Source organism: Salmo trutta, chromosome 21 (genome assembly GCF_901001165.1).
Source record: "Salmo trutta chromosome 21, fSalTru1.1, whole genome shotgun sequence".
Classification (NCBI taxonomy): Eukaryota; Metazoa; Chordata; class Actinopteri; order Salmoniformes; family Salmonidae; genus Salmo; species Salmo trutta.
The window spans coordinates 26781861-26853949 of record NC_042977.1 but is presented as its reverse complement, the minus strand read 5'-3'; the positions used below and the strand labels follow the sequence as shown (position 1 = coordinate 26853949).

Sequence of the window (72089 nt, the reverse complement as noted above, 5' to 3'; positions counted from 1 at the left end):
GGAATACTGCAAGAGAAACCTGACTGTACTATACTGTTCGTGGAAATTCATATGTTGCATGTCTTTTAACGTAACAGACCGACAGACAGCTACAGACAGACCTACACACCATGGCATGCTCGTGCACATACCTGGCGGCTGGCGGCGATGGTTTTATTTGCCCCCCCCACCCCAGTTTTTTTAACAATGTGGAATTTTTTTTGTCGGACATTTTAAGACTGTAAAAACACCAAGAAATCAGCTCCAAGTGATTTTAATTTTAAGACATCTGTTCCCAAGTATTCGCACGCATAATAGAGACGTGACCATATTTAAATGTAAGCAAGATTTGAAATGACTATGTTTTAATCAAACATATCTGTTTGGGCTTCTTGCGGACAAATTGCAGTCCACAAATGATTTGTAATTATGTTCCGGCCCCCCGACCATCCCCTCCAGAAAAATAAAAAATTGGCCCTTGGCTGAATCTAGTTGACGATCCCTGACTTACGGCAATGCCTGAATATAAATTATATACACAGATACCCAGAAATATAGGCTACTCACAAGCAGTCGCACATAAACACGTACTCAGAAACACACAGAAAATCAGAGTGAATATCTATAATTAAACAGCATCAGCCAATCGGTGGTTGTGGTTTCCATGGTAGCCTAATGCACAGCAGGCTGATGCTCAAGTCATAATTGGATAGAAGGCTAGTTCTTTGTGTTTTGAATGTGCATAAGGGAGCTAGCTGTTCATTAATCTTTCTCTGTTCAATTCTGTTGTTGCATGCGATGTGCATTCATTGGATTATCCACACCAGTTTTGCTTAAATTACATGCCATGCCCTACCTCTCGTGCCTGGAGACTTTAGCTTTAAATATTGAGTTAATTGCTTTTTGCAGTATTTCCGTGACTATGTTCCCCCTATATCATTTTAATGATTTTGACAGAGAGTGAAATAAGTTTCCTCTCCATACACACAAACGAGATAAGTTACCTCTCCACACAGACACAAGTTACCTCTCCACAGACACATGAGGAGAGAGGTTAAAATGGTGCAGGCCAACATTTTTACAATGGGAATACCTCCTCCTCTCTCTCCTTAGTGTTCAACTCTTCACATTGTAAATTCAAACAAGATATTCCTACAATGGAATGAACGGTATAACTATGACAACAAGGTCCATAAAGATATTCAGCAGCCTAAACTGGTTGCAGCAGCACAGAGCTAATGTACTACAACTCCTGCATATTGCACTCAGCTATGATTGGACTGGTGCCCAGTTATCACTGATGTGACAGCAGTCACAGAGATGGAAGATCAGAGCCTCACCTGTATTGAAAAAGCATGCTGATCTAGGATCAGGCTCCCCCTGTCCACATAATCTTATTCACTATTATCTAAAAGGCAAAACTGATAATGTATCAGCACTCCTACTTTGAAACTCAGTAAACATGGGCCAAGACAGAATACCTTTTGTATGTGTTGAGGACCCAGGTGAGGAGGGACACAATTTCATTGGCCTCCAGGTCTTCTGCAGCCAGCTCCTGCACCCGCATGGACACGGCGTTGTGGTAGAGCTTAAAGAACCTGTCCAAGGTGTTGTAGTGTGGCGGGAAGCACTGCACCATCAGGTTCTTCACCACAATCAGGTCGTCCAGCACGTACTTCCTGGTGATCTCCAGCAGCCTCACCATCCACATCTTGTCTGCCTCGCGCGTCACCGACTGGCTGCCCTCGATGCGCGTGGTGACTGTGCCTTCCAGCACTTCAAACATCTTCTCTTTCCAGCTCTTGGGCCGGCCCGGGGGGATAAAGCCTGTCTGCTTCTTGCGGTCCAGCATGCGCCGGTCAATCTTCTCCTCACGCTCAATGATGCGCACCACTGAGACCAGCATGGTGGGGTCGCGGCGCACCGTGCCCATGGCGCGCTGCAGCACCATCCACAGCTGCTTGGCCAGGTCGTCAGACAGGCCCTGCACCGCGCCAAAGTAGTTGCGGATCAGGTTCATGTCGTGAGTGTTTTTGCTGTCCATTCGGTACTGCTCGTACATGAGGTCGTCCCGCGAACACTCAAGATCCATGAGTTTACGGTGGGCCTCCAGCAGCTCGGCCTGCTCAATCAGCACCTGGGTGTCTGCCACTATCTCAGGCACTGCACAGGAAGGGGATGATATACATTAATTAGATATTGTAACAATACAGTCAGTAATTACACAAATGCACAGCGAGACAACAATAACAGTTTCTAATTAAGTGGTATCTCTGAGGTGTGTAGTTGTGTAGCGTACCTGAGAAGATATTCTTTAAGTTCTCGACGGCTGAGGCAAGCTGACTGTGTTGGACCACGGCGTCTTTTACATCTTTGAGGTTTTCAATAGTGTTGATACTCTGCCTCCAGTCCTTACTGACGTCTGCCAGGGAGTTCTGGATGTCCTTTACATCCCCAAGGGCATTGTGGAGCTGACTGAGACCTGTGCGGACCCCGTCCAACTGGGACTGGATGGCAGCCTGGGGAGAGGGATACAGACCATGTAAGGTGCTTCAGGCCAGAGCCATGTATTTACAATAAATATACATCTCTCATTCAGACAATAGTTAGGGCTTTATGAATAATAGAGCAGTACAGAATATATTATGTCTTCTTAGAGTCATCATTTTCTACCTTCAGTCGGGCTTCTACTGAAGCTTTCTTGCGGGCCTCTCGCCGGCGGTACTGCTCCACTTTGTCCAACTGGTCTGAGCGCTGCAGCATCCCTGCCACTCTCTGCACGGCCGTAGCAACCGCCTCCCTGTTCGTCTCCTCCATGACAACGACGGCAAGTTGTGTCTATCAAAGATCAAGATGTTCACGAAACTGAATTTTACACGTTGTGATTACGACCAAAATGTTGAAACGTCCTGTTGATAGGTCGATGACGTTATTAATCCGTTGGTACTGGCAGTGTGTGGGGCGGGTGCTCATTGCATAGCAGGGTAACGTTAGCTAGACCAACAGTTAGCTAGCCTGCTTGTTAACGCTAGCAGCCTTGGCTAATGCTACTTAATATTGCTGGTATAAAATGTCAGCAAAACGTTAGCTAGCTACTACAAGCTGGAAGCAAAGACAACTGTCTCTCATAAAATGTATTTTACTGGAGTACAGTAACTATTGACTACCTAGCAAGCAGCGGCCCATTTGCAATCATGGTAGGCTTGCCATCTAGCAGCCAAACTAGCTAACGTTAGCAAGACAACTAGCTTTCTAACTAACGTTACCGAGGTCGACGAGAGGAAGGACACACACGGCCCAATCAGTAAACACAACGCTATCCCGTGTACAAAACACATTTGAGATGTAAAATGAACAAATCCAAAATCTTACCAACTCCAAAAATCCGTTTGAATGAGTAAGAAGTCGTTCGATTAATATGATATTAATTCCAACACCATCAACTGCTCTTCCTGGTTGACAGTTCCCGAGCGCCGCCCAGCTGACAGCAGCGCGCTCGAGAGGATCATCTGTGTGCAATTTTTGGCAGACTATGCAATTTCTCAATACTTCATTTTATGATCCCTTTGATTTTTATACAAGTCAGTAGTTACTATGTGTAGGCGCATAAAATGTTTTATTTCCCCAACTGTACTAAGCACTAAATGCAAAGAGTTTATTTGCAGACACATTCTCATAATAAATAGCATCGCTTTCTAGACCGGCATCCAGCATCGATTAAATTCAATAGGCGTCTAACATACAACTTACATTTTTTTGACACAATGAAATTATAAAACAGATGATACTATTTCGTTTATTTTAACACTGAAAAAATATTGTTTTCAGTGTTCAAATAAGAGTATTATCCGTTTTATGATAGAATATTACGCTATTTGGCACACTATGTTAGATGCCTATTGAATTTAATTGATATCTGAAACATGTATGACTGTAATCCTTCCTGAAAAATGTAGCCTACAGTGCAACAAGCAGGCTGTTGTATTTATTCATTGTTACACTGTATCACTACAAATATTTTATTGTTTCACTCATGTCGGGTTGGACTGGCCATCTGGGCAAATGCCAGAAGGGCTGGTCAATTTTCAGACCAGTAATAAAAAATACACAAAAAGTGTTACCAAAAGTTGTTTAGAAACAAGTCTGCAATTAAATTATTACAATTTGTAGAATAGTTTTGAAAGAAAGAAATTAATTTACAGATTTTTTATTTATTTTAAAAACGGCATAATGGAATGCTGTATAAATTTTGCAGCTGTGCAGCTAGGGAATATGTAAGGGAACATATCATAATTTAACATACTGTATTTTTTTCAATCTTTTCAAAATATAATAAAACATTGGCTTCATAAAACAGAACTACAGTTCCTAACATTTCTTTTGAATGTACTACAATTTTACAAAAACATAACAATGGACCACGAACATAAATTAACAGTATTGCTGTGCAATACATTTGGACATTATTATGTTCAGATATCATCTTAGACATTAATGTGTGTAAATAGCTGTTAAGTGACGCTTTGTTAAATCTCGATTTATAACACTGTCTTTAAAACAAAAATGACAAACTCACTGTTAAAATAATGCATGAATTCAACCTATCAAAGAATAATTAATTAAATTCACTTTTAACAAGCAACACCTGTTAATTGAAATGCAATCCAGGTGACTACCTCATGAAGCTGGTTGAGAGAATGCCAAGAGTGTGCAAAGCTGTCATCAAGGCAAAGGGTGGCTACTTTGAAGAATCTAAAATCTATTTTGATTTGTTTAACACTTTTTTGGTTACTACATGATTCTTTCATAGTTTTGATGTCCTCACTATTATTCTACAATGTAAAAAAGAAAGAAAAACCCTGGAATTAGTAGGTGTCCAAACTTTTGACTGGTACTGTAAATCTGAAAAAAGTTATATTTATCTTGTGTGTCTTATGTACAAAGTCCTTATAAAAACACCTCTCCTTGCTTCCATATATTTTTGCTTTGTAACACTGTTGATTACCTGAGTTGAGTATAAATAACTACCCACCCTGCCATATTATGCATCAATACAATAAAGAAGCAAGGTGGCTCCCAGATGGTTTATGAGATTTTCCATTGACCTCATTGCATGTAGATATATGGGTTTGGTTTGTGTACAATATCAGTCAATGCACAGTTGTGAATCATATTTCTCTGCAGGGGTATTTGGCTAATATCATGTCCATTGTCAGACCAAGGAGGTGAGTCCATGGGTTCCCTCTTTATAGAGTGGACCAGATGATTCCTGAACTTGTAGTTCAGTTTGTTGTCTTGCTGCATGTAGCCTTTATGCTCCACAGTACCATTCCCATATACATTGCTGTCCATACAGTTTGCTCCCTGACTGCTACACAGAGGGTCTGAGTGAGGTATCCTGTGATCCTTCTGAGCCCTGCTCCCCACTGGATATAAGTATTTGTGGTATCCGTTGAGCGTTGGGCTCATGCTGGACTTGTTCCTTTGGCAGGTGGTGTATTGGTCGTAGTAGTCAGCCTCTGACTTCACCTGTGGTTCTTCTGAGTAGCCCATGCTGTAGCGCTTCTCGTTCCCCACCCAGGCTCCATTGTGGGGCATGCTGTAGATGTTGCAACCGTTCTCAGAGTCAGAGTCCTGCTCTGTCTTTATGGCTGTCTCAGGCAACACCATGCCATTGTAACAGTCAAGATAGCCGCCAATGTAGTTGTTGTCTGCCTTCATGCCGTCCTCACAGAAGCTCTCCACTTCTGGGCTGTGGAGGCCTCCATACAGTTTGTTCTGAGAGGCATCCTGTCTTTTAGCATGATATCCTGGAGACATCCTGTAAGCTCCAGACTTCCCCAGGTTGTTGTACTGGCTTTGTCTGCCTGGTATGTAGCTGCTGCTGGGATCCTTTCTTATGGTGGACCCGGTGCGGATGTTCCATGGATGATTCACGCTCTGAGCTTTGGGCCCACCACCCATGGAAGACAGGCAGAAGTTGATGGGCTCCTCCTGGGTGTAGTAACCATTGTTCCTATACCTGATGCCGTCTTTGGAGAGGGGTGTCCATGGGGTGTAGTGGCAGGGATCGCTGGTTGAGCTGCTGGACCAATTCAGAAGCAGTAAGTCACTGCTGTCACATGAACCTCTGGTGGAGCGATGCCTTTTGTCACTGTGGGAACACAAACAAAGAGATTACAGAGAGCATTCCCTTATTTAGGAAACTGGCTAAGGAAAATATATCCATGGTCATTTATGCATCATAAAATCTTCTAGTTGTGTACATTTACAGTATGAAGTAGTAATTTGCCTGAATTCAGCATTACCAGTGATTGGATTCTGAAACTGATGCTGTAATAAACATGTGTCTTAAATTGTAAATTGATTGTAAACTAAAGGGTGTACATGGCTGGCTCCTTCAAAAAGTGTTTAGTAAAACCATGACATAGACAGACACACAGTATTTAAAAAAGAATGCTCACTGCTCAGCTCTCCCCATGCTCACCACTCCCACAGTACTGCTTACCTGTGCTTATCTGGTGTGGGGATGACGGGGCCCTTATTCTTGTTCCTGATCGTCATGCTCTTCATCTTCAGCTCTGTGATGGAGGGCTTCATGAGGGGCACGGCCACACAGAACAGGGCCAGCTGGGGGGGCAGCAGCTCCCCGGAGTCTGTCTTCTTCTTCTGGCCCTGCAGGAACTTCAGGCTGCCCTGGAACTGCATGCTCTGCCAAACATTAATCAATCAACTAATCAATCAATCAATCAATCATTCAAAGTGAACTATAAAGCCCTTTTTATGTCAACAGATATCTTCACAGTATTTGTGCTTCACAGTAACAGTAACCTAACCTCGACCCCTAAGGAGAAAGTGCACATACATTACTGAATAGAACGCCCACAAATCAGAACTGACTTCATACTGTGTGGAGCATAACGGTTAATGCCGTTTGTAAAATGATATTGTCAGGTACTTGTGTGAGCCGAGGTACTCACTCACCAGGAAGCCTGAGGTGCTGTCCAGCAAGCAACGGACACGGGAAATGAAACAGCGAGTGAGGAAGGAGGTGCGCTCTAGAGGAACACCATCAGGCTCCTGGGCGTGGAAGAGACTGCTCATCACAAAGTCATCACCTACAGGACAGCCACAGCATTTCTGTTAGTACAACCTATGTAATAAATGCCCTACTTTAAATTTGTTTTGGTCTTCTAACCACCAATATTACAGTGAGGGGTTTTAAGATAGTATTGCAAATTACAAATAAAATACAGTATCCTTTCTTTCTTTCAGTGTCTTGTATACAGCAACTAATGTACTAATCCCTTTGTCCCTCTACAAAATGGTCATGAATGGAAACTAATGTAAATGACAAGTTGCATGTGATGATGAGGGGCTTTCCTGCATCCTTTAGCAGTTCCACAGAGTGACAAAGGTTCTGTTGATAGTAATGATCTACACACCAGTTCCTGTGGCTGAGTGCTGGTCCAGGGAGGCCCCCTGGGTCCCGGGGTTCATGGCCCAGTGGAGTTGCCTTCTGAACTCCTGTCGCTCCTCCACATGGATATAATCAAAAACATTCTGGTGCATCACATCCGTCTACGGAGGAGAAGAGGCAGAGGGGAGGAGACGGGGAGGAGAGGGGAGGAGCAGTGGAGGAACGGAGGAGAAACGAGTCATCAAACATTCAGCCCTCCAACCAATTAAACCCCACAGTTACCCGTCCATTGTGTTTGGTCAACGCATTGACCTCCCCACTTAACCTGTGTCACGGTCGGGTGAAACACATCTATGGTCAGACGCCATGGAGGTTTCTAGACAGACACCGCAAGTGTCAGCCTGCAGTGAGCCCACTGAGAACTTAACGCTTTGGTTTTTCAGTTTCCCACCGCTGACCAGGAGGGTGTGGGAGGGAGGGAGGACCTTCTGTGACTGACTTGGTTCAATCAGCAACCCTCCCTCTATGTGGGAGATCTTGATTCTAAACATGGCATAAACTTTTTTTCCAAATAATTGTTTTTGTAGAAGAAAAGCTTAGATGTGAAATGGAAAGTCAGAATGTATAAAGATTTTGTAACTGTGCTATCATCATTACTGAGTGCGTTCAGTCATTTCAAACTGCTTTGTTTAACTGTTTGCCAGTCAAAGATCTATAAATTATGACTTAAATCAATAAAACTGAGGAGTAAATAGTGAAAGCATTAAGTAATGACTTGTATACAATGTGTATAACAGCAGGGTAATTGGTGACAACAGTTGAATCGGTGAGTAATGAGTTATGACTCCCTGCAGTTTGCATGTATAATATAGATACCGGCCTCCCCTCTCCTCAGTCGGTGGGATGATGGGCGGCCCTCCTCACTGCCTTGTTTGTGCTTTGCGTGACACCAGAGCTGCTTGCATGAGGACAGACGCAACACTATCCTGATGAAAAACCCTGCAACCCCACACTCGTAATTCCTCTCTTTTTTCAATCTCAGCTATACCCTCTGTTCATAAAACGACAGACTAACACTAAAATATTCAACCTTCCCATAATATCAGCTTCTTTTGCATGCAACGCTTTGAACACTTGCCCAGTGAAGCACCCCGTTTGTTGAACACACAGCAACACCATCTCAATTCCCATCAGATGAACGATCAACTGTCTCTTTAGTCTCCTTCCCATGTTAAAACCCCAGCTTTAATTAGGCCTAATAGAAAGCTATTCAGTTACAAACTTGCAAAGTAAATTAAATGGAAAATTTCCAACTCTGTTTGCTTCTAGAACAAAAAAAGAGTTGTTAAACTCCAGTGAACTACGCAATTGGCTATTTTCAACTTTTGACATGGTTGGTCATATGAATCTTTTATACAACCACAGTTTGATTTCTGTTTTGTTTCATTTAATTACTAAAAGGGCATGGCCTTGTATTAAAAAACAATTCTATGTACATTTTGTTTTGTTTTCTTTTGTTGGTGGTTTACTATTAAACAGTTTACAAGGCTGTATAACGTTTCCACAGAATGTCATTTTCTATGAAAGGCTTGTACAATGGTACTGTATTTCAACTACCTTTATTACAGCTTGATTGATCATTGACCCTCAATAACAAAGTGAATTCTGATTTATCATGACTTTGAGAATACAAGGTGTGATTTTAGCATACCTGATGAAAGCCCAAGTAGTCAACAATGGAGGTGGAGGTGTAGAAGATCAACCCGTCTGTGCTCACCACCAAGGCAAACCCAGTCAGGGACTAGAAGAGACAAGAGGCAGGCCCATATGTTAATTAATACACAACACAACGGCATTAACAGTAATGTTAAATACCTGAGCATGAATTCAGGATATCACCTCTTAATTGAATCAGAAAATGTTCTGTATATTTGTCTTCTGTATTTCTTATACTTTTCCAAAACTTTCAGTATTACCAAAGTCAACGTTTTGTTTGCCTTAAAACTTAAATAATAAATGTCATTCATACTGTATGTATGTACTAAGAACACACAGGGGACGAACTTCAGTTGCACTTGATTGATGAGTAGTTTGTTGATAAATGTTTTTGATAAAACATCACTATTTCCGATAATGAATGGATATCGGAATGAAACATACAACATTTTCTCTTCATGCCTCCTGATTGGAAGAGAAAAACGGGGAGAACGGGAGGAAACAACACACAGAGTTCCTCATTGACTTCCCTGTGTTGGCTGGTGCTGGAGCTGTTGTGTTTGACATTGTCGTGACTCTGGCCTGCTCCTTGGCAGGCCCTGTCACCTCCGGTCTAATTCAAGTCAGCCCAGGTCAGCTGGGCCCTCTTTTCCCACTCTCTGGTGTGATACTGACCTAACCGTGTCACCATCTTCATTCAGCAGCATCATGGTCGGCTGCTTTGGTGTCACGCTATTGTGGGAGGGGAGGGCAGGAGTTCGGGGAGGGAGGAGGTTTGTGGAGGAGGGGTATTCAGAGACAGGGAGGGCTGAGGGTTGGTCTTACTCATCATCCAAGCAGCTCCACTTTTGTGCCACGATATCATCAAGACATGTTCTGAACCTCAAATAATCAATGTGGCTAAATTCAACTTTGTGTCCTTTTTCATTCAACAATTTTATTTAATGTGTCTTTTAAGAAAAAACACAGTCAGGGCAGACTGCTTTTAATTCTGTTAAATGAGCATGTTGTATTTATGGTTTGTTAGTCTTTAGTTAGTCTTTCACCAACTGGGTACAAGATTACGATGTCCCATTCCTTTCTGTTTGCCAGCCATATCAGTACTCTCATCGGTGATCTCCTGGGGGACAAACCACAACCTGACCCTTCTGCTCCACTCTGTCTCACCTCCAGTAAGAGGTCACTCTCCACCATGCTGCTGCTGGTCCCCGGGGTCCCCATGGACAGGCTCTCTTTCCTGGTATCTTGGTGGTTCACAGGTGGCTCCATGATGTGCTTTCTGCATGGCTTCTCCTGGATGGCTGGATGAGAGAAAAAAAGACAAAACTTTCAAGGGACTAACAGGTTTATTACTGTAGATGTGGAGTGTATGATAAGTAATCAGTCGATTATGGTACATTTAAAAGGTAACATTCTCCATTCCAAAAGAACAATTCTCACAATTCAGATTTCAATTCATACTGATATGAACTCATTACTGCAAGATGCACACACAGAGAGTGAGAGAGAGGCAGTACAGTACACACACACACTGTGGTGACATGTTCCTAAAGGGTTCATATTTTCAGTTTATGAAGTATTTAACTTTTTTACAGCATCATTTCCCATCTCCCTTTTTCTTCAAGCTATGATTAAATGGTGTGTGGCTCCTACATTCTGTGTCCAGAGAGAGGCAGTGTTTACACCTGTCTCCCTGGGAACCACAGAGGAGAGAGAGGCAGAACAGTACCAGGCTGCCCCTGCTCCTGGTCGACTCTGCTGCTTCCCTGTGCTGTGGCATCTTCCGGTCGGCCAGGGAGGGAGAGCACAGAGCAGAAGTGACGGTGGCCAGAGTGCGTGTGAGAGTCCCTGCTGTCTGACAGCCTTTGTGTGTTCACAGCACAAAGATACAGTATATTCACCAGCGGCACGAGGGGGTCGGGGAGGAAAATGGGCGGGAAATTGGCCCCGAGCCACCTTATTAGCGTATTCCCACCCTCCTGGCTCCCTGGCTGCCCCCTCCATGACTAAACCAGGAAATCCAAGTCAGGATCACCAGAGGGAGGAAGGGAGAAATGGATAGAGAGAGAGAGGGAGAGAGAAAAAGCGAGGGAGTAGGAGCTGGCTGGCTGAGGTGACACTGTCACGCAACTAAAACGTCTGTCAATCTCCTCCATATCCCTAACGGTGGTCTGGCGCCTGTTCAAGCCATTGCATGTAAGATGGCAAGCTACATTAGCCTACAAAGAATTTCATAATACCTAAAGCGGTTAAATATTGATGACAGCTAACTTACACAGAATTCTCTGCTTAAACATTAGGCCCACAATGCAACTGAAACAACACACCTAGTAGATGGGATAAATAATGCATGCAGTTACATTTATATGTATAGTATCACATACAAACATACGCTGCCAAGGTAATAACTAAGACTGCGGGAAATCCATGGCATTATTCCATATGGAATTGTACAAACATCATGTCCTTAAGTTGATATACCTTTTAGCATCAACAGTCTATACTGCATGCCATGACAACTGCATTGGTGAAAGCATGGATAACATGGAAATGCACTCTATCAATTGTATTATTTCCACTTTTAGGAGTGAGCTAATGGAGACACCCACAAACACATGCACGAACATGAGCTAACACACACACGCTTGGTGGCAGACACACACACCTCCGGGGATGATATGAAAAAACCCAGAATAGTATTAATAGCAATCGTGCCAACAACTCCTCTTCCAGCCATTCCCTATTGGTCGGAAACAGCCAGCATATGCTTTGCTGGGAATTACTACTGACAACTTGGTATGTTTCATAGAAAGCACATTCAATATCATTCCCACTCACAATGGATGTTAATGCTCACTTACAACAAAGAGGTCACAACTTACATAAGGGCAATGATGAAGAGCACACACATCTTTGTCCTTCCTAAGATAATGATACCACATACAGTACAAAGCATCTGAGCCTCATCTGGAAGAACCAGTGAAAACAAGAGAAAATCGTTTGCACAATATGTCTAGTTAGATTACCACTGGTTTGACATTTCCACATTCAGACAAACTGCTTGAACTGACCACAGGAACTCAATGGGAGAAGTGCCATTGTTACAGTCAATGATCATTACGCCTCAATCACAGCTGATCCAGTGAAATGTAAACACAAGCTTCCTTTAATACACTTGCCCTCAAACACACAATGAGTCATTCATATTTGCTTCTGTTGTCCTCACAGTCACAGCAAGGGCAAGGCATAAATCATTCAGATGACATTTCGTTCTTTAATCACGTTTACTGTACTCTTCCTTCAGAGGCTTGTGATGAGTATCTACTGGATCTGTTCTAGATGTTTTATTCAGTAGCTTGTATGAGATGAACACTAAGCACTGCTTGTGACTGTATACAATAAGTATGATCAAATGGATCATATGGAGGGAGTGATCTTTGTCAAAGGTACACACACGCATTGTTACATGAGATGGAGGAGCCATACTAGTTAACTAGGTATGCCCAAAATGGACCTATTACCATCAACGGAAGAGTACATGGTGTGCTCGCTAGTTCTTAATACACTGATGTATTTACAATGGAATCCACTAAAGTGGCTCTGGTTCATAACCACATCACAGCACCAATCACTCTTCATCAGGAGACTGAAGCTTTTGAAAGTACACCCAAATTGACTGTGACATTGAATCGCCTGGATGCTATTCCCTCTACTCCACGTAGTTTATTCTCTCTATAGCTCGTCTCATGGCGTGATTCAAGCAGATAGAGTTGACTTCATCGGTCTGCCTGTGACACGGTATTTCTAATGAATGTTCCCTCCACAGTCCATGGAAATCTGACTCATCGCAAGGATTCCTCATGGGATCGGTTGCAGGGCGAATCGGCACGCTAATCCAGGGCATGTTTTCATTATCACGTGCTCTAGTTGGAGGTTTGGCTCACCATCATCAATACAAACGGCAGCTTTCATCACGCAAGCCTGAAGGGGGAATCTGGGAGTGGTGCGTGGGGGTTGGGGTAGGAGGGGTGGGGTTGCTGCTGGATGGATCCCAGCATCCACCACCACTACAGATCACCTTAAAGGCCACAGAACATCCCACCCACCCAGCAATCAGGCAGAGGCAAAGGCATACACCTGCTAGAGGAGGAGGGAGAGAGAGAGGGAAGAAGGGATGTGTAGCTGTATAGGGGAAGGAACGACCGACTGGAGATGGAGTCAAGCAGTGGCGAGTGGCAAGCCAACAATTACCTACCACCACTCACATCACCAGCCATTCCATCTGTTCTGTCCAACACTCCCAGGCTGTGGGGAGTGGGCACGGGCAGGCAACCACTGCTTAGGACTTCAGAATAGCGTGACATATACAGTTCCAATCAAAAGTTTGGAAACACCTACTTAAACAAATCTAAATATATTTTATATTTGAGATTCTTCAAAGTAGCCACCCTTTGCCTTGATGACAGCTTTGCACACTCTTGGCATTCTCTCAATCAGCTTCACCTGGAATGCTTTTCCAAAAGTATTGAAGGAGTTCCCACATATACTGTGCACATGTTGGCTGCTTTTCCTTCACTCTGCGGTCCAACTCATCCCAAACCATCTCAATTGGGTTGAGGTCGGGTGATTGTGGAGGCCAGGTCATCTGATGCAGCACTCCATCACTCTCCTTCTTGGTTAAATAGCCCTTACACAGCATGGAGATGTGTTGGGTCATTGTCCTGTTGAAAAACAAATGATAGCTCCATTAAGTGCAAACCAGATGGGATAGCGTATCATTGCAGAATGATGTAGTAGCCATGCTGGTGAAGTGTGCCTTGAATTCTAAATAAATCAGTGTCAACAGCAAAGCACCCCCACACCATCACACCACCTCGTCCATGCTTCATGGTGGGAACCACATATGCAGAGATCATCCGTTCACCTACTCTGCGTCTCACAAAGACACAGCGGTTGGAACCAAAAATCTCAAATTTGGACTCATCAGACCAAAAGGACAGATTTCTACTGGTCTAATGTCCATTGCTCATGTTTATTGGCGCAAGCAAGTCTCTTCTTATTATTGGTGTCCTTTAGCAGTGGTTTCTTTGCAGCAATTTGACCATGAAGGCCTGATTCATGCAGTCTCCTCTGAACAGCTGATGTTGAGATGTGTCTGTTACTTGAACTCTGTGAAGCATTTATTTGGGCTGCAATTTCTGAGGCTGGTAACGCTAATGAACTTACCCTCTGCAGCAGAGATAACTCTGGGTCTTCCTTTCCTGTGGTGGTCCTCATGAGAGCCAGTTTCATCATAACGCTTGATGGTTTTTGCGACTGCACTTTTAGAAATGGTCAAAGTTCTTGAAATGTTCCGGATTGACTGACCTTCATGTCTTAAAGTAATGATGGACTGTCATTTCTCTTTGCTTTTTTGATCAGTTCTTACAATAATATGGACTTTGTATTTTACCAAATATGGCTATCTTCTGTATTCCACCCCTACCTTGTCACAACACAACTGATTGCCTCAAACGCATTAAGAAGGAAACAAATTCCACAAATTAACTTTTAACAAGGCACACCTGTTAATTGAAATACATTCCAGACTACCTCATGAAGCTGGTTAAGAGCATGCCAAGAGTGTGCAAAGTTGTCATCAAGGCAAAGGGTGGCTACTTTGATGAATCTCAAATATAAAATATATTTTGATTTGTTTAACCCTTTTTTGGTTACTACATGATTACATATGTGTTATTTCATAGTTTTGATGTCGTCACTATTATTCTACGATGTAGAAAATAATACAAAATAAAGAAAAACCCTTGAATGAGTAGGAGTGTCCAAACCTTTGCGGGGTACTGTAAGTCAAACGACTGTAGCTAGCAATAGCATCCATGTTAATGTTGATGTGATGCTGCCTTGGAGGAAATAGCAGGAAAACGAATGATGCACTTGTGTTAGGAAGCTCCAATATTAACACAGTCTTAAGAGGTACAATATCTATGGCTGGATGTTGTACTCTTAGTTGCCAAAATGTCCCTCTGGTGACTATTGACATGGGGTGGTCACTGCTGCTACACTGGCAGACTCTCACCAGAAACAAAAGAGGACAAAGTAAATTGTCCACAGACCATAAAAATGAAGGAATTGTTATTAGTGGACCGGACTTAATTCAGCTGAATGTTAACATGGTGAAACTGTTGAGGTCAAACTAGAAAATATGAGAATACAAACAACCCATTTAAAGATGTTAAAAGCAAGCTTGGATCCCACAGTTTCTGTGCCAGGACTTGGTGACACGTTGACTGTGTCTGAAAAACAATACCATCCTTTATATATGAACATTGAAGCGGTTGTAAGATTGTCTGAGCAGTTTGCTGAGTAGCAGAGGAATCCTATTGTCTACCATCACACAACGGACCCCTCCCCACTAGCTTCAACTATGTCATTGCTGACCTGAGCCAACACCCCAGAATAACTCAAAGCTACCTGGTGATATAAGAATAGAGGATTTGGAAACTCAAAAGTGTTTTGTTCTATGGGAATAAGTCAAAGAGGAAAGAAATAGAGAGTGAAGAAAAAAAAAGAGATAGCAAGCCACATCATTGCATGACTATTGCCTCTGCTGTACCAGTGTGAGAGAAACAGAAGAATGTGTGGGTGTGATTTCACCTGTTTTGTGTCAGCTGAGTAAATACTTCCTATCAAGAATGGGGAGGGGAACAGAAAATAACAGAGCAGGGAATTAGGAGGTAAAAGGAGGGGAAGAGAGTGTGAAGCTGTGGGATTCCCAAAGCGTGCTGTGTAAATCCTTCACCTGCACGGAATCCCAGGCGTTGCGTGAGGGAGGTTCTGGCGGCTCCCGCTCCTGCTCTCCTCCCGCCTGGCTCTGAGCGTGCTCTCTTTCAGTAACATCCCAACACGTTTCTGTGGTGTGCAGCATCACTCCACAACAGGCCCTGACAGGGTCAATGAGGCCTGAAGACTTCAGGTTAAAAGCCTGCGGTGTGACAGACCCAACAGTGTTCAGACGTTTTAATCTGTCACCCTCATGGCACTCAACGCCTGTGCTGTGTTTCCGTGCACCAAAGGGGGAGAATTTCACAGCATAAAAATGGCTCAAAAGCACATACATATACATACTGTAATTTACACGCAATCCACTGACTGGAGCCAGTGCAGCTTTCAGTGCTTGACTGGAAAAACACGGTGGAGAGAATCTTTAAATCTGTCGTCTAAAAGGAAAGCACATGTCTGCTCCTTCACGCATTGCCACGGAACAAATGAAAACAAAAGTTCCATAAACCAAGCTTCGTTACTATAGGGGCATGCTGCACATCCAAATGCTGCATATTTTTAAATAAAGAGTAAAATATAACAAGAATGTTTTCAGTTATAGAGCCGTAGTTGTAATAGTGAGGGCAGTTCAGCAACTGTCAAATAAAATTCCTACAGGTTATTGTAAAAATACTCAAAGAGGACCACTAAGTAATGTCGCTGAACTGAAGAGTTGCATAGTTCATTGTTAATTTCAACAATATCTGAATTTGTGGTTGAAAATAATATTTTTCCCCACAGAAAAAGGTTGGTTCCAAATACACATTGTCACGTCCTGACCCAAGTAAGATGTCATTTTCTATAGTAGAGTAGGGCAGGGCGTGACAGGGGGTGTTTAGGGTTGTTCTATGTTTTCTATTTCTATGTTTAAGTTCTAGTTTTCTATTTCTATGTTGGGATTGTTTGGGGTTGATCTCTAATTGGAGGCAGCTGATCCTCATTGCCTCTGATTAGAGAACATATTTAAGTAGGGGTTTTTCTCATTGTTGTTTGTGGGTTATTATCTTTTGAGTAGTGTGTTGTCCTCTCTGCGTCATGGTTTGTTGTTTTTGCATTTTCAAGTATTTAAGTGTATTGCATTCAGTTTCACGTTTAATAAATGATGTGGAATTACGAACACGCTGCATTTTGGTCCGCTCCTTCGAACATCCATGACAGAATAACCCACCAACAAAGGACCAAGCAGCGTGGAATGGAGCAGTGGGAGTCGTGGACATGGGAGGACATACTGGAGGGAAAAGGATCCTAGACGTGGGAGGAAATCCAGGCCGGAATGGATCGCCTCCCACGGGAACAGGTGGAAGCAGCAAGGGAAGTACAGCGACGAGATCAACAGGCAAGGCAACGAAGGAAGCACGAGAGGCATTCACAAAAACTTTTTTGGGGGGGGCACATGGGAAGTTTGGCAGAGTCAGGGTGGAGACCTGAGCCAACTCCCCGTGCTTACTGTGGAGAGCAAGTGACGGGGCAGGCACCGTGTTGTGCGGTGATGCGCACTGTGTTGTCAGGGCGCATTCACAGGCCGGTGCAATCTGTGCCAGCACACTGCAGTTGTCGAGCTGAGTTGAGCATCCAGCCAGGGTGGGTTGTGCAAGCCATACGCTCCAGACCTCCAGTGCGCATCCGCGGCCCAGTACGTCCTGTACCTGCTCCTCGCACTCTCCCTCCAGTGCACCTCCATAGTCCAGTATGTCCTGTGCCTGCTCCTCGCACACTCCTTTCAGTGCGCATCCATAACCCAGTACAGCCAGTGCCTGCTGTGAGCACTCGGCCCTTAGTGCGTCTCCCCAGTCCGGTGAGACCGATTCCTGCTCCTCGCACTCTCCCTCCAGTGCGCCTCCATTGCCCAGTACGTCCTGTGCCTGCTCCCCGCACTCGACCTGAGGTGCGTGTTACCAGTCTGGCGCCACCTATGCCAGTCCCACGCATCGGACCTCCAGCGACGCTCCTCAGCCCGGATCCCCCAGCGACGCTCCTCAGCCCGGAGCCCCCAGCGACGCTCCCCAGCCCGGAGCCCCCAGCGACGCTCCCCAGCCCGGAGCCCCCAGCGACGCTCCTCAGCCCGGAGCCCCCAGCGACGCTCCTCAGCCCGGAGCCCCCAGCGACGCTCCTCAGCCCGGAGCCCCCAGCGACGCTCCTCAGCCCGGAGCCCCCAGCGACGCTCCTCAGCCCGGAGCCCTCAGCCCGGAGCCCCCAGCGACGCTCCTCAGCCCGGAGCCCCCAGCGACGCTCCTCAGCCCGGAGCCCCCAGCGACGCTCCTCAGCCCGGAGCCCCCAGCGGCGGTCCTCAGCCCGGAGCCCCCAGCGGCGGTCCGCAACCCGGAGCCCCCAGCGGCGGTCCGCAACCCAGAGCCCCCAGCGGCGGTCCGCAGCCCAGAGCCCCCAGCGGCGGTCCGCAGCCCAGAGCCCCCAGCGGCGGTCCGCAGCCCAGAGCCCCCAGCGGCGGTCCGCAGCCCAGAGCCCCCAGCGGCAGTCCGCAGCCCAGAGCCCCCAGCGGCGGTCCGCAGCCCAGAGCCCCCAGCGGCGACCTTTAGCCCAGAGTCTTCAGCGGCGGCCTTTAGCCCAGAGTCTTCAGCGGCGGTTGGCGGTCCGAAGCCTCTGGCGATGATCCATGGTCTGGTTCCTCCGGACATACAAAAGCGGGGGGATCAGCGGGTGGTGGGGGTACTACGCCCGGAGCCACCGCAATAGACATTAGTCACCCACCCTACCCTCCCTTTGTGTTTTATGGTTGTTTTTTTTTTTTTTTTTTTTGCATTCGGAGTCTGCACCTTTGGGGGGGAGGGGGGTACTGTCACGTCCTGATCTTAGTAAGATGTCATTTTCTATAGTAGAGTAGGGCAGGGTGTGACAGGGGTGTTTTGGGTTGTTCTATGTTTTCTATTTCTATGTTGGCATTGTTTGGGGTTGATCTCTAATTGGAGGCAGCTGATCCTCATTGCCTCTGATTAGAGATCATATTTAAGTAGGGCTTTTTCTCATTGTTGTTTATGTGTTATTATCTTCTGAGTAGTGTGTTGTCCTCTCTGCATCACGGTTTGTTGTTTTTGTGTTTTCAAGTATTTAAGTGTATTGCATTCAGTTTCACGTTTAACGAATTATGTGGAACTACGAACACGCTGCATTTTGGTCCTTCGAACAGCCGTGACACACATTCCTTTCTCATATACTGTATCTGGCCTGATGCAACAGCTGTCCGACTCTGACATGACAGATATACCTACAGCATGAAAGCTACAAAACTTGATCTTTATCTTTTGTTTTAGTAAAGAATGTATTGAAAAGGACCAACCCTCTCTCTCCCTGGGATACACTGCTGGGCTGTTATTGATGGGAAAATACATGCTAATCAAACCCAGACACTCCCCTGACAGACAGTCAACGTTACATTTACAACCAGATGTGTGTTTATGCAGGGGAAATAGTGTCGGCGGGAATGGAATGACAACACTGCCAAATACTCTGGTTCATGATCTTTTTATAAAACATATTTTTGTAATATTAAAAACATGAGAATTACAAACCAATCTCAGGAACCATGGTGATTGGACTAACATTGACCATCATGACTCTGTAGCCTAAATCAAAGCTGAAACTCAAACCTCAGTTTCCCACCGTAGCCTTCAACTGGACAATATTTATTTGTGTAGATATTCTCCGGTTCACATACATTTGATACTGCCATCCCACATTGTTTATGAAAATGTATAACACTCCAAAATATACCGTAACCCTAAAGATCTTTATTTATTAAATGCATTACTTTGAAGGGGGAAAAAACTCTCAATTCTGGATTCAAGGCAATCATTTTAATCCACTGACAATGAGTCAAGGAGAGCAACGGACACCTACTCCCAAAATAATGCCTTTGTGGGTTTTGGAACTATTAGTGATCTCATTTGCTTATGTAATCAGATTTTGAGCTATAGCCAACCAACTATGAGTAGAATTACCCAAATTATATACCCTCAATTCCATTCCACTTTCCAAATCAGTCTTCAGAATTCCAGGCCAGCAGGCCCTCGTAGTTGTTCCATTAACTATTTATAATGCCATTGTTATAGGTTTTATGTTTGAGAGACAGCAATTTAGCCATAGAGCAGATTGCATAAAAGCCAAGTGACATCATGGGAGTCATAAAGAAGAGCCGAAAATAATCTTAATACCAATCTTGGTTTATGTGATGTTCTGTATGGTTGCCTGCATGCAAAATAAAACTGAGCACACAAAAAAAGCGTAGAATGTGTTTGGAGTAGAATGTGTTTGTCCCACCTTGCATTAAAGGTCCAATGCAGCAGTTTTTACCTCAACATTAAATAATTCCTGGGTAAGTACCTTACTGTGATTGTTTTCAATTAAAATTGTCAAAAATAAACTAAAATAGTTTCTAAAGCAATTTTGTTTGGACTGTCTGGGAGTGGTCTGAGTGGGGAGGGGAAAACTGAACTAACTGGTGATGTCACCAGGCAGGCCAAATCTCCATCCCACCCAAACAGGCTATAATTTCAGGCAGTCTTTTCAAACAGCTCTTATCTAAAAGGGCTTTATCATAATTTTCACAATATTATTCCAACCTCTGTTGAGTGAAAAAAAAACAGCAGTGTTGCATTTCTTGACACAAAAACTGGTACACCTGGCACCTACTACCAAATCCCGTTCAAAGGCACAAACATTTTTTGTCTTGCCCCTTCACCCTCTGAATGGCACACATACACAATCCATGTCTAAATTGTCTCAAGGCTTAAAAATCCTTATTTAACCGGTCTCCTTCCCTTCATCTAAACTGATTGAAGTGGATTTAACAGGTGATATCACTAAGAGATCATAGCTTTCACCTAATCAATTTATGTCGTAGAAATAGTAGGTGTTCCTAATGTTTTGTACACCCAGTGTATATAAATCACAGGAAAATCACATTGTTGACTGCACTGGGCATTTAATCAAATCCAACATAAACCCACTGACCTTTAAAGAGCGACTGCCTCTGAAACCAACTAATCTCTTGAAAATGGCTTATGTGGCATCGATTTGAGTCAGAAACCTTTATTCTAGTATCAAAATTGACTAAAAAGTATAAATAAAATATTGTCTAAAACAGAGTTTGGAATCTCAGTGCGTCACAACGAGTAAATTAAGGATGGGTTTGGATTACAATAATGTCAACAAATCATGCCCCCCTTTGCCAAGCTCCACTTTGCGTCCCTTCATTGAGTAGGGCTCTGTTGTTTCATCGCCCCCAATGCATTCAACAGTCACGGGCGTTTGAGACTAAAAAGCCCTAGCTATACCGGGAGGAGGCAAGATCAGGTGGGGCCATTCTAGCCAATGAGAGGGCATATCAGTACGCTTGTAACAACTTAAGCATTATGAAACATCTATTTGATCAAATAGGCCACACGCAGCAAAAAAGCCATTACATTTTGTGTTAACCAAATTTGACACTCTCATTGATACCAGGGTCTTACTCACAAGGGTGCCCTGATTACAGCAACGCAACAATCAAACACAATATGAAACAAAACAGCAATCAAATGACAGCAAATGATCTTTGAATAGGTCAATAGCCTACAGATTAATATGAGCAAAATGCAATTGCTGAATTTATGTAGATATTCTAAACTAAGTGTTTTGCTAACTTCCAAATGTAGGAACAGGTCCATGTAGAATAAACAACCCTTTACATAATACCATAGAAGCAGTGTTCTACTAATATACTGTAGCAATGTGTACCTTTCATTGTCATTGCCAGCCAATACAGATACTGTGCCTAATCACCATTTTGTCTGGTGGTAATGGGGCTACCTTTGCAAACATGTCAGAGTGGTGTCCCATATACAACGGGAGTTCCCTGATCCTGGTGCAGAATACACAGGGTTTCTCCCTCCCCATATTGACTAATACCATTCAATTGACCTTGTCACACTGTCTTGTCAGACCCAGTTGTAAGTATAAAACAGCAAGATTTATCTCAAAAGATTGTCATACAAACCAGCAAATGTAGGCTAATAACAATTACCCACAAGCATTTCTCTCTAAAACACATCTGCCAGTAGAGTAATGAGGTAGAGAAGTGAATGAGACAAGAGGAATATGCAGCTGCCAAGCATAAGCAATGCCATGACTAATGCATTCAGACCAGAGCCTTTAATTCTTTAATTTCATTGGCTTGGAGCATGTATACAGCAGTACTACACAAAGCACAAAGGTCTGGGTGGCTATGGAGGGGTAATACGTATACGAAATGATGACATCAAGGACACCAAATAAATATATCAACCTTCTAAACTCTGACTTAACTACGCTATAAATGTCATAGAAAGCTTTTAGGGAAGGTACAGTATAATAACTCACATTGAAGTCAATGGAGCTTCCTGCTCCATACCACCTCTAGACTGGGTATGTGAATCAATCTTAACATCTGTAAAAACATATGTCCTGGTCTCTCTGTAGTGCTGTAAAGGCAATAAGGGTCGCTCATTTCTGCAGAGCTGGTCTTCTACTCGTTGCACTGATCTACAGATCGTTTTCATAACCGTTTCTGAGGTCAGAACCCAGTCTGCTGCAGTCACGCAACAGCTCGGCTGGTGAGCTTAACTACACCACTACTACACGAAGAGCCTCTTAAAGAGACAGTGTGCCGATTTCCTAAGAGGCTAAAAGTCCTTCCTCAGTCATAAGCAGTTACAGTACTTACCTGTTTCAGGAGGGCTCTACTGTTACTAACACGGTGCGGTTTTCCTCCTCAATTGCTCTAAGAGCAAACATTTTCACCTCTCATACTTGTATTTTTTTTCACTGGGTTTTGTGAGGTGAACTGGATGAGAGGCAGGGAGGAGGTTTTTATTTCTAGGACTGATTTGTAGGTTAGTGTCTTTCGTCATGAATCTTGTTCTGGAGGCAGCTCTGCAGTGGTCACTAGCTGGCACAGACACAAAGTCATAATATCTGATTTTAAACCTAAACATAACCTTACATTTTTTTTCCTTCATTTTTACAACATATTCAATTTTGACTTTGCAGCTGGCCCATATAGCGGAAATCACTCAGTTCTGCCTAAAGGACTAGACTCATCCCAATAAACGTCAACCTGCAACATTTCACCCTTGCTGATTGACATTACTGTGAGTAGCTACTACAGTAATGCAAGTCTTCAGAGGGTCAGTGTAAGGTGCAGAGGATAGGATAAATAAGCTGCAGAGGAGAGGATAAATCACTGGGAATCTCAAGAAAAGTGGCGCAGCGGTCTAAGGCACTGCATCTCAGTGCTAGAGGCGTCACTACAGACCCTGGTTCAATTCCAGGCTGTACCACAACATTGATTTGGAGTCCCATAGGGTGGTGCACAATTGGCCCAGCGTCATCCGGGTTAGGATTTGGCCGTCATTGTAAATAAGAATTTGTTCTTAACTGACTTGGCTAGTTAAATAAAAGGTTAAATTAATAAACAAATCTCAAAAATAAAGAGTAGCCTATATAAACATCAGTAAAGTTACTTGAGGAGCGAAATCTGAAATCTAAATAAGACTACTTACTTTCACAGCCATGTTGAAACTACATCCTATGAAATAATATGCCTGCCTAATTTAAAAGCTTCATTAACAAATTAATTCAACTCAATTGTTACTGCCTAAACCCTCTTTAGACCACTAATCCCCAGTCCAAGATCTTATCTTTCGGTTTTGAGGGGTTTGTTCACGTCTATACATATGGTGCTGTCCTGCAGTCTGCAGATGGACAACGTATCCCTAGTAATGGTAGCTCTTCCAACACCAATTAGGTTACAGGCCAAAGTGACACTCAAGCTGATGGAAGCAATTGTGCGTCTGTCTCACGAGGGCGCCAGAGCTGGTGAAAGGTTTAGCTATCATCTTAGTTCTAACCCCTAGATTAAAAGAGAGGGGGGATCATTAATAAACAGTCTGTCTTTTCTTATGGACCTGCGTGACCAGGGCTGTGTGTGCTAGCTATGTTGTGCCATGAGATCGTGTCTAGTGAATTGATGATCAACGACGGTGCTGCTATAGACAAAGCTTGGAGTGCGAGTTCACATGAAAATAATTGTGACAATAGCCTTTGTGGGGGGGATCAGAGATTACGTTCTTGAGTCAATAGTGTTTTATATGAAGTGACAAGTGGCAGAGTGACTAGTCCGAAGAGCAGTTGGATTTGTTGTTGTAGAAAAGCATGTCCGTTGTAGCACTAGAAGCCCTGAAGATGGTAATGTATGCTACTACTGTATGCTATTACAGATGATCAACCCCTGTCATCTTCACTTTTGAACATTTGTCTATTTGTCTGTTTCCATGAACATTTTACATTTACATTTTAGTCATTTCGCAGACGCTCTTATCCAGAGCGACTTACAGTAGTGAATGCATACATTTCATACATTTTTTTTCTCCGTACTGGTCCCCCGTGGGAAACGAACCCACAACCCTGGCGTTGCAAACACCATGCTCTACCAACTGAGCCACACGGGACCCCATTAACACATTTGTTGTCTTGCAGCTGTCATTGTTATCATGCCAAAATGCATCACAATATCACTGGTGAAAATGCTTTTTAAAAGAGTGTGATTAGAGATGAAGTTGATGGAATGTTTTTTATGATCTGATGTCACGTTAAAAATCACAGTTTAGACAAAAAGGGCTTGTGCCAAATCAGTTAGCACTGCAGTCTCTGTGCAATAAGACCAAGAGTAGTTCCCCTGCCTTATGACATATTGGGGTCACTACCTCACGCTATTGCGTGCAGATAAATCAGTATATATTTTCGCTCCGTGAATGTCGCCTTTGAGCTGATTGAACACTTTAACCGATAATCTGGTGACTGAATATCAGTGAAAAGCAGTAAGCATACAAAAAAGACATTCACTGGATCAAACATACTGTACATACTATATGATATCATATGACATCTGTAAAGAATGATATCAATCGTTTTTTAATGATAGTAATTATGATGTGGTACAAACAGAACAAGCTAAATTAATTGTACCCTTTTTCTAAAAACAAATGAAGGGAACAATAGCTTTCTGGATTAAGTGTAATAACAAACGGGATTTGAGAAAATCTATCTGATTGTAAATGATCCTGGCCCGTATTAGAATCAGGAGTTAATTGCTTGGATCCATTGGAAGGAATGTTTCTGAACCTTATTGAAAAACAGTCTATTCAAACATGATGACTAGAAACAAGGGGGAACTGGAATTTCCCCGTTCTGCACGCAAGCTGAAGGAAATCTGCCAGAGAAGGTTTTGCAGCTGCCGAACAGCAGTGTAACACTCTGCCCTCCGAGGGACAATTTCAAAATTATACTCAAAGCACCCAGTAAACATGGAGATGGGAGAACTCAAGACCTCTTCTGTTACCTGTGTCCATTTTAGCCCCTTGATGATAAACACTGCATGTAACTGGAATGGGAAATATGGAACTGTAGCCAGACTGCACTGTGAAACAGCACAATTCAAAGAATTTACAATACTTACACCAAAAGGTTTCACATTAAAGTAATGCTTTCTCATTGGTACATCATAATTTGCCTCTCTTTGTACCAACTGTATAACATTTCAAAACCTTTGTCACTCATCACTCTCAATGTCATTAAATCAAACCTAGAACCTTTTCTGCATTTCCCTATGAAGACAATCACTCTGTACATACAGTGTGTTTCCAGAAGAGCATTTAAAGGTTATGGACGATTACCCAGTCTACCTCTCTTGCTTTCACGTGGTCAAATCCACTCACCTGGCAGCGCCTCAAATACATTAGCTCGGATTAGCTTCATTTTAATTACTTAATTTGGCCACATCTGGGATATAATTCCCTGAAAGTCGGCTCTGATTCAACATTTTAGGTACAGTATATAACTATTATTTGATTTGATTATAACCAATTCAAATTGTGTTTACAATACGTGATAGATCATAAACAAAATCAGAAAATAATCACATTTGAAATCCAGCATTCATATTCACACACAGCATCCTCCTCATGTCATGTGAAGTCAAGATTCCGACCAAGCAAAGCTGATCTATAAAACCCAACATTGTGGCATAGTGCACTTGATACATACCTTTCTTTCTTGTGCATTACAATGAGCCCTGAGGGCGGCCCCGGGCCTTGCCAGGGAGCAGTCACGCGATGCACTCGGGAGAAAGTGGAGCATTCATTAACTCTCTGATCTGACTATGCCTTCCCTGACACTTTCACTAGTGCACAATTACTCCCTCATGTGCTGGAGCACATCACAGCTTCCTAATATCTTTCATGATCTTTTCCCCCGTTACTCTGTATTCCACAGAAATACACTGTCATGTCGGCTCATAGAAATCAAACAGGCAAGTTAGCTGGCGCTGACAAGACGCTCAGCACACATTAAGCTTCAGGTAACACTTTAGGAACAGGCAGCATGGAAAATGACATGATTTTTATGGACTTTTGGGGATTCTTATGAATACATCACATCCTATTCTTGTCTGATCACTTCAAAGAGAAGCCTTTTCATGATGAATGTGCAACAGGCAGTTTCAGAACCATGGTATTATTTACCATTGACACTGTGATCCTACCTGCAAGGACACATACCTCAAACCATAGTGAGCCGTGTAGTTTGTATTAGTTCTATCGTTTTATATTGAAGTTTTAGTCATTTAGCAGGTGCTCTTATCCGGAACGACTTACAGGAGCATTTATGTTAAGGTGCCATGCGCAAGGGCACATCCCATGCTCAGGGATTCAAACCAGTGACCTTTCGGTTACTGGCCCAATGCTCTTAACCGCTAGGCTACCTGCCACCCCATCACTTTACCTGCCCTTTTATAATTGAGCTCAATGCAATGAAGTGAAGTGCATGCCTCAATCCTATTAACCACTCTGTGAGCTTATTGCGATCAGCAGTGAAGACCGTACAAGAGTGCGTGATATCTAAATGGGCCTGATGAACGGAACCTGGCAAGGGGAACCACAGCTGCTGACAAAAAGGAGGAACAGTACATGGCACAACTTGTACTGCACACCCATTCATAAGGCCATAGGGGTTTACAGCGTTATTATGCTCCTGTGTGGCTATGTCGGAAGAGCATGGGACTTACAACGATTCCCGCTGGGAACACCCATACATAAAAATGTATGCACACATGACTAAGTCGCTTTGGATCAAAGTGTCTGCTAAATTGCATATATTTAAGCAATAAGCAATAAGCAATAAGCCATATAACACAAACCCCAGAGGTGCCTTATTGCTATTATAAACTGGTTACTAAAGTAATTTGAGCAATAAAAATAAATGTTTCATCATTCCCGTGGAATACGGTCTGATATACCACGGCTGTCAGCCAATCAGCAGTCAGGGCTCAAACCAGCCAGTTTATAAAATATCCTTATACAGTATCCTTTAAAAGAACAGCATCGATCCTCCTTACTCATACACTGTGTCAGCTGAATGAGATACGTCATCAGATTATTCACAAATGTACTTAGCAAATAGCACACAAAATGAGAGATGACTGAAAAACAAGAAAACCACAGTTCTGGCACACATCCTGTGTTAGTGGTGTAACAGCTACAGCATTGTCTCATTGTCTCATTGCCTGTAGCTGTAAATAACATCTGCTCTAAACTTGAAGGTTTGTAGGGTGTTGAAAACCTATAAAAAACAACCACCTGTTGAAACTGGAATATATTCTTGTGTTTGAGGGTCAAATCTTAACCAATATTTGTAGTGCTTCGTTTAGTCTTATCCAGGGGTCATAAAATCAGACTTGGTGATCAACTCGGGGAGTTAAGTTCTGGGTGATCAAATTTGAGTGTAATTGTGCCCGACAACAGTCCAACAATAGTGTTGGGACAACAAAGGATTTCGCTCTGCTGCATGCTGTGCTCTCAGCTTGCCCTTGTTGGACCAAAATATTTGGTGGTTTGGGGTCTGCCACTCACACCTTTCGTCGTGCAGTGCCAATCTACGCAATTATTGACGTGAGACTATTCATGCAAAGATACCCACAGAAAGAGACAAGCCCATTACATCCCTAATGAAGGAAAATGCTTTAATATTTGTTTTCTGTTGTGCTGTAACTGTAGATGGGAGATTTCAATTGGACAATACAATTACTTTAAGTTTGTAGCTACTGATATTTGTGAAAAGAGCAGAGCTACTCATTTCCTTCATTAGATAGCATATCTATCCTTTTCGTTATTCAAAACAGGTAAGCTACCTCCAGTTTGAGCTTTGCCTTTGATGCAATTCAAAGCTATAAAGATGTACAGTATATTGCAAAGAAGACATAAATAGCTGATGGCTGACACCTCATTTGACATGTGTCCATTTGAGTCAAAACCTGTTGTGAATCAGATAATCAAATTAAGTTAACACTTGTTGCAACACCACCTTGACCTACCATATTTAATTACAGAAAGGACTGGAAATGACACAGAAAAAAATAAGGTACATTTAACCAACATATAAATAAGTATATTGCAATAGTTCATATAGGCTACAAGGCATGTATATCCATTACAAACTGGTTGAATGATCAAGGGTGCCACAGTGGTGTCATGCATGCATGGGTAAAATATCTGTTTGGTCATGTTTTCCATTTTCATTTTCTCAATGTAATAAACCTTGTCAAATACGTAGAAAAGTAGGAGAGAGGTAGGAGTGTGCGTGGTGAAAACATCAATAGGCTTGTGATGTCTTGCCTGCTGTAGCGGTCCATGAGATAAACAGTAGAGCACATGATGAACCTAGTTCAGCACTACTTCAGAAACTTCAGCTCTTATCTATCTAGCTGTCTGAATGTGTTACACCCAGCTCGATGATTCATACCACCCTTCTACTTTGATCCATGTATGATAAATAACATTCTTTCAGCTGTCTCAATGTTGTCTAAAATGTTGTCTAAATGTTCTCATTAATAATGTTAACTGAATTATAGCTTCATGGCAGGGAAGCAGCACTAGGGTAAAATAAGTGTGGCAGCACAGTGGATGTGATGCAACTCAAGTGTATAAACCAATATTTTCATTATAAAAACAAATGAACTTTGTAAGGATGTGATAATGAATTGCACAGTACTGTATGCATATGATATAGAATGTATACTAGTGCACCATATAGTGTGACATCTAATATACAACAGATCCTGCAGTAAAAATAAATCATTTTCATACTACACTATAGGTTGTAATCTTAGCGTTCAGGGGCAAATCCCACATGCTCGCTGTCACGATAAGGTGTAACTGCTGTCACGAGAGACTGTATAGGGTGCAACTGCACCACATGGGGACGCTGTGCTGTCCGTACCTTGAAAGAAGCTTTTGACCCGGAGGTAGCTGACGCTGAGACGCAGCACTGAGAGCTTGTCCAGTTTGGAGATGATGTCTGGGGTGAGGGGTAGGAGACTGGCCAGCCGGTCTAGCTCTGTATTCAGACGGTCACGGTGCCTCTTAGACGGGTTGGTCTTCTGGCTGGCCGCTGTCTGTTTTCTGTCGGATATAGAGCCAAATAATTTAGCAAGGTTAATTGATGTTATGAAAAAGTAACAATCTATGAAGTATTAGATCAATCTCCTGAGGCCAAAAATACAGTGCTACTGCCCCAATGATGACTGGTTTATTCAATAAGCAAGTATGCATTAATGACATTTCAATCCCATTTGGTCTCCTCTGGTATATTAATCAATTGTTATTGGAACCTGTATCATGTCTAAGGGGATATTTTGAGAAAGGTCAGGGATGGTCTGTGGGGTCTGAGAAACTGTAAATTCCTTGAGTAAAAAGTAAACAAAACAATAATGACAAAATAATGAAGATGGAAAATCTCTGTAGCTTGCAGGTCCTTCAACAGGATAATGCTGAAGAGACAAATGCTCACAGTTGAACATGAACTATATCAAATAAACTGGTATAACAGGTGTACTGTACCAAATCTTACTCGCCAATGTAATAACAATGTAAATACATGGTATTAGCACCACAATTCAAAGTGTAACCAAATACCCTTGGAAATAAACACAATATAACAATGAATGCTTTTGGGTTTGATGCTCTGTTTAAATTGTAGCTTATGTTTGAACATAAATTATTTTGGTCCATTAATTTACAAATGTGTGGAATATCTATCAATGCCAGACTATGAACAAGGTTGTCACTGTAGAATATATTTTAGTTTGCACATGTAATCAACAGGTATGCATTTCATGTGAGATGAACTACTAAAATCAAATAGGTTGATTCTAAGAACTCATGACTACTATTGTGTTGTCATGTGTTGCTGCCATGCCATGTCTTCGTCTTAGGTCTCTCTTTATGTAGTGTTGTGGTATCTCTCGTTGTGATGTGTGTTATGTCCTATATTTATATTATATATGTTTTAATCCCAGCCCCCATCCCCACAGGAGGCCTTTCGCCTTCTGCTAGGCCATCATTGGAAATAACAATTTGTTCTTAACTGACTTGCCTAGATAAATACGTTTAAAAAATATATATTATTGAATGGAACAAGTCACTTTTGCACATGTCAATAAGAATCATTCATTCATGATCAGTAGTGTGCAACAGATGAGAAATAGATGGTTGCATTATTCCAATGATATAGCTTGATAAGATAGGTCAATGATGATTTAATTTATCAAATAAAATAAAACATTCAATACATAAGTGACAATATCTGGTAGTGGTACTCAACCGTTTTTGGATAGGCTTCCTTCTCTTCCTCCCGGCATATAAGCAGTCCCCAGGTGGAATCATCATCTGAGTCAATTAACATGAATGCATTACCGGTCTCACGAAGACAACACTTACACAAAGGGCATATTACGATAAAGAGGTCGACAATTAAAATATAATTCTACAAGTCCCCTTCAAGCTACAATACTGATTAGTGTTTAATATTTATTCATTCATCTATCACAATAAACAACGGCAAGTTGTGCCACAATGAAAAAACGAATTTAGCATCCAGTTATTTCACAATACCCGCATCAACCTGCGTACCTTTGTTTACATTCCGGGACCAATGGCATAATAGCGTGGAAAAGTGTAATGCGTAGTAGCCTAAGCGCAGGCATAGTAAACCATCGATTCAAGTGAAATTACCTTTGCTGATAAAATAGTGAAATGAACACATCTACTAGCTTACATATTGTATTCAAATGTAACAACTCACCTAAAGGCTGTTCCAATCAATTTGCAAATCAAAGTTAATAGGCAGTCATCAGCCGTCTAGAGCCCCGTAAATGTACAATTTGTGAATAAAGTTTTTTTTTTTTAAACTAAACTATTGCATACAATACAGCTCTCAGTAAATGTGCATTATCAGTCGGCGGTCTTCTTGTCAGGGATGTGGTTGATGTTATATACCCGATTGGGTGGCGTTAAATTCCACGTAGGCTATTTCAGGTGGCGGATTCATCCCAATGACCTGGCATGCCCTTCGCACGCAACTCTCCGGGATGCTCTTCAGGACTGGGACCCATAGGCAGTTTCGCACTTCTCAGAGCCTGAGCCAGTGAGCGAGGGTCTCTTATTATGGATATTATTTCATATTTGCATAAGTTCATTTACAAAACGAAATAGTATTAATGTAGGTTATGTCCACCATTAGCATTCATTTTGACGTTTGGAAAGGGAGAGGAATGGAAAGAGCCGCAGCAATTTTCCGGAAGGATAATAGCCAACATTTTCATGTTCTCACATAAAATTAAAATGTAACTTCACTTTCTTATGTAGAGAAAGGTACGAGACACCGAATTAAATACAGGGTGAGTAGCCAATTTTTCTGGAATATATATGTCAAAATTGTCATTGGATGTGCTACTGTAGCCCAAGAATGTACTAACGGAGATAGACTCTATGTATGGGCTAGTGCTATTGTAAACGAATGTAAACGAACTTCTGTTAAAGATAACTTCTTAAAATAGTGTGTGTGCGTGCATCTAGGCTATGCTAAAGACTATTCAATGTATTGCATAGTCGAGATCAAACGAGGGGGACAGTAGAATTATGCCTAAACTCTGCATGAATGTACCCAGAATTAGGGTCAATGGGTTCTTAAGACAAATCCTTCCTTAAAAAAAGATATACCCTGAATAACATTATTTTTGTATAATATTCTGTCATCAATAACAAAAGAGAATTTCGTACTAATACTTCTTTAGAACCAATGGCAATTAATAATAAAAATGCTAATATTTTTGCATATAATAAAAACGCTCCCCTCAATGTCCCACTGACATGAGCATGAACCACTGGCCTGAACTCTGGGCCACCAGTACAATGATAGGGGAAAGTGCAACATTTAGTGAGCACAAGGCATTGCAAAAAATAGATTTATTGAAATGCATAGACATGAGCAGTATGACAAATGTTTTTTAGAGACAGTACATTGATAGTCAATAGCAACATGCCAGCAAAACAAGTTGACAGGCGGCTACTGTAGCTGCAATCACAAATTCCTTACAGATAAGCCTGCGTTCAATTACTTCCACGGCTGAGGTGGACCCTACCTAATCTTCCAGGATGTAATTGGGGTTGACCACTAAGAAAGGTTCCTCTTCAATCACAGGTTCCTCTCCCTCATCACCAACTTTCTTCAGCCCAGTCTTCGTTAACTCTATGATAATGTGGTCCTGAAATGAACACAGTACAAAGCATGTCACTCACCAATTTTACAAAACACACTGCTTTGTTGTCAGGTCAAAATCATAAATGTTCTTCAAACAGTCAAATATTTTATGGTCTTGGTGTGTCTTGTTTCCAAAGCTTTACTTACGTAATGGATTAGTCTGTGAAGCACTTTCTCTATAAGATTCTTCTTGGCAACAAGCTCAGCTTCTGACTCGATCTCACTCTCCATTTCTTTCAGGTACCAGTTAATCAGCTCGCTCATCTTCAGTGAGGACTCTTCATCAACTGTACGAATGAAACATTTGTTAAACCTTGGCAAAACAAGTATCTTTTTGAAATCATGATATAAAAAAAAACCTTTGCAAAGTAACATTTCAGTTTGTTAAAATGGTGAATCTGCAGCTGCGACATCTATTTTGACTTAATGAGATACACCACACACGCCTTGATTCCTGAAGTATACAACTTAGAAATGTCACCCCATAAGAACCCAAAATATAAGCTTGTTTTACTCCAATATTTGTAATATATTGGAGTAGACTAACACTGAATATCCTCAAAACATTCTTAATCTATATTTTTTATATCTATATATCATTTTGTCTTAATCTTGGTCAGTCAGTCCTTGCATCCATAGCTATTTCAATCAATTCCGAGAGTGGTTACATTTCTCCAGCCCCATCCCTCAGCTTTTTACCAAAACAGTGGCAGGATGGAGCACTGTTATTCTTTCAACTGTAGATGGCCCCTTTAAGCTCTTACTATCTTCCATCTTCTGCATGTGCAAAACAATGAGGTTGGAGACCCTTCTGTACTCAGCAAAGGTCATCTTGAGGGCAGGCTTGGCAGTGCTGGTCGTCTCCGGTCTGCCTGCCCCATGCTCTGTGTCCATAGCCTCCTCTGCATGACTGCCATTAGTGCCCATCATGTCGTTCTGATCTGGAGAGTGAGGGTATCAATTTAATGTATACGTGTATCACTTTCAATAAATATATTATTGCACAAAGGTGAAAGAGACCTTTTCTTACCATTCATTTCCCCATTGTCTTGTTCCTGGTCGAAGTTGATGTCTGGGGAGTCGACGCGGATGACAGACTTATTCAATAGCCGGAAGGCCTCCTTAACGTGTTTGGGATGCACCTTTAAATAAGTCAAAAGAAAGGGTTAAGATGTGTGTTGTACAGTCCATTTAACTTCAGAGATCAGGCAAGCTTATTCATTACATGAGCAAAATTGCTGAACCACCTCTGTTACACAAACAACCATAATTATTAGCTTTTAACAAGTAATGAAGACAAAAATACAGTTTTATTCTACAATGTATAGGGGCCTATACATATGGGGATGTATACTTCAGTAGTAGGTGTCTGACCAACCTCATCTGAGCAGTAGAGCCTGGCCATGCCCTCAGATAGTCGGAGCATGCTCTCTAGCTGCCTGACGGTGATACGCCAGGCTGACTTGGTGCTGCCGCTGCTGTCCCGCTGACGCAGGCGCTTGTACTGGTCCACCACAAACTCTTTTGCCTCTGCTGTGATCTGGGGTCAAAGTGCACCACCCCAACGACAGGGAACAGAAAGCATGTTACGGTAGGTAGGTCTTACTGAACACTGCATCTAAGCAGCCCGACATGAGGAACACCAATGCAACAAGGGAAATTATAACCTTTGGTTTAAACTGCCGAGCAAACAGTATGTATCTCTGAATCTCATCAGTGGCGTAGACTCGCTCCACAGACTCCATGTTTCTAAAGTGCAGGTCTACGATACGCCTGGCTATGGCATAATCTGTCACCTAGACCACAAGACAAAGGTGAAAATGCAAAATGTGTCAAGTTTCCAAAACAGACATTTCCATTCAATATGGGCTTACTGTAGGAGTTGAAAAAGTTAGTGAAACCCTCCATTTTCCCTCTTACCTCATTGCACTCATCAATCAGAATGAAGAAGAGGTCAAATCTGGACATGATGGGTGCTGACATGTTGACGTTCTGTTTCAGAGACTTAGAGCGGTTGTATCTCCCGTCGATGGGGTTAGCAGCTGCCAGGATGGAGGTGCGAGCATTCAGAGTGGCCTGAACACAACACAGTCAAACAGCTCACAACTCAAACCACTGATACTCCCTCTGCACCGAGTAGTAATAAGTCTTGCTGAATTATAACAGGGAAATAAATTGTGTACAGCTACAGCACTATTCCCACATAGCATACCTTCACTCCAGCCTTAGTGATGGAGATGGTCTGCTGTTCCATGGCCTCGTGAATGGCTACCTGGTCTTTCAGGTCCATCTTGTCAAACTCATCAATGCAACAGACTCCCTGTGGATGGTGATAAAGAGCAGGACAAAGTTAGATCAAAGTGCACAGTGCCCCCCAGAGGACATATAAACGAACTGAAACGCATAAGATGACTGTCCCGTACTAAAACACAATTCTTACGTTATCTGCCAACATGAGGGCCCCAGCCTCGATGACAAACTCATGGGACTCCTCATCTTTCACTACAGCTGCCGTCAACCCAGCCGCGCTGCTGGCTTTCCCACTGGTGTAGACTGCCCTGGGCGCAAAGTCCTCCACGTGTCTGAGGTAGGGCATAGCACACATCCAGAGTTAAACACCAACCTTTACCATCAAAACAGCCACACCACTCCTGCTTCCATCATGTAGTAGGCTACATTGCTATGAGGAATAATGAGACCTCCAGAGACTAGCAACACAGGCTGTGTAACTCGAAATGCTTCTGTTAAAGCTTTTTTTTCCAAACTGGTTTGAGTTCAATTTCAAATACAACATATGTAGGTTACACAAATAGGATAGTGCTTGGTGATTTACTTTAGGAACTGGCTCTTGGAGGTACTGGGGTCCCCAACGATGCAAACATTAATATCCCCCCTCAGAGATGTGCCCTCCATGGTCGTCTTGCCAACACCGCCAAAGAGCATCAATAGAATTCCACGCTTGATCTCATTATTCCCTGAAATATTTTCTCAGGTTAGGCAGTGCATTTCAAAACAGATGTTTTAACAGTTTACATGACAAATCTATTCAATTTCCACACCATGGATAGTGGGGAAGAGGCTGGTGCAGAGGTTGTGGTAGAGGTTCTTGTCCTGACTCATCTCAAACACTTTCTCCCACTCCTGAACAGTCATCTGGTTCTTCACACTCTCTGCAGTCTGGTCTTCCTGGCAGAGATCTTTACCACCAAACTACACACAGGAACACAGTTCAGTGGTTTACTATACATAGCCTCTAGATCCATCTCCCTCGCTAGAGGTATCCAACTTGAGGTATCTTCCCATGTTAAATCCATTTTAAATAAATCAAAATAAATGTTTAACTAATGGATGAACCTGAGGGTTAGTGGGGGCCACGTAGCAGGCTAGGAAGGCCAGTCTGTAGGACAGATCCCTGACACCTAGAGCCTTCAGTCCCTGGATCCCATCTGCATCAAAGCCCTGCCTCCCCCCAGTCACTCTGCTGCTGGTCTCTGCCCTGGTGCCTGCAGTGCATACATGGAGAAAGTACAGGGGAGAATGTTAAAATTATGCACCATCGCAGTGGTTTTTATTCAGGGTCAGGTATGACTGACCCTCAGGGCCATCTTGTGTGTATGAAAAGGCATGGTGTGTGGAGGGAAGTTCCTCACCTGACACAGCCAGGGCAGCGACGTCTGGTACAACGATCAGTGTGCCGGTGAAGTCACAGCGGTCCCCTGCCTGAGCCATCTCCACAGCCTCTGCCCTCAGGATCACCTCCACACTGCGGGGGATGGAGCCACGAGGCAGCTCCGCCTGGGTCTCCTGGATACGCACCTATATGAACACACATGCATACACAATTAGAGACCTGATATATCATGCTATGGTTCTCTTATCTGCTGGAGGGTCAATCTGGCCTGGTGGACTCATGCAGTCCAACCTCTTCGTACCTTCTGAAAGTCCACAAAACGGGACTTGTTGGGGTCCAGCATGAAGTGACGTCGATTGGCACAGACTGGGTTCTTACAAATGTTGGGCTGGGTGTACTTAAACTGCTGCTCAACATCTTTCATAACCGACTGGCATTCCAGACACAGGAAGGTACCACTGACCAGCTCAGGGTGCACTGGGTGTGTCCTCACCACCTGGCCACTGATACGCAGTAGGGACCCAATCCGGGCCGTGGAGAGCTCTCGGATCCTGTCAAGGGACAATACAATCAACTTAACACTTAAGGTAAGTAATAATCTCATTAAGTGTAATGTATTCAGAGAGATCTGGTTCAGTAGTTTGAGCATTACTTTTGTCTTGATGGAAAGTCAGAGAAGGCCACATAGAACTCTTTGGCTACTGGCATGTTCCCATGATCTCTTGCAAAGTAACGCACTGCTCTGCATAGGAATGGGTATACCCTGGGGATGACAAAACATGGACAAGTAGCAGGTAGCCTAGTGGTTAGAGTGTTGGGCCTGTAACTGAAAGGGTTCGCTGGTTCGAATAACCGAGCCAACAAGGTGAAAATGTCTGTGCGCCCTTAACCAAGGCACTTAACCTTCATTTGCTCCAGGGGCACACTACTATGGCAAACACTGTAAAACACCAAATTTCGCTGCATCTATCTGGTGTGTGAAAATGAAATATCAATTGTATTCCCTTTGTGGATTGATTGGACAAAATTGAAATGTTCAGTAACTTGCTGGTTCAGTGGAGAATTAGAATTAGTTTTTTGGCTAGGCCTACCGAATTAGAATTTCAATTACCTGTAATACTCCTCCTGAATGGTGGTAGCTAGTTGCTGATTGAAGTGTTCAATGTTGGTGAAGTTTACAGTCAGTGTGTTTCTCTCTGGTCGAATGAGCTCCTCAGCATCAGGTTGATACAAAAGCTCCCCGTTTGTGTCCTGAAACCTGTGTGTAAAAGTGAGGGGTGAGTTTACGCATTGATTATCACTGATATTAAGCGCTATTATTGGGCTCGTCCAAACAACTTACTCCTCCAAGAACTCAAGAAATAACTTCTGACATTTTTCTGAAAGGTCATCTTTCACTGAAACTCCTGCAGTGCTGGTCTCGGCTGCAGGCTCCATCCTGAACAATTATGACAGTTCTATTGATGGAAGAGGGAACTTCGCTTGCCAACCTCACCTGCAAGCTGATGGAGAAACAATGCACACAGGTGTGCCATCGAGTATAATTGGCATTTAGCTCCGCCCATAACTGCACCTCTTGAGGAGAAAAAACTAAAGCTGCGTTCACACAGGCAGCCCAATTCTGATCTTTTTTCAGTAATTGATCTTTTCATATCAGATGTTTCTCAGAGCTGATCTGATTGGTCAAAAGACCAATTAGTGAAAAAAATATGAGAATTGGGCTGCCTGTCTAAAACCTTGTTCACACTGGCAGATTGAAGTGACTCAAATACTATTTTCCCATATGAAAAATTATATAATAATAATAATAATTTACTCAACTTCTATGGAGCTGTTCATTTACAGTGCTTGAAAAGCAAAACAAACAAGAATCAAACAATACAGATATATGATCTGGAGTCTAGACTACGATTTTCAGACAGAGTTAAAAGTTTTGAGTATTTCAAGCCTCCAACAGACAGTCAATACTGACAAATACATTATTTTAACATGTACATGTATTTACGTGTATGTAAATTACAGATATTTAAATATATGTTTGAGCCTTGTGTACGATACTTTCAGAAACTATTCACAACCCTTAGCTTTTTCCACATTTTGTTGTGTTACAGCCTGAATTGGATTACATTTAGATTTTGTGTCAATGGCCTACACACAATACCCCATGATGTCAAAGTGGAATTATGTTCAGAAATCTTTACAAATTAATTAAAAATGAAAAGCTGAAATGTCTTCAGTTAATAAGTATTCAACCCCTTTGTTATGGTAAGCCTAACGTTCCTTAGTAAACATTTGCTTAAAGTCACATAAGTGGACTCACTCTGTGTGCAATAGTGTTTAACATGATTTTTAAATGACTATGTCATCTCTGTATCCCACGCATACAATTATATGTAAGGTCCCTTACTCGAGCAGTGAATTTCAAACACAGATTCAACCACAAAGACCAGGGAGGTTTTGCCATGCCTTGCAAAGGGCACCTACTGGTAGATGGGTAAAAAAAAAAAAAAGCAGACATTGAATATCCCTTTGAGAATGGTGAAGTTATTATTTACACTTTGGATGGTGTATCAATACACCCAGTCACTACAAAGATACGGGTGTCCTTCCTAACTCAGCTGCCAGAGGAGAAAGAAACAGCTCAGGGAGTTCACCATGAGGCGAATGGTGACTTTAAAACAGTTACAAGTTTAATGGCTGTGAGAGGAGAAAACTGAAGATGGATCAACAACATTGTATAATGAACAAAAATATAAATGCAACATGCAACAATTTCAAAGATTTTACTGAGTTACGGTTCATATAAGAAAATCAGTCAATTGAAATAAATTCCTTAGGCCCTAATCTATGGATTTCACATGACTGGGAATACAGATATGCATCTGTCGGTCACAGATTCGGAAAGTATTCAGACCCCTTCACTTTTTTTACATTTTTGTTACGTTACAACTGTCGGGACTTTACTTTCCTTAATCTGATGACTGTTATTTATTTAATCCAGTAACTATGTTTAATTGTTAGCTGATCAAATTAATCACGTAACAATAAACTCATTAGGAATTTGGGGCAAAGAATTTAAAGAATTAAACTCTAAAGGTCTTTACCTATCACATCCATAAAACAGTCAAAGTATTGTTCGTTACCTTTTATCGTATAATTCCGAACAGTCGTAACCATCTTGGAACTGCAAAATCCCCAGTCTCACTCATAATTCATTATTACACAAATTGGTTTAATTATTTATTTACTAGCTAATGAAATAACAACACAGAATACAAACACACACACTTACTACATGAGACAAAGGTCCCTAGCGGATTGACACAATATAGCATTTTACCCAACGACATAGAGAGAGAGAGAAGAAGACACTTATCGTCGACATTCTATAACTATTCTCACATTAATCATATACTTTGCACACAAACCATTTGGAAAAATAAATCATTCATGTATTTATGTATGGTTGGCTTTGTCCGTCGTGTTGTCCTGAACAGAACTACAGAGTTCACTCTTCAATTTGCTCCTGAAGCTGTTTATATGAAGATAAGCCAGCCGTGCCGATGGTTCCAGTGGGGTGATGAGAGTAGTGTATGGTTATTTGAGACTCCTAGTAGGATGGGATAGTTTGAAAAGTTCAAGATATTTGACTCAGGACAGCTAATCAGCTGTACCAGTGATTGTCTGAGAGGGGAGTTTGTCGCCTCTTCCTCCTCATGTTGATAATTCAGGGTTCAGGATTCAGACACTATGGACATGAGCGGTAAGGCTTGGATTGTCCACAAGAGGTCAAAATGTCCTTCTTTTCAGTTGTCCATGGCTTCAATGACTTGTCATGTAGTCTGGAGCAGAACTTCCACTCGTTCTGGAAGATTGGTCCTCTGAAGACAGGCTAATAAGCCGTGTCGATGATCCCCAGTGGGGTGATGAGAGCAGTGTAGTAGATGATGGTTTGAAGAGAGTAATAGGATGGTCTTACTTAAATTCACTTTCCTAGATACCGTACTTTCCTAGATACCGACAGCTAATCAGTTGTAACTGTGGTTGTTAGGGAGGCGAAGTTATCGTCTCCACCTCGTCTTGATTCTCAGGGTTCTAACCACTAGAGACATGAACTGCAGCTCGAGTCTTCTTGATCTAAAGAAATGTAAGTTTATTTCTTCACCTTGTGTTGAGGTTCAAAGTTCCAACCATTTCAAACATGTAGCTACCGCTCCACATTTTTTTGGTCTAAAGGTTGATTTCTCTTCCACACACATTACTATCTTAACAAAAATATACTAATCATTTGTCATATTATATGCACAACATTTTGGATGAAAACTTGACAGATAAAGGGGATATACTTTTCAAGTTACAGTATTTCCGTTATGCAGTTTTTAATGACATCACAATATGAAAATCAATATTACATTCAATTTCCATAGTTCCCCACTGACCATTCTCCACATTGTTATGTTAGAAATATTGTTCCGGTATTCAGGTTTTGGACGTTAAAGTCTAGTTACATTTACAATCGAGTGTGAGCAGTCAACCCAGCAGTTGCCTCCTTCCCCCCTTTGCGGGTGGGAGAGGGTTTGGTTATTGTCAACCATTGCAAGCTGATCTGAGCCATTTGATCCTCACAGGACAGTCATGACACAGCCTTATTCTAAAATGGATTCAATTGTTTTTTTCCCTCATCAATCTACACACAATACCCCATAATGACAAAGCAAAAGCAGGTTTTTATATATGTTAGCAAATGAATTACAAATAAACTGAAATATCACATTTACATATTCAGACCCTTTAACTCAGTAATTTGTTGAAGAACCTTTGGCAGCGATTACAGCCTCAAGTCTTCTTGAGTATGACGCTACAAATTTGGCACACCTGTATCTGGGGAGTTTCTCAAATTCTTCTCTGCAGATCCTCTCAAGCTCGGTCAGGTTGGATGGGGAGCATCGCTGCACAGCTATTTTCAGGTCTCTCCAGAGATTTTTGATTAGAATCAAGTCCGGGCTCTGGCTGGGCCACTCAAGGACATTCAGAGACTTGCCCCAAAGCCACTCATGCATTGTCTTGGCTGTGTGCTTTGGGTCTTTGTCCTGTTGGAAGGTGAACCTTCACCCCAGTCTGAGGTCCTGAGCGCTCTGGAGCAGGTTTAAATCAAGGATCTGTCTGTACTTTGCCCCATTCATCTTTCCCTCGATCCTGACTAGTCTCCCAGTACCTGCCGCTGAAAAACATCCCCACAGCATGATGTGGTTTCCTCCAGATGTGAAGCTTGGCATTCAGGCCAAAGAATTCAATTATGGTTTTGTTAGACCAGAGAATCTTGTTTCTCATGGTCTAAGAGTCCTTTAGGTGCCTTTTGGAAAACTCCAAGTAGGCTGTGTCGTGTCTTTACTATGGATTAAATGATATGACATGCCATTTTATAAAATCAATTCTCTGTAATTAATATTACCTGATTCAACTAATCATGTAAATGTAATTAACTAAGAAGTCGGGGCACCATGAAATAATGTTTATAGAGCTGTTTCCTCAGAGCTCACGCTGAGGTTGGTTTGGTCCACTGTGAATTGGGTCGCGGGGTCTCTTATAGAAATGTAGAAAAGGGGTTGGTTCATAATTTCCAACCAATGCCTATTCACGTGGGTGTGGCCCCTGAGTGAGCATATTTTACTTATGAAGACAATTCTCCCATTTTAAAAGATAAAATTACATATCATTTTTTCACAAATAGTTTCAAATTTAAACATTTAAATTGCACAACAATTCCATGTGAATCTGATAACTAGAATGTGTATATTTTCCAAGATACAATTTATGTCGTCCTATCATCAGTAATAATGTCTCCGACGACAACTGATCTGACATCATATTTTTTAAGTACCAACAGATACTTTCAACTGGTTGGATTACCGAAATATTGTTCCGTTCCCAACCTTTTGATGTTACCATACTCTCTCTATGTTTTAACAAAGGGCTTTCCAAGAGTCCATTCTGTAGAGCAGAGAGAGAAAAGGGAGAAAGGTATTTTGGGGGTCATAAACCTCACCAAAAGGACAACTTCATGGCAGCTGTCATGTGCCTTTTACTGAGGAGTGGCTTCTGTCTGGCCACTCTACCATAAAGGCCTGATTGTTGGAGTGCTGCAGAGATGGTTGTCCTTCTGGAAGGTTCTCCCATCTCCACAGAGGAACTCTGGAGCTCCTTCAGTGACCAAGGCTATTCTCCCCCGATTCCTCAGTTTGCCCGGGAGGTCAGCTCTAGAAAGTCTTGGTGGTTCCAAACTTCTTCCATTTAAGAATGATGGAGGCCACTGTGTTCTTGGGGCCCTTAAATGATGCAGACATTTTCTGGTAGTCTTCCCCAGATCTGTGCCTCGACACAATCCTGCCTCGGCACTCTACATACAATTCCTTCGACCTCATGGCTTTATTTTTCCTCTGACATGCACTGCCAACTGTGGGACCTTAAATAGACTGGTGTGTGCCTTTTCAAATCATGTCCAATCAATTGAATTTACCACAGGTGGACTCCAATCAAGTTGTAGAAATGTCTCAAGGATGATCAATGGAAACAAGATGTACAGTTGAAGTCGGAAGTTTACATACACCTTAGCCAAATACATTTAAACTCCGTTTTTCACAATTCCTGACATTTAATCCTAGTAAAAATTCCCTGTCTTAGGTGAGTTAGGATCACCACTTTATTTTAAGAATGTGAAATGGCAGAATAATAGTAGAGAGAATGATTTATTTCAGCTTTATTTACTTCGTCACATTCCCAGTGGGTCAGAAGTTTACACTCAATTAGTGGCTCTGTCATATCCTCACATGGTCTCTCCTATCATTGCTACGCAGACAACACACAATTAATCTTCTCCTTTCCCCCTTTTGATAACCAGGTGGCGAATCGCATCTCTGCATGACTGGCAGACATATCAGTGTGGATGACGGATCACCACCTCAAGCGGAACCTCAGCAAGACGGAGCTGCTCTTCCTCCCGGGGAAGGACTGCCCGTTCCATGATCTCGCCATCACGGTTGACAACTCCATTGTGTCCTCCTCACAGAGTGCTAAGAGCCTTGGTGTGACCCTGGACAACACCCTGTCGTTCTCCGCTAACATCAAGGCGGTGACCCGATCCTGTAGGTTCATGCTCTACAACATTCTCAGAGTACGACCCTGCCTCACACAGGAAGCGGCGCAGGTCCTAATCCAGGCACTTGTCATCTCCCGTCTGGATTACTGCAACTCGCTGTTGGCGGGGCTCCCTGCCTGTGCCATTAAACCCCTACAACTCATCCAGAACGCCGCAGCCCGTCTGGTGTTCAACCTTCCCAAGTTCTCTCACGTCACCCCGCTCCTCCGCACACTCCACTGGCTTCCAGTTGAAGCTCGCATCTGCTACAAGACCATGGTGCTTGCCTACGGAGCTGTGAGGGGAACGGCACCTCCGTACCTTCAGGCTCTGATCAGTCCCTACACCCAAAGAAGGGCACTGCGTTCATCCACCTCTGGCCTGCTCGCCTCCCTACCTCTGCGGAAGCACAGTTCCCGCTCAGCCCAGTCAAAACTGTTCGCTGCTCTGGCACCCCAATGGTGGAACAAGCTCCCTCACGACGCCAGGACAGCGGAGTCAATCACCACCTTCCGGAGACACCTGAAACCCCACTTCTTTAAGGAATACCTGGGATAGATTAAGTAATCCTTCTAACCCCCCCCCAAAAAAAGATATAGATGTACTATTGTAAAGTGGTTGTTCCACTGGATACCATAAGGTGAATGCACCAATTTGTAAGTCGCTCTGGATAAGAGCGTCTGCTAAATGACGTAAATGTAAAAATGTAAAAAATAGTATTTGGTAGCATTGCCTTTAAATTGTTTAACTTGGGTCAAATGTTTGGGGTAGCCTTCCACAAGCTTCCCACAATAAGTTGGATGAATTTTGGCCCATTCCTCCTGACAGAGAGGGTGTAATTGAGTCAGGTTTGTAGGCCTCCTTGCTCACACACACGTTTTCAGTTCTGCCCACAAATTTTCTATAGGATTGAGGTCAGGGCTTTGTGATGGCCACTCCTTGACTGTTGTCAATACCTTGACTTTGTTGTCCTTAAGCCATTTTGCCACAACTTTGGAAGTATGTTTGGGGTCATTGTCCATTGGGAAGACCCATTTGCGACCAAGCTTTAACTTCCTGACTGATGTCTTGAGATGTTGCTTCAATATATCCACATAATTGTCCTTCCTCATGATGCCATCTATTTTGTGAAGTGCACCAGTCCCTCCTGCAGCAAAGCAACCCCACAACATGATGCTGCCACTCCCGTGCTTCACGGTTGGGATGGTGTTCTCCGGATTACCTCCAAACATAACAATGGTCATTATGGCCAAACAGTTCTATTTTTGTTTCATCAGACCAGAGGACAATTCTCCAAAAAGTACGATCTTTGTCCCCCTGTGCAGTTGCAAACCATAGTCTGGCTTTTTTTATGGTGGTTTTGGAGCAGTGGCTTCTTCCTTGCTGAGCGGCCTTTCACATGATGTCGATATAGGACTTGTTTTTCTGTAGATATAGATAGTTTTTCTACCTGTTTCCTCCAGCATCTTCACAAGGTCGTTTGCTGTTTTTCTGGGATTGATTTGTACTTTTCGCACCAAAGTACATTCATCTCTAGGAGACAGAACGCGTCTCCTTCCTGAGCGGTATGATGGCTGCGTGGTCCCATGTGTTTATACTTACATACTATTGTTTGTACAGATGAACGTGGTAGCTTCAGGCATTTGGAAATTGCTCCCAAGGATGAACCAGACTTTTTTCTGAGATCTTGGCTGATTTCTTTAGATTTTCCCATGATGTCAAGCAAAGAGGCACTGAGTTTGAAGGTAGGCCTTGAAATACATCCACAGGTACACCTCCAATTGACTCAAATTATGTCAATTAGCCTATCAGAAGCTTCTAAAGCCATGATATAATTTTCTGGAATTTTCCAAGCTGTTTAAAGGCACAATCAACTTAGTGTATGTAAACTTTTGACCCACTGGAATTGTGATACAGTGAATTATAAGTGAAATAATCTGTCTGTAAACAATTGTTGGAAAAATTACTAATGTCATGCAGAAAGTAGATGTCCTAACCGACTTTCCAAAACTATAGTTTGTTGACAAGAAATTTGTTGAGTGGTTGGAAATTAGTTTTAATGACTCCAAGATAAGTTTATGTAAACTTCTGACTTCAACTGTACCTGACCTTAATTTCGAGTCTCGTAGCAAAAGGTCTGAATACTTATGTAAAGGTATTTTTTTATTTTGCAAACATTCTATAAAACTGTTTTTGCTTTGTCATTATGGGGTATTGTGTGTAGATTGATGAGGATTTTTATTTATTTAATCCCTTTTAGAATAAGGCTGTAATGTAACAAAATGTGGAAAAAGTGAAGGTGTCTGAATACTTCCCAGAATTCACTGTATATAAAAAAGTATGTGGACACACCTTCAAATTAGTGGATTCGGCAATTTCAGCCACACTCGTTGCTGACAGGTGTATAAAATCGAGCACACAGCCATGCAATCTCCATAGACAAACATTGGCAGTAGAATGGCCTTACTGAAAAGCTTAGTGACTTTCAATGTGGCACCATCAAAGGATGCCACCTTTCAAACAAGTTAGTTTGTCAAATTGCTGCCCTGCTAGAGCTGCCCCGGTCAATTGTAAGTGCTGCTATTGTGAAGTGGAAACTTCTAGGAGCAACAACGGCTCAGCCGGGAAATGGTAGACCACAAGCTTACAGAACGGGACCGCTGATTGCTGAAGCGTCTGCCCTCGGTTGCAACACTCACTACCGAGTTCCAAACTGCCTCTGGCAGCAACGTCAGCACAAGAACTGTTCGCCAGGAGCTTCATGAAATTGATTGCCATGGCTGAGCAGCCGCACACAAGCTTAAGATCTGCCATGCGTCGGCTGGAGTGTTGTAAAGCTCGTCACAATTGGATTCTGGAGCAGTGGAAACGCGTTCTCAGGAGGGATGAATCACGCTTCACCATCTGGCAGTCCAACGGATGAATATGGGTTTGGCGGATGCCAGGAGAATGCTACCTGCCCTAATGCATAGTGCCAATTGGAAAGTTTGGTGGAGGAGGAATAATGGTCTGGGGCTGTTTTTCATGGTTCGGGCTAGGCCCCTTGGTTCCAGTGAAGGGAAATCTTAATGCTGCAGCACACAATTACATTTTAGATGATTTTGTGCTTCCAACTTTGTGGCAACAGTTTGAGGAAGGCCCTTTCCTGTTTCAGCATGACAATGCCCCCATGCACAAAGCGAGGTCCATACAGAAATGGTTTGTCAGTGCCCGACCTCATTAATGCTCTTGTGGCTGAATGGAAGCAAGTCCCCACAGCAATGTTCCAACATCTAGTGGAAAACCTTCCCAGAAGAGTGTAGGCTGTTTTAGAAGCAAAGGTGGGACCAACTCCATATTAATGCCCATGAATTTGGAAGGAGATGTTCGACGAGCAGGTGTCCACATATTTTTGGTTATTTTCATATCAACTCAATGATTAAACTTTTACATGCAAAGCGCCACTTAGGGAACCTAACACCTCGATCACACCGGCAGTGTCATTGCGTTTTGGTACACCAGCATTAGTATAACCTTGATCACCAGCATCGCAGTCACAAACATCATTCCCCATCCTGAACTTTGCTCATGTAAGGCTGTCTACACATGCAGTCCAATTCTGATATTTTTCCCACTAATTGGTCATTTGACAAATCACATATTTTTTTCAGATCTGTCAAAAAAAACAACTGAATTACTGAATTGTTCTGCCTGTGTAAAAAGCTTAAGTGTGTAGCGTGTGTGGGAATAAGGACAAGGATCTGAAGGCCTCACATTCCTCCTTCAGATCGGAGTGAGATGGACTGCACTCATGCATGTAACCTGCCAATACCCACCCACTGCTGGGGGATGTGTGTTTTAGGACTCAAATGTGGTGTTTAGTAGTAAATAGAGATCATGGAAGAGCCCTTATTTGATTTTAGAGATGGAGAAAAGAGATGTCCAACTGATCACAGATTAAGCTGAAAGCACCCAGTCCAACTGTAAATGCAAGGTGAAAATATGTCAATAGTATAATTCCTGTGAAAATGACAAATCAGGAGTATTTAACCTTTCCTTGCTCAGGAACCCCCTCCCAGGAAAACGGGCAACCCAGGGACCCCATCATATATAAGACATTTTTTTTACGTCTTCTCATCAGGTGATTGACAATGGAAAGGTGAAGTAATCAACATTTAAAAATAGAGTACATTGATTTGTAATGGAACGCTGCGTTTGCCTTGCAGCATTGCTTTGCAGAAGCAGTTGCTGTGCGTTCTCTGTGGTGTATACATTTGATTTATCGAATGTATGCATCAAATTGTATACGTAGGCGACTTGACAGAAATGGTAGCAGAAGGTGAATTTTGAACTTTTGTTGCACATGTATCCAGATAATGTGGCGTACCCTTTTCTAATAACGTAATGCTGTAGTTGTGATCGAGGTGTGAAAGGCGCTGCATTTTCAATCCGACGTCTGCATTGGCCGTGCAGCATTTATGGTGATATGGCCTCTGCAGAAGTCAGGGCATTCATACTTCTTGTGCTTCGCTGAGCAGCGCAGAGCTGTTGTGAAGGAAGTTGTCAAGTAATTGAGTTTGTGTTTATACAGGACCTCCCGCTCTCACCTACCGTCAACCAACCTTGGAGAGCCATACGGAGCCACCATCCCACCCTCAGCCTGGACTGTCTTCACGACAATGCACACCTTTACAAAGAGGCAGTCCCCACCTTGCCAGGACGTTAAAGGATTCCCAGTCCACCTCACCCCACAGGAGCAACAGAACAGCCACCAACTCCCTGAGACATATCAAACACTCCTTTAGACCTGCATCTGGTGGTGGTCTAACCAGGCCCGCCATAGCACGGCTCAACCAGATCCGGCCCATCACAACACATCTCTACCAGACCTGGCCAATCACAGCACAGCTCAACCAGACCCGGCCCATCACAACACAACACAGCTCAACCAGACCCGGCCCATCACAGCACAGCTCTACTAGATCCGGCCCATCACAACACATCTCTACCAGACCCGGCCCATCACAGCACAGCTCTCTCAGACTAGGCCCACCTCAACTCAGCCCAGCTCTACACAGCACCGACCACTACATTAGGGTCTAGCAAAACACTGTTGAGGGTAGTGCACCACATGATGCAGTCCACACCATGTATCATTCACATCATCAGCTGAGAGTTTGGAGCTTCACCAGCCACACTGCCCTCCACACCACTCTCCTCAAGTCCCCCCACAACCTCCCTCCCAGGCTAGTTTTGGTTACTCTCCCTACTCCCATCCCCAGGACAGGCCTGGGACACTCCTTCCCCCTATGGCAGCCCCACCCTGTAACAGGAGGCACACCAAGGCCTCCTGTGCACACTCAGAATAGAGCATTGGCAGCCATTCCGATCCCCTGCAGCAGCTCCACTCTTTTGGCAGGAGCTTCAGCTGGGTGGACAGAGCTCTGCCAACACTGCTCTCCCAGTTCCCGCCCCAGCCACTGCATACAGCGACTTGAAGGAAGTCTGTCAAATGCTCAGTCTACTCTGCTCTCACATGTTTGGCATGGACCTTGGCAAAGTCTCAGCTCACTCAACAAATAGCTGCAGATGACCCTATGCTCTTATGGGAATGAGCTGAATTCCCCCTCTGACTTTATATATTGTAGGGGGCTTGGGCTAATGCACCTAAATGTACGAAATCTGATTTAAAAATTGATACAATTGACATTTGGGTACAGGACTCATTCTGGTTCTCTCTGAAACATTGTTAAATGGTTCTGTATCTGATGAAGACATTGAAGTAAATTATTCTAATGAATTTAGATGTGACAGATTACAGGAAGGGGAGGAGTGGCCATACATGTAAAATCTAATTTGATGGCGTTCCAATCTTTAAATATTTCTGTTCGCAAGAAATTTGAGCTCTTGGTTGTAGATGTGTCCATAAACAACATTTTGGAAAACAGTAAATGCACGGAAGCGTACAAATTCCCCTTCTTCCCGGCCTAAGAAAGTTCTGTCTAACTCTGGCATCATAACTGAGAAGAATGGAATAAGTGCTGCTTTTAATCATCATTTTATCTTGACAGGCTTTTTATTTGAGAGAAAGGGTGCTTTAATTGACCCTGGTCAGTCAATCGAGGGCTCTTCCCTCTGCCAGCCTCTAGCTGACTCAACGGTTAACCTGTCAACTTCTAGTGAATCTTTGTTTTCATTTCAACAATGTACTATCTGTGATGTGCTAGATGCTTTGCTTAATATTGAGGCAAAAAAAATACACTGGGGCTGATACGCTTGATCCATTTTTGCTGCAGCTTTCTGCCCCCAATTGCTGAATCATTAACCCATATTTTTAACATGATGATATCTGGTACTATGCCCAAGATTTAGAAGTTGGCCCATGTACTCCATCTTCACGAAGGTGGTGACCCTTGTGACCTAAATAATTATAACCCTATTTCTAAACTTTCTTGCCTAGCTAAAATATTACAATCCTTGATCAATTCTCAGCTAACCGCAGGAGTTGATTCTGGGTCCTGTACTTTTTACTGTTTACATTAACAATATCGACAAAAAACTGTAATAGAAACTTGTATGCCGATGATACTGTTGTGGATGCTATTGCCCCCATGGCTGACCAGGCTCTATCTGAACGTCAGTCTGCCTTCATTGTATTACAGAAAAGCTTCATTGACCTGAAGTTAGTATTTAATGCAGGTAAAATGAAGTATATGTTGTTCTCTACAGCGCATAAAAATAACTTTGATGATTTAAGCATATGTACTTTAGATGGTATCCATGGTGTCCATTGATTGTGTCCCTGCTTACAAATATCTGGGCATCTGGATAGATGAAAAGCTGTCTTTTAAAAAACATATTGATGAGTTAGTTAAGAAGCTGAGAATAAAATGGGCTTCTTCTATAGAAATAAGTCCTGCCTCTCACTAAACAGTAGAAAGCAGATTATTCAGTCTACATTCCTATCGGTCCTAGACTATGGCGACTTCATCTATATGAATGCAGCTGCCACTTCATTAAACCATTAGATGCAGTTTATCACAGCGCACTGCACATTATTATGGGGGACAGTTTTAAGTACTCATCACTGCATTCTCTAGCAGAAAGTTGGTTGGCCCTCTTTGATGTCACGTAGATTGATACATTGCTATGTTTTCATTTATATAGCCATTTTACAAAAACTGCCACTGTACCTAACATCTTTGTTAAACTTTAGACATAGGAATTACTACACCCGGTCTCAGGGATGGTTAATTCTGGAAATTCCTTTGGTTTTGTGGTGGCTAATTTCTGCATTACCAAATGGGGAGAGTTACAAACTTCACACACCAGTCAGAGTTATACTTAAACTACATCTTTAATAATAAGAGCTTTGCAATAGCACTTGACTTTCAATGATGCTCCATTGAAAAGTGACAACACAAAAGTACTAAGATCTTTTATAGCCAAGATACACCCCTCTCAACGTACATGACGAACCGCAGATCTTAGGAACAGTTCACAAAGAAAGACTTTTACTTGAGAGAGGAGTATCCCATAGCCAGATAGCATTCACTATAAATTATCGTTCAGTTTGGTCCCTAAGACGAGGTTCTAATCTCGTTCCTGGTACTTCATAGCACATAAACATTACCTCATGTTATTCTGGAATGCTCTTTAGGTTTTATCACCCAAAGACATCGTAAATTTCCTCTGTCAGTGCTATCTCATAGAGGCCCATCCTCAGTAAAACAGACACAATAGTTAACAGAATACTCTATTCTGTCGAATAAAACAACCATTATAATACAATACAAGCATTATAACGTAATCTTGCAATTTTCCACGACAGTCTCTATCTACTGAGTTAGGTAAATCAGCTTTTAGTTTTCTTGCACCTTATTTCAGGAACAATCTTCAAACTGTTCTTAAATTTTATGTTTTGGTGCTTCTGGGCAATTCAAAAGGCTGATTGAGGACCTTATTACTGATTAATGTGTTTTTTTTTCTGTTTACATTTTGTATTTATATTGATGTGTGTATTTTCTGTAATGTATGTATTTCAGGACTCATCTGTAATAGAGACCCTGGTCTCTGTATGACTCCCTGATAAAATAAATAAATAAAAAGGTTAAAATATTGGAGAGTCCGCAATGGCATAACACCATCCATAAGGCGCCTCTGACCACATTTCGGATCAAGCATAAATTGGCTCAAATGCTAACACCTCGATCACATTATCGCGTTTTGGTACACCAGACGTGCATTCATTTCAAATGGAACGCTGCGTTTGCCTTGCAGCATTGGATTACGCCTTGATCACACCCACAGAGTCACTGCGTTTTGGTACTCCTGAAGTACATTCCTTTCCAATGGAACGCTCTGTTTGCCTGGCAGCATTGCAGCATTGAGTTGCAGAGGCAGTTCCAGTGCGTTCTGTGTGGCGCACATGTTGGATTTATCAAATGTATGCATCTAACTGTATGGATAGAGGGCTTGACAGAAATGGTAGCAGAAGGTGAATGTTAAACTTTTGTTGCGCACATATCCAGATGATGCTGCATACTATTTTGCGCAATGACATTGTCAGTGTGATCTAGGCATAAGGTACCAGAGGTAAATAGAGACTCAAAATTATAATCGGGGTAGAGAAGGTTGTGAGGTGTGTGTGTTTTACACATAATGTATATATATATATAAAAAAGTACATATATTTAATTGAATTATATATTTGATAAATACATTTTCCTGATATATTAAAATGTTTATATGTTTTTTAAAATATATTCCAAGATATAATCTTCCCGTATGGATTTGCATATCCGATTAGATTCTGTTATTGTTCCTGCAGTCTAAACAGCATGGAATCAGATTTCAAGCCACATTTCAAATCTAATTCCTGGCCATGCGACCTGTGTCTGAACGGTCAAATGTGATTTATTTGCCCTCCAGTGTTTTTTAGACTGTTATTTGACACATCTTGTTGCTTGCTACCTACTCTGTTACCTAAACAGCTACTTAGCTAGATAGTTGACTACTGTGGCTAGCCAAAAATGAATCGTATTGGAAGTTGGATCATTTTGTCCTTTGAGGCTTTAAAAGTGTTCTTACACTATGATTTTGAACATTCAAAGCAACTGGGAAACCTCAATGGCAGGCATTGTTGTCACCTTAGCTTGCTACACTTCTGAGTGATTTCAGAGAGGCCCAACTCTGCAGAAAATCTGTCTTCCTCCAGCTTGTGGCATTTTTTGTTGTTACTTCACCCACCAAGCAAGGCGTTTTTGTACGGAGGTCAATGCAAGTGTCGAATTTGGTCAACAAAAAAATGTATGACTTATTTGCTACACAAGGTTTATTTGAACAAATAGAAGTTTGTAATGCCTAAGTTGTTACGAGTACACTGATATAAGTAGGACACGTGACATCCCGGCAAATTTGAGAAAAAACACTTTATATAGAAGTTGTCTCGAGATGGCTATGCATATTCTTGGCATTTGGCTAATAGCATAGCATCTCTCTCCATTACAGGCAGTTGATGTCAACAACCCTCATCAAATATTCAAAAAGGATTACAATAATGACATGTATCCACCAATCCAAAGAAAGGATAGGTGGGGGCTAGACAACCCACCGTGCCTAACGACTCCCATTGTTAGGCCAGAGAGACATGCATCTTGTCAGTATATCCATAATCTTTGGTGATAGTAAGCACGAGCACCACCACTGCACACACAACCGTATTTACTATGACAAAAGCATAGCCATGTCAGCAAATAACTGCTGTCTGAACACACAGAAATCTGATTTGGTCACTTGCTGTTTGGATAGTTAGTATTCCAAAACATGTTTGAAAAACAAAACTGATTTGAGCAGTAAGACCTATGTGAACAAGGCTTTAATGCCACCAAACAGTCATCCAAATGTATGTTGAAATGGGTCTGCATTCATAAAATAATTAAAAATGTAAAAAATAACAGCATTATTAGCCTAATTTACAATGTTTATTATTGAAATAGGCAAGAGAACCCCAAGATCCAATCTCATAAATTTTCTGCCTGCATCCTGCCTACGATGTGAACGTTTTCAGTGATTTAGGCTGTGTTTAGACAGGCAGCTCAATTCAAAAAAAAATTCTCTCAAAAATGTGTCTTTTGACAAATCAGAAAAAAAAGATCTGATGTGATTGGTCAAAATACCAATTAGTGGTAAAAAAAAGATTTCTTAATTGGCTGCCTGTCTAAACACAGCCATTAATGTACACTCTGATTAAAACTGATCATGGGAAAGTAGCAACCTTCGGCTCTAATACCCACACAATACATCTTGTTGACAAGCTTTACAGTTTACAAATGACTGGCAATGAACAGCTAAGTAGGTCATTCATGGATTGTAACATCAAGAAACCAGCAATGATCTATAATATCCAGGGCTGCGTTTACACAGGCTGCACAGTTCTGATATTTTCCCCCTCTAATTGGTCTTTTGACCAATCACATCAGATCTTTTTCATGAACAATTAGTGAACATAGATTAGAATTCGGATGCGTGTGTAAACATCTCAGCCCAACGTTCACATCAGCTTTGAAGGAATAAAAACCATCAGAGGGAATACAGAAACGTTTAATTTTTATTTACCATACATAAAAAAAAAAAAGTGAACCACACTATACAAATGTTTTTCTGGTAGCTGGTAACAATGCAGATTACACTTCTAAGGGCCTTTTTCAAACACAGATCGCTTTCTGGAAGTGCAGCTAAAATTGCACTCATCTTTTTTTAAAACATACGTTCTTAATTTGCTACTGCCACATAAAGCAGCAGTGTCTTAATAGCTTCTCATCTATTACGTCTTTTTGCTTCTTAAATGCAGATAGGCAGTAGCATGCAACCCTCGGCGTGAAGGGTTTTGATAGTTTTTTTTGTATGTTATTAACTTTGCAAGATAAAAGTAAAGAGGTAAAGGTCTCTGTCCATATTTACATATCAAAATGTATCTGTCGATCCTGAGCAGTTCAGATGGGATCTTCAAACAAACACTGGGCAAGCAGCTATCCCATAATGTCAGAGTTTAAAGGGAAGTCCAGCTTTCGCAACCACCTTGATGATGATTGACAACTTTTTTCTTCTTTTTCTCCTTCTGTGCTCGCATTCCTGACAACATTGGCCAAATGTCAAAAGGAATGATGTTTATTACTCAAGAGACAACTTTTAAAAAAAGAAAGGAGGGAGGGTGGAGAACAATGAAAAGGTTTTAAGCCAAGTAGCTGTAAGTGTCTTTCTCTCCGTCGACACGCTCCAGGTACTCCTTCTCGATCAGGATGTCGATACATTTCTGAAAGACAAAAACATACATGACCATTACTAACATGGCACATGTTGCATACAGAAAGTGGTTTCCATAAACCTACAGGAAATAACCCTTATTGTAAAAACAGAGTATAGATTTGTTACATTTCTGAAAGACACAAAAAAGCCCGTTCCTACCATGGCAGATGTTGCATTTACAGTATGTGGTTCCAAGAAATCCTCTGGGGTACGGTAAATTTCCATCTAACGTGGCCTAATTTACGGCATAATTTACCTTGATAACGGGGACTCTTGGTTTGAACCTGGATGACAGCTGATTCAGCACCTCTGCCAGGAGTTGCTGATGTTTCAGCACTTTGCGCATCTTCATGATTCTCACAATGGCAGCCTACAGCAGGGTAGAGAAAGAGAGAACACAGCAGGTTTAGACCAAAATGATCCTGGGTGAATATTCTAGACCAGAGAGGTTGTTTGTGCACGCTAGACAATAGACAGATTTTTGTGAGTGTGACTGAATGCTTGACAAGGTGAGTAATGTTGACAGTGGCAGCATGTAGTGTGAGTTAGATCAGGGGAAAAAATAGAATAGCGTGATGTACAGTGTACCTGTATTAACAGTTTCCTGTCCTCCTCTATGTTCTTGTGAGTGGTTTCCTGCTCCTGCTTCTGCTCTGTCTTCATTGGCACATTAATGTTCACCCGAAGTTTTTTGCTGTATAGATTCAAATCAAAATCTATCAGCAACAGTTCATGGAATCTATTACAGTACAGTAACATCATAGCAATTTGGAATATCTGGTTCCACAATTTGCAGGTTTGTGATCTATATTGATTACATGGTGTGTGTAATCACTCACTTTTTGTATCCCAGGAAGAGTTTTATTAAGGTGTCTGGTTTGAACTCCACTTCATCCACATTTGCATTCTCATCCTCCAGGACCTAGACAACAGAACATTGCTTGGGTCAAAGTTGAAACTTTCAGAGAAAATCCACAGTGCAGAATAGTTAATTGATGGCACCCTAGCAACTGGAGTTGTTTGGTAGATTATATGAAAATAAGAGGCAAAAAACCTACCAGCAATTTGGACTTCAACAAGATTTGCAACACCTGCACCAAAATGTCCTGGGGAGAACAAAAACAAAACAGGCAACGTATAAGGCAGAGAGTGGGCTGTTGCTTTCAACACATAGCATACAAAACATTAGGAACACCTTCCTAATATTGTGTTGCACCCCCCACCTCTCCCTCTTTACCCACAGAACAGCCTTAAATTGGTTGGAGCATGGACTGTACAAGGTGTCGAAAGCGTTCCACAGGGATGCTGGGCCATGTTGAGTTGGCTGGATGTCCTTTGGGTGGTGGACCATTGTTGATACACACGGGAAACGGTTGAGCGTGAAAACCCCAACAGCGTTGCAGTTCTTGACTCAAACCGGTGCGCCTGGCATCTACTAGCATACCCCGTTCAAAGGCACTTAAATATTGTCTTGCCCACTCACGCTCTGCACGCATACACAATCCAGGTCTCAATTGTCTCAAGGCTTAAAAATCCTTCTTTAACACGTCTCCTCCCCTTCATCTACAATCAGTGGATTTAACATCAATAAGGGATCATAGCTTCACCTGGTCAGTCTGTCATTGAAAGAGCAGGTGTTCTTAATGTTTTGTATTCCCATCAGAGCATAACGTCTTCCTTTGAAAAACCATCCATCAAAGAGAATAGTCTCTCTGTCTGTAGCCAACTAGATACCGTTGAGTTGTCAGTACTCACTATCTTGATCTGTGTGCTGTCAGCGAGCTGCTGCACTGTGTAGACGTCCTCAGCATTGTACTGCAATAGGATGGCCATCTGGAAGGTAGAAGCCTGGGAGGACAGGAGGAGCAACAGGGAATACGTCAAAACCATTCAATAGTAGAGGATACAATGACAACTCCGCTCCATGCATATTGTTGATTCATACATTTTTTCTTGTTAATAGTCAGCATACACCAGTATGTTTGTTCAACAGTGATGGTTGATGAAAATCCCTAATTTATGAGAGTCTGAGAGGAAATATTCATATTTTATCTGATCAGACAACACCTGTAATCACCTGCAGAGTGTATCTGTTCTTAAAGCAGTTGGTGACCAGCTCTCCTTTGGACAGGTGGTAGAGCCAGGTCAGCTTGCGCCCGCTGTGTCTGCTGGCGTAGAAGGCAGTGAACCGCTGGTAACTCCTCTCCAGCTGAATGAGGGTAGGAGAGAAGAAAAGAGAGAACAGTGAGTAAAACATTGATCAGTAAATTGAGTCACTGTGGAGTGGATCAGTTAGTCTCTCACCTCAGAGGGCAAGGCAAATGTACAGGACTGCTGGAAGGGCCAGGAACCAGAACTGAGGACCTGGATGCTGAAGTCCACTGAGACGCACACACACAGAAAACAGATGAGCAATCTTCTTATAATAGTTATTTGTTTCAATGTGATTGTTTTAAAATTTGGTTAGGAAAAACAAGGGACCTACTAAATCAATCCAGGTAACCGGGTTTCCGAGATTAAGAAACTCCTTTCTGTCATCACATAATGAATCCCAGAATGTCAGAGTCCCAGACAGATATACTCACAGTCCAAAGGCTCAGAGTTGGTGAGGTGCTTTTTAAATTGTTCATTTAGGTCTTTGCTGACTCCGATGTCCTGGAACATGCGTTGGAGTTTGGAGGTATACTCGAAGCCACACGCTTGCTGTTGGGAAAGAGGGCAGGACATGCCATTAGGACAGATGCTCCCAGGTAAAACACAGTCCAAAGACTGAGCAACCAGAGAATATCTAACAGATTTGTAACAATAAACAAACTGCACAACTCTAGTTACCAATCACAATGTAATGTCAATATCACATTGAAAATGCCAAATTAAAAACATGGTTATGAGGAGGTAAACTCATTTTTTGTGGTATAGTACCTTTAGTTTGGAGATCATACTGGCTTCAGCATCATCACTGGCGCTGTTCTGATGGACTAACCGCTTAGCCAGCATCTTGGCGTAGAATTTCTGGAACACATCTTTGTCCTCTATGTACTTGAAAACCACCATCTAGGGAAGAGAACACATAAAAGTTAGAGAGTTGTGAATAGAGACTACATCTCGTAAAATACAACGCAGGGCTGAAGGAGGGGGAGGAGATTGGGTCTACAATGGAAGGCAGCCAGTTCAGAAGCTCCACTTTTCATCCTGTCGACTCCAGACAACCAGATAATGTATAAAATGCAGTACCAGTGTGGCAGCTGAGAAAGAAAAAAGAAAAAAAAAGAAATATATATATATATATATTTTTTAAAAGCAGTCCAACTCACCACTTGGTTTAGTGTGTCTTCTAGCTCTGCCTCCTCTGGGTTCTTTGAGCTGTGCAAAAAAAGAAAATAATTTCATTTAAAATCAGACATCCTGCTCTTGTATGTTAGCAGTGTCTATTAAAACCACAAGAAGAGTAGACGTCGTATTGACTCTAGTCAATGTGAACCATTTCAGAACAAATGTCCATAGCAATACTGGAGTGCTGGCTACTGGTCTCAGCCGTACGTAGACTTGAATATCAAACTGTGGTTCTGAGTTATGCATTGAGTGAATGTGCCAGAGCAGAGGCACACCTCTTCTTCAGCAGAGAGTCACAGTATCTAGCCAGCAGCTCTGGGGATTTGCTGGATGACTGCACCATCTTGGTCACAGCATTGTTGTTTATGAAGCGTCCACAGGCCTGTGAAGACAACAAAATGGGTGTTCAAAGTTAACAAGAACAACAACAGTGTAAGTGTGTGTGTGACACCGTCTGAAAATGTCTAACACCACAAAATATAGTAAAATATGAACATACCTTGTCCAGAGCAGCAACAAAACCAGCATCGTTGTTGAACGCTGACATTACTAAAGCATTATACTTCTTGTGGACGTCTAAGATGGTCTGGACATACATTTTGGGATCCTATGGTGAAATAAATGAAAACAAAGTCAAGGAACACCCTAGTGAACTGGAGAGAGGACGGTCTCAGATTATTGTAATAAAGATGTGAACCGGTAAAACACAATGCGTACATTTAACTATTAAATCCATTGTAGTTCTTACATTGAGAGCTGCTTCTCCACACTTCTCTATAGCAGCAAGGCCCTGGTTGTATATGTGCGTCTCCAGGAGTTTCTTCAGCTCTCCCAATCCATCAGTGATCCGGGACACCAAATTGTACATCCGCCCAAGGTCTACAGACAGAGAATGGCGATGCATGTCACATGCTCCAAATACAACACTGAAATTCTTACATACAAGCCCTTAACCAACAACGCAGTTCAAGAAGTTAAGCAGTTAATGAAATATTGACACACATATATTTACATACATATATTAATCAAGAAGTAACACACATTTACATAACAATTACAAGGCTATATATAGGGGGTACCGGTACTGAGTCAATGTGTGGGGGTAATTTGTAAAGTGACTATGCATAGATAATAAAACAGTGAGTAGCAGCAGTGTAAAAACAAAGGGGGGATGGGGGGGGGGGTCAATGTAAATAGTTCAGGTGGCCATTTGATTAGTTTAGTTGTTCAGCAGTCTTATGGCTTGGGGGTAGAAGATGTTAAGGAGCCTTTTGGTCCTAGACATGGCGCTCCGGTACTGCTTGCCGTGCGGTAGCAGAGATAACAGTCTATAACTTGGGTGACTGCAGTCTTAAACCATTTTTTGGGCCTTCCTCTGACACCGCCTAATATATAGGTCCTGGATGTCAGGAAGCTTGGCCACAGTGATGTACTGGGCCGTACGGACTACCCTCTGAAGCGCCTTATGGTCAGATGCCAAGCAGTTGCCATACCAGGCAGCGATGCAACAGATCAGGATGCTCTCGATGGTGCAGCTGTAGAACTTGAGGATCTGGGGAACCATGCCACATCTTTTCAGTCTCCTCAGGGGGAATAGACATGGTTGTGCCCTCTTCACAGCTGTGTTGGTGTGTTTGGACCATGATAGTTTGTTGGTCATGTGGACACCAAGGATCTTGAAACTCTCGACCCGCTTCACTTCAGTCCCATCAATGAGAATGGGGGCCTGTTCGGCCTGCCTTTTCCTATAGTCCACGTTTCCTTTGTCTTGCTCACATTGAGAGAGAGGGGTTGTTGTCCTGGCACCACACTGCCAGGTCTCTGACCTCCTCCCTATAGGCTGTCTCATCGTTGTCGGTGATCAGGCCTACCACTGTTGTGTCGTCAGCAAACTTAATGGTGTTGGAGTCATGCATGGCCATGCAGTCGTGGGTTAACGGAATACAGGAGGGGACTAAGCACGCACCCCTGAGGGGCTTCAGTGTTGAGGATCAGCGTGGCAGATATGTTGTTGCCTACCCTTACCACCTGAGGGCGGCCAGTCAGGAAGCCCGGGATGCAGTTGCAGAGGGAAGTGTTTAGTTCCAGGGTCTTTAACTTAGTGTTGAGCTTTGTGGGCACCATGGTGTTAAATGCTGAGCTGTAGTCAATGAACAGAATTCTCACATTGGTGTTCCTTTTGTCCAGGTGGGAAAGGGCAGTGTGGAGTGCGATTGAGATTGCATCATCTGTGGATCTGTTAGGGCAGTATGCGAAATGGAGTGGGATTAGGGTTCATGGCATGATGGTGTTGATGTGAGCCATGACCAGCCTTTCAAAGCACTTCATGTCTACCGACGAGAGTGCTACGGGGCGGTAATAATTTTAGGCAGGTTACCTTCGCTTTCTTGGGCACAGGGACTATGGTGGTCTGTTTGAAACATGTAGGTATTACAGACTCGGCCAGGGAGAGGTTGAAAATGTCAGTGAAGACACTTGCCATTACATGTCCTGGTAATCCGTCTGGCCCCACGGCTTTGTGAATGTTAACCTGTTTAAAGGTCTTGCTCACGTCGGCTACGGAGAACATGATCACACAGTTGTCCGGAACAGCTGGTGCTCTCATGCATGCTTCAGTATTGCTTGCCTCAAAGCGAGTATAAAAGGCATTTAGCTCATCTGGTAGGTTCGCGTCACTTGGCAGCTCGTGGCTGGGTTTCCCTTTGTAGTAAGTAATAGTTTTCGAGCCCTGCCACATCCGACGAGCATCAAAGCCGGTGTAGTAGGATTCAATCTTAGTCCCATATTGATGCTTTGCCAGTTTGATGGTTCGTCTGAAGGCATAGCGGGATTTCTTATAAGCATCCAGCTTAGTGTCCCGCTCCTTGAAAGCGGCAGGGGAGGGGCGTCGTCGATGCAGTTATTGATGAAGCTGGTGACTGAGGTGGTATACTACTCAATGATGAATCCCGGAACACATTCCAGTCTGTGCTAGCAAAACAGTCCTGTAGCGTAGCATCCGCGCCATTTGACCACTTACGTATTGAGCGAGTCACTGGTACTTCCTGATTTAGTTTTTGCTTGTAAGCATGAATCAGGAGGATGGAATTATGGTCAGCTTTGCCAAATGGTTGGCGAGGGAAAGCTTTGTATGTGTCTCTGTGTGTAGAGTAAAGGTGGTCTAGGTTTGTTTTTCCTCTGGTTGCAAATGTGACATGCTGGTAGAAATGAGGTAAAACTGATTTAATTTTGCCTGCATTAAAAGTCCCCGGCCACTAGCGCCGCTTCTGGATGAGCATTTTCTTGTTTGCTTATGGCCTTATACAGCCGTTGAGTGCGGTCTTAGTGCCAGCATCGGTTTGTGGTGTAAATAGACAGCTACAAATGATACTTATGTGAACTCTCTTGGTCTACAGCTTATCATGAGGTATTCTATCTCAGGTGAGCATTACCTCAAGACTTTTTTAGTATTAGACATCACGCACCAGCAGTTTTTGCCAAATACACACACCCCCGACCCTCGTCATACCAGACGTTGCTGCTCTGTTCTGCCGAAACACAGAGAAGCCAGCCAGCTCTATATTATCCGCGTCGTCATTCAGCCAAGTCTCGGTGAAACATAAGATATTACAGTTTTTAATGTCACATTGGTAGGATAGTCTTAATCGTAGATCATCCAGTTTGTTTTCCAATGATTGCATGTTGGCCAATAATATCGAGGGTAGTTGTGGTTAGGGTTGCAAAGGGTTGGAAACTTTTTGGGAAATTTCTGGATTTTTCCCAAAATTTTCCATGGGAAGCCAAGGAATTTGGGGAATTCTTCTTAAATTCATCAAAAAAAGTTAGCTTATAACAGTGAACCTTTTCTGTGGGATACACAAGGCAATTCTAAGTCTTGTGGCATATTTTGGTTAAACTATCCCCAATTCAATGGAATTGCAACCCTCTGCATGCACAGTGCATTCTTCCATCACATGTGCAGTGCACTCTTCTATTCACATGTACAGCTGATTCTCAAAATTTTTTTTTTTTTTCACCTTTATTTAACCAGGTAGGCAAGTTGAGAACAAGTTCTCATTTACAATTGCGACCTGGCCAAGATAAAGCAAAGCAGTTCGACAACATACAAAAACACAGAGTTACACATGGAGTAAAACAACATACAATCAATGATGCAGTAGAAAAAAATAAGACTATATACAATGTGAGCAAATGATGTGAGATAATGGAGGTAAAGGCAAAAAAATGCCATGGTGGCAAAGTAAATAAAGTATGGCAAGAAAAAACACTGGAATGGTAGATTTGTAGTTTGAAGAAAGTTAAAAGTTAAAATATAAATAATATGGTGCAAAGGAGCAAAATAAATAAAATAAATAAATACAGTAGGGGAAAAGGTAGTAGTTTGGGCTCAATTAAAGATGGGCTATGTACAGGTGCAGAGATCTGTGAGCTGCTCTGACAGCTGGTGCTTAAAGCTAGTGAGGGAGATAAGTGTTTCCAGTTTTAGAGATTTTTGTAGTTCGTTCCAATCATTGGCAGCTGAGAACTGGAAGGAGAGACGACCAAAGGAGGAGTTGGCTTTAGGGGTGACCAGAGAGATATACCTGCTGGAGCGCGTGCTACAGGTGGGTGCTGCTATGGTGACCAGTGAGCGGAGATAAGGGGGGACTTTACCTAGCAGGGTCTTGTAGATGACCTGGAGCCAATGTGTTTGGCGACGATTATGAAGTGAAGGCCAGCCAACGAGAGCATACAGGTCGCAGTGGTGGGTTGTATATGGGGCTTTGGTGACAAAACGGATGGCACTGTGATAGACTGCATCCAGCTTGTTGAGTAGGGTATTGGAGGCTATTTTGTAAATGACATCGCCGAAGTCGAGGATTGGTAGGATGGTCAGTTTTACGAGGGTATGTTTGGCAGCATGAGTGAAGGATGCTTTGTTGCGAAATAGGAAGCCAATTCTAGATTTCACTTTGGATTGGAGATGATTGATGTGAGTCTGGAAGGAGAGTTTACAGTCTAACCAGACACCTAGGTATTTGTAGTTGTCCACAAATTCTAAGTTAGAACCGTCCAGAGAAGTTATGCTGGATGGGCGGGCAGGTGCAGGCAGCGATCGGTTGAAGAGCATGCATTTAGTTTTACTTGTGTTTAGGAGCAGTTGGAGACCACGGAAGGAGAGTTGAATGGCATTGAAGCTCGTCTGGAGGGTTGTTAACACAGTGTCCAAAGAAGGGCCAGAAGTATACAGAATGGTGTCGTCTGCGTAGAGGTGGATCAGAGATTCACCAGCAGCAAGAGCGACATCATTTATGTATACAGAGAAAAGAGAAAACATCTTGCACACCAATGAGATGCTATGGAGCCCAACCTACTACACTGTTTGAGCCAAGGACCACATGCTTTATGGTAAGTTTTGGAAACACAATACTGGGTGGGGTGAATTTATATGACATACATGATTTTTTGTTAACTAGTAAATAGTAGCCTACAGCAAAGTGTGTTTAAATCATTTTTAACTTGTTAACAATTTCTGCTAGTTAGTTCTTGCTACCATGTGGGGTTTAGCTTGCTTGAGCCTGCCAACTGAGGAGTGTTAATTCACCTGTTTCCATATGCGTTTCATTTTAAAACATTTATCTTACAAAGGAGTTGTTTAATCTAACTAACTATTTATCTGTACATGGAATTGTATTTGGGTTAGGGTTTTTTACAACAACAAAAATATATAATCTTTACAGGAAAATGCCTCGGGCACTATCTGATGGGTGGTCATTTCACTGCAGCTAATGTACAAGGAAAAGCTGTGTACATTTGCAAATACTGTGCCAAATCATATGTGAAGAATGCAACAAAGATGCAGAATCATCTGGCCAAGGGCATAAAGTTCCCTCAGCGCTCACCAGAAACCTCTGACAAAAGTCCCTCTACTTCTATTCCAGGTGAAAATGATGAATCAGACACGTTATCGATAGCAACAGCTCATGGTCCTCCTGGAATCATAAGTTTTTTTTTTACTCAATGGAGGAACATAGTCAGAGAAATGCTGATGTATGTCTTGCTCGAGCTGTGTATGCAACTGGTTCACCTCTGATGCTCACAGGCAATGTATATTGGAAGAGAATTCTGAATGTTCCTTGCCCAGCATACCCCTCCAACCAGACATGCTTTATATACTCATTTGCTGGATGCAGAGTTCAAGTGAAGGTCAAGCAAATCAGAGAAAGCAGACTGTATTGCAATCATCTCTGATGGGTGGACGAATGTTCGTGGGCAAGGAATAATTAACTACATAATTTCTACTACCTCAACCAGTATTCTACAAGAGCACAGACACAAGGGACAACAGACACACTGGTCTCTACATTGCTGAGGAGCTGAAGGCAGTCATCAATGACCTTGGACCACAGCAGGTATTTGCACTGGTGACAGACAATACTGCGAACATGAAGTCTGCTTGGTCTAAAGTGGAGGAGTCCTACCCTCACATCACACCCATTGGCTGTGCTGCTCATGCATTGAATCTGCTCCTCAAGGACATCATGGCACTGGGGAAAAAAATAAGTGCTTTTCAGCAGCAGGGACAGAGACTGATAAGGATAGAGGGAACAATGAATGGAGCCAAATACTGGCAAATCCTTGATGAGAACCTGCTTCAGAGTGAAAACCTGCTTCAGAGGCATTTCACTGCACTTGTGCATGTGACATTAAAACTTGAAACCGACCTTAGACTGGGGCAAAAACGTACGTTCCAACAGGACAATGACCCAAAGCAATGCTTGAATGGCTTCAGAACAAGAACGTGAAAGTCCTAGAGCCAAACCCCAGACTTAATTCCCATTGAAAATCGTCAGAAAGACTTGCTGTTCACCGCCGCTCCCCATCTAACTTAACAGAGCTGGAGAAAATCTGCAAGGAAGAATGGGAGAAAATCCCCAAATACAGATGTGCAAAGCTAATACAAACATACCAAAGACGACTCAAACCTGTAATCACTACCAAATGTGCTTCTACAAAGTATTGACTTAGTGGTGTAAATATGTATGTAAATGAGATCTGTATTTAATTTTCAATAAATTCTAATAACATGTTTTCGCTTTGTTATTATGGGGTATTGTGTAGATGGGTAAAAAATATAGATTTGATAAATTTTGAATTCATGATGTAAGAAGAAAATGTGGAATAAATAAGTGGGTATGAATAATTTCTCTAGGCAATGTATAAATTTACGAAAAGTACATAAAGCACAAATCTGGCAATAGCAAAAAGGCATGCCTGGCTGGCAATTGTCATTTGGACTCTCCTCCATACCTTCATTTTTGTCAGCGTCCAGAAGGTTCTGGAACTCTGTGTGGAAGATCTCCAGGTGCTTCTCGATGAGCACCTGCTCACACTTGCGGGCCAGCTCGTCCTGCGTGCTCTCATGGAGGTACACCTGCACCCTCCGCTGCTCCTCCAACAGACGCGCCTCAGCCTGAGAGAGAGACAGAAAGAGAGCCGAGGGAGAGACCGAAAGAGAGAGAGGGATTCTGTACATTTTTACACTAAGCAAAAGGCTACTGATACATCTATTTGGCTCAATACACTGGTTTCATAACCCACCTTTTTCATGTATTCAGTAACTGGATTTTGTTGCAGGAACTCTGTGCTCTCTCGTGTGTAAAAGCGTTCGGTGTCCGCCAAGAACTGAGTCTCGAAGTACTCTTTGTAGACTGACAACGTGGGGCCTTTGGCAAAGGCATCATCCTCATTGAGACCCAACTCAACTGAAAGACACACAACCTCCGTCAACCAACATCATTTCAGAGCCATGACATCCAGTCTCACAACAGTTTCATATTGGTTGAACAACACACCATTAAAATATACCAGGACCTACCATAGGACTGGACGACTCCACTGATAAGCCTAGTGTTGATGGTCTCTCCGTTACGTTCCTTCTCAATGAGCTTTAATACAGCATTTGTGACCTTAGATGGGGGGGGGGGGCACATTTAGGATCATGCCTTCAACAAAATGTATCATAATCAACTAAGACTGGGAATAACTTTTCCACAGCTGATCTGAGCGGATACTCACTTGTTTATTCAAAGGTCTGAAAAGGCATTCTCTCCATGTCACCAATGCGAGCTGAAAGGAGAGGAAAGGATGAGGCAATGCATACAATTGAGAAAACCTACATTTCATATTCTTAAATGGCAAAAAAAAAAAAAAGTGCCGTCTTACGGAGTAGATTTCATATATCCCTTTGCGCCCCTCGTCACACTCGCGGCGGACCCAGTGACGGTTGAGGTAGGCACAGATGCCATTCAGCACTTTGCTGGAGAATCTGTAGTCTTCCCACTGCTGTGTGTAGAACTTTAATACACTCTCATCCATCAGGTCTTCTCCATCCTGCAGATGATGGGGACAGCGGGAGGAGAAGAGTGATATTTCCAGTGGCAAGAAAAAGTATGTGAACCCTTTGGAATTACCTGATTTCTGCAAACATTTTACATAAAAATTCACCTGATCTTCATCTAAGTCCCAACAATAGACAAGCACAGTGTGCTTAAAGTAATATCACACAAATTATTGTATTTTTCTTGTCTATATTGAATACATCATATAAACATTCACAGTGTAGGTTGGAAAAAGTATGGGACCCCTAGGCTAATGATGTATCCAAAAGCTAATTGGAGTGAGGAGTCCACTAATCAATGAGATGAGATTGGAGATTTTGGTTAGAGCTGCCCTGCCTCATAAAAACACTCACAAAATTTGAGTTTGCTATTCACAAGAAGCATCGCCTGATGTGACCCATGCTTCAAACAAAAGAGATCTCAGAAGACCTAAGATGAAGAATTGTTTCCTTGCATAAATCTTTATAGGGTTACAAAAGTATCTCTAAAAGTCAGTCCACGGTAAGACAAATGGTCTAGAAATAAAGAAATTTCAGCACTGTTGCTACTCTCCCTAGGAGTGGCCGCCCTTCAAAGATGACCGCAAGAGCAGAGCACTGAACGCTCAATGAGGTTAAGAAGAATCCTAGAGTGTCAGCTAAAGACTTACAGAAATCTCTGGAGGATGCTAACAGCTCTGTTGACAAGTCTACAATGCGTAAAACACTAAACAAGAACGGTGTTCATTAGAGGACACCATCGAAGAAGCCACTGCTGTCCAAAAGAAACATTGCTGTACGTCTGAAGTTCGCAAAAGAGACCCTGGATGTTCCACAGCGCTACTGGCAAAATATTCTGTGGACAGATGAAACTAAAGTTGTGTTGTTTGGAAGGAACACATAACACTATGTGTGGAGAAAGAAAGGCACAGCACACCAACATCAAAACCTCAGGGCCTGGACAGCTTGCTATCATCAACGTAAAAATGAATTCCCAAGTTTATCAAGACATTTTGCAGTAGAATGTTAGGCTATCTGTCTGCCAATTGAAGCTCAACAGAAGATAAGTGATGTAACTGGACAACAACCCAAAAGAAAGAAGTAAATCAACAACAGAATGGCTTGAACAGAAGAAAATACACCTTCTGGAGTGACCCAGTCAGTCCTGACCTCAACCCGTCTGAGATCTCGGTAGGACCTGTATTTCCCGTCTGGATTACTGCAACTCGCTGTTGGCTGGGCTCCCTGCCTGTGCCATTAAACCCCTACAACTCATCCAGAACGCCGCAGCCCGTCTGGTGTTCAACCTTCCCAAGTTCTCTCACGTCACCCCGCTCCTCCACTCTCTCCACTGGCTTCCAGTTGAAGCTCGCATCCGCTACAAGACCATGGTGCTTGCCTACGGAGCTGTGAGGGGAACGGCACCTCCATACCTTCAGGCTCTGATCAGGCCCTACACCCAAACAAGGGCACTGCGTTCATCCACCTCTGGCCTGCTGGCCCCCCTACCTCTGAGGAAGCACGGTTCCCACTCAGCCCAGTCCAAACTGTTCGCTGCTCTGGCACCCCAATGGTGGAACAAGCTCCCTCACGACGCCAGGACAGCGGAGTCAATCACCACCTTCCGGAGACACCTGAAACCCCACCTCTTTAAGGAATACCTGGGATAGGATAAAGTAATCCTTCTAACCCCCCCCCCCCCTTAAAATATTTAGATGCACTATTGTAAAGTGGTTGTTTCACTGGATATCATAAGGTGAATGCACCAATTTGTAAGTCGCTCTGGATAAGAGCGTCTGCTAAATGACTTAAATGTAAAATGTAAATGTAAGATGCTGTGGCATGACCTCAAGAGAGCGGTTCACACCAGACATCCCAAGAATATTGTGGAACTGAAACAGTTTTGTAAAGTGGAATGGTCCAAAATTCCTCCTGACCGTTGTGCAGGTCTGATCTGTAACTACAGAAAACGTTTGGTTGAGGTTATTGCTGCCAAAGAAGGGTCAACCTGTTATTAAATCCAAGGGTTCAGATACTTTTTCCAACCTGCAATGTGAATGTTTACCAAGTGTGTTCAATAAAGACATGACCAATTATAATTGTTTGTGTGTTATTAGTTTAAGCAGACTGTGTTTGTCTATTGTTGTGACTTAGATGAAGATCAGATAACATTTTATGACCAATTTATGCAGACATCCAGGTAATTCAAAAGGGTTCACATACCACTGTAGAGATAAGCATGCTTATCTCTACCACTGTAGAGATAAGCATGCAAACACCGTAGGACATTTGATATGCTTCCTTTTAACCTCTACTGGAAGGGCTAATGGAGAATTAACTAGCAGGCCAATTCATTTAATCGATTCATTGACCTCAGTCCATTTAAAAAAGGCACAGAACAGAGCATTACCTTGAGCAGGTTGGTCAGGTAGTTCTTGAGGAACTCCTTGAGTCTCTTGTAGAGCTCCAGGCCCACAAACTGGGCCCCTCCTGGGGTGGGGGCCTTTTTGGAGGGCTTGGATGGAGGGGGCCCTGCCCCACGGGCCTGATTGGACTGATGCACACTGGTACAGTAGTTATAAACATGTCTGGGTGGTGGGTCAAGGCAACAACATAAATGTAGAAACTTAAAATACTGACAATGGATTATCCCAAATATGCTTTAAACTGAGGCATACCTGTGCTGGTGTCAGCCATAAAAACTGCCCTTAATAAAGAGACACACTTGGAAGCACACAGTCAGAGAAGCCTGGGATTGTATTTATGTGGAAGGATACGTGTACAGTTCCATATATCGTGATTTGGCCATGCTCTGTCTGGTGTACACCTGCTGTATTCCTGCTCGCAGGTCATCCCAGATCTGATCCAGGCCAATCTGCTTGAGCCCATGAGGGTTCTGGCTTCTGTTGGATGACATTGTCTCTTTGCTTGTTGTTGCTCTCCTCTCAGTTGCTCCGTGCCACGGCTTCTTTTATTGCTTGTAATGAAACCGTCAAGAGCTACTCCTCCATAAGGTGATGAAGAGAGAGGCCACAATGTAACACAGGGACAAGGTGGGGTCTTCTCTTCGGCGTGGCAGACGATCTTGGAAGACCCCCTTCAAGTAGCAATCAGGAGAGCATCCTGCCAAGAACCCTGCAAACAAACACATTGTAAGAAAGGAGAACACATTATATAAGTCACATAGTGCAGGCCCTGAAGTGTAAGCTAAAATCTTGCATTGTAGAATGTTGGGATTGCAATAATTGATGTTGACATTCAATTGAAAAAAATCATGACCTGGCTAGACAAAAACATGTATTGTATCTAGCTCATCAATATTTGCACTTGAAACTGCTTCCATTGTAGACTACAGTATACAGCAAAATGATTGGAACAGTTCCCCTGCCATATAAAGCTAGTATCTGCTATCCAGGTGCTAATGTATGGCATATTGTTAGAGATTAGTCTAGTGAGTGTTATATTGACTCCAGCCTCCCCTTGATCAAGACCCAACAGCTGTGCCTGAGATCTGACCTTCACTGGTCCTGAATACTGTAACTACATTACAGTGTCAGTGAGTGTCTGCCCACTCCAGTGCAGCCTGGCTGGGGGAATACGGCTGACTGGAATTGGCTTTCCTTCAGCTTGAAACCTAAACCCTACTGCCCTCGGCTTCTGTTGTTAAACCTGTGCAGGGTAGGCAGGGCTGATTTCCGGCATGGAGCAGGAGATCATTCAAGTGATATTGAATAATACATTGAAGATAGAGAAATCACAAAGAAAAAAAATTATAATTTAAGGGTAGACAAGAGTGCAGAATTATGATTTCAAGATGAGGCCTAACCTGACCTTGTTTCATTACGTGTTTATATGTAAATATGTTAACTTAGATTCGACTAAGTCTTAGAATACAACCATAGACATAAAATAGACATGGGGTACGCAACCCTGGTCCTGGAGCAGGCACTTCATGTTTTGATTTAACTGATCTGGAAGACCAGGTGGTTTGAATTTAGGCAATCACTGAACTGATCATTTAGTTAAGTAGTTAAATCTAGTGCCTAGTTGGGAGAAAAAAAAATCCTGCAGTACCTGCGACACTCCTGGAACAGGGTTGCCTACCCCTGATATAGGCTAACCAAAGTGTATAAAATGATATCCTTGGATAGTGAAGTCAAAAATATCTTATGAGAATACTGCAAGTATTGTGCATGAATGACAAGATACGTTTTGGGGCTAATTGTTAAATAACCAACTGTTCAAGATAATGACCATTTCAGTCCAGGCCCAAGTATTCATCAATTTATCACAGGGACAGTGTTGTCTCTAACCAAGGCAAAATATGCAGATTAAGCAGCAAACACACTGAAAAGAGGTAGCCTAACCTAACAGTGGGCAGCAAAGAGGAAGCTACAACGATAGGGACAGTATATTTTGCCAAAATGATTGTTAGCCACCAGCTCAGTAGCAATCTTTGAGGGACTGTAATGCCTGGCTTGCAATCCAACATTACATACCTATTCTCTGTATATTGCTAGCTTTGTTATTTGCAAAACTTAATATTGATAGCTAACTAGCCCAAGGCAATATCTTGTACAGTAAATATGAACTTTATCTGGCAATAATGCTAGCTACTACACCTGTAGTCTCCATGCACACGCTTGCCAAGGAAGCTTCTGAACTTAATAGCTATCTAGCTTTGTCATGCCATGGCTAAACGTGAAATATTCACCTGGTTTGTGGTGCAGTGTAAGCAAACATAGCAGTTAGCAATGTTTTTGACTAGCTGACGTTAGCATTACATTTGCTAGGTGTACTGTTAGCTAGCAACATAAACCAAATAGTCGATAATACAAACTGCAAATTTGGATTGACAAACGTTAACCAATTTAGCTAACATGGTATTAGCCAGTGAGCTATCAGGGTAACGTTAGCTAACTACCGTGAGAAATGAGGCCTGTTGTTCAGGCGCAACGCTAGAGCTAACTTAAGCTACCTGACCACAGACGCCAATTAACGTTACGGATAAACAGCCCTGCAGTGTTCTGTATAAATACAACACACAATAGTCGTGTGTGTGTTCCGTGTTTTGTATAACTAGCTAGCTAGAATATGATTTGTCGTTATGCTTAGCTAGCCAGTCAGTTCAGCTACTGTACTAGCTAGCTGACGTTAGCTTACCATCGTGTAGTAGTAGTGCTCGTTCTTGGCTCCAAATGAAACAAAACAGTACCAATTAGAAACAAATATTACGTTTTTAATCTGAGTAAAGTATTACAATACTTCTTTTCAAAGACACATCCCCGTTTACCTCTAAATTATTTACTTTTCACTGCCACAACAATAGCTGCGGCAGTGCATAGAAATAACACTTTACAAATGTGTTTGCAGAAAGATGTCCCATGGAATTTGAGTGGAATTTAAGGTTCCGGACACGCACGGCTGATTATAACGGACATACTGTATGTTGTGCATGGAACAGCATGATTTGTGAGGTCAAGGTTCTAATGAAAACTGATTGATAATCATGTATGCCACTACAACAGAAAACAATTTGTCCTTATATTCTGAAACATCCTACAATTAATGATATTAGTATTGGTTTTATGCAGGGCTGGCCCCAGCCAAAAGTGACATTAGGGCCCCTCATTTTAGGAATTCAGTCAGGTCTTAACTTACTAGTGAGAGTAAGAATAGTATAATACACAATGTGCAATTCTGACATTTGGTTGTGTATCAGCATTTTTTCTTTGTCAGTCACTCAATTAACCATGTCAGCTAACTATTTTTATATTGGTAAATTAGT

The 72089-nt window shown here is 42.5% G+C and overlaps 4 protein-coding genes across 4 annotated transcripts in view; all 4 read right to left on the bottom strand.

Moving 5' to 3' along the window:
- The window catches only part of exoc3 (exocyst complex component 3), a 6683-nt gene extending 3203 nt beyond the window's left edge, over positions 1-3480 (bottom strand). Inside the window, exons 1-4 of the mRNA XM_029704972.1 lie at positions 3352-3480; positions 2653-2817; positions 2279-2498; positions 1461-2142 (exon numbers count right to left, since the gene is read on the bottom strand). Of these exons, the coding sequence (XP_029560832.1) occupies positions 1461-2142; positions 2279-2498; positions 2653-2796 (1046 nt within the window). The 5' untranslated portion in view covers positions 2797-2817; positions 3352-3480. The remainder of the gene's footprint in view (positions 1-1460; positions 2143-2278; positions 2499-2652; positions 2818-3351) is intronic.
- Positions 3481-4957: 1477 nt separating this feature from the next.
- Positions 4958-31128, bottom strand: LOC115157069 (uncharacterized). The gene is made up of 9 exons (XM_029704971.1): positions 31100-31128; positions 30620-30684; positions 29237-29418; positions 10283-10416; positions 9111-9200; positions 7425-7560; positions 6964-7097; positions 6488-6690; positions 4958-6133 (listed from the first exon to the last, which is right to left on the bottom strand). Exons 2-9 carry the CDS (start codon positions 30682-30684, stop codon positions 5086-5088), a joined length of 1992 nt encoding a protein of 663 aa, XP_029560831.1. The 5' UTR covers positions 31100-31128; the 3' UTR covers positions 4958-5085.
- A 1103-nt stretch (positions 31129-32231) lies between these two features.
- On the bottom strand, positions 32232-37721 carry mcm6l (MCM6 minichromosome maintenance deficient 6, like). Its single transcript, XM_029704970.1, has 17 exons — positions 37531-37721; positions 37300-37446; positions 36841-36951; positions 36490-36739; positions 36208-36373; positions 35912-36060; positions 35617-35767; positions 35391-35532; positions 34998-35139; positions 34770-34877; positions 34478-34633; positions 34225-34353; positions 33936-34097; positions 33588-33699; positions 33322-33498; positions 32705-32844; positions 32232-32561 (listed from the first exon to the last, which is right to left on the bottom strand). Exons 1-17 carry the CDS (start codon positions 37623-37625, stop codon positions 32439-32441), a joined length of 2460 nt encoding a protein of 819 aa, XP_029560830.1. The 5' UTR covers positions 37626-37721; the 3' UTR covers positions 32232-32438.
- Positions 37722-53266: 15545 nt separating this feature from the next.
- Positions 53267-71679, bottom strand: LOC115157067 (cullin-1). Its single transcript, XM_029704969.1, has 22 exons — positions 71465-71679; positions 69079-69436; positions 68712-68889; positions 66148-66315; positions 66001-66051; positions 65801-65891; positions 65524-65687; positions 65233-65395; positions 58691-58821; positions 58442-58549; positions 58218-58324; positions 57924-57972; positions 57532-57663; positions 57195-57312; positions 56914-56990; positions 56687-56818; positions 56365-56457; positions 55668-55715; positions 55449-55531; positions 55198-55303; positions 54866-54979; positions 53267-54616 (listed from the first exon to the last, which is right to left on the bottom strand). The coding sequence occupies exons 2-22, from the start codon at positions 69216-69218 to the stop codon at positions 54536-54538; spliced, it is 2334 nt and encodes a 777-aa protein (XP_029560829.1). The 5' UTR covers positions 69219-69436; positions 71465-71679; the 3' UTR covers positions 53267-54535.
- Positions 71680-72089: the final 410 nt, after the last annotated feature.

Excerpts from the sequence above, each read along its gene's own strand:
- LOC115157069 (XM_029704971.1), bottom strand. The coding sequence starts at position 30,684 with ATGATGATTCCACCTGGGGACTGCTTATATGCCGGGAGGAAGAGAAGG. Across the intron at positions 7,098-7,424 it reads GCACTCAGCCACAGGAACTG|GTGATGACTTTGTGATGAGC; the intron begins GTGTGTAGATCA and ends GCTGTCCTGTAG. Across the intron at positions 6,134-6,487 it reads CCCACACCAGATAAGCACAG|TGACAAAAGGCATCGCTCCA; the intron begins GTAAGCAGTACT and ends GTGTTCCCACAG.
- mcm6l (XM_029704970.1), bottom strand. The coding sequence starts at position 37,625 with ATGGAGCCTGCAGCCGAGACCAGCACTGCAGGAGTTTCAGTGAAAGAT. Across the intron at positions 34,878-34,997 it reads CCCTCATGTTGGCAGATAAC|GGAGTCTGTTGCATTGATGA; the intron begins GTAAGAATTGTG and ends CACCATCCACAG. Across the intron at positions 34,098-34,224 it reads CTCGGCAGTTTAAACCAAAG|ATCACAGCAGAGGCAAAAGA; the intron begins GTTATAATTTCC and ends CTTTGACCCCAG.
- LOC115157067 (XM_029704969.1), bottom strand. The coding sequence starts at position 69,218 with ATGTCATCCAACAGAAGCCAGAACCCTCATGGGCTCAAGCAGATTGGC. Across the intron at positions 66,052-66,147 it reads GGATATATGAAATCTACTCC|CTCGCATTGGTGACATGGAG; the intron begins GTAAGACGGCAC and ends CTCTCCTTTCAG. Across the intron at positions 55,716-56,364 it reads ACAGCACACAGATCAAGATA|GACATTTTGGTGCAGGTGTT; the intron begins GTGAGTACTGAC and ends TGTTCTCCCCAG.